This window comes from Saccoglossus kowalevskii, chromosome 3, assembly GCF_978046115.1.
Source record: "Saccoglossus kowalevskii chromosome 3, keSacKowa6.1, whole genome shotgun sequence".
Taxonomy (NCBI): domain Eukaryota; kingdom Metazoa; phylum Hemichordata; class Enteropneusta; family Harrimaniidae; genus Saccoglossus; species Saccoglossus kowalevskii.
The window spans coordinates 26,923,088-26,995,176 of NC_140643.1; the positions used below are offsets into that span (position 1 = coordinate 26,923,088).

General features: G+C 34.3%; 2 protein-coding genes across 2 annotated transcripts; both read right to left on the bottom strand.

Annotated features, from left to right (window-relative positions):
* Positions 1-16,756: 16,756 nt before the first annotated feature.
* LOC102808892 (somatostatin receptor type 1-like) lies at positions 16,757-18,017 on the bottom strand. Its single transcript, XM_006812885.2, has one exon. It carries the CDS (start codon positions 18,015-18,017, stop codon positions 16,938-16,940), a length of 1,080 nt encoding a protein of 359 aa, XP_006812948.1. The 3' UTR covers positions 16,757-16,937.
* A 48,957-nt stretch (positions 18,018-66,974) lies between these two features.
* Positions 66,975-68,033, bottom strand: LOC144345059 (neuromedin-U receptor 1-like). The gene has a single exon (XM_078006744.1). The coding sequence runs from the start codon at positions 68,031-68,033 to the stop codon at positions 66,975-66,977; it is 1,059 nt and encodes a 352-aa protein (XP_077862870.1).
* Between the last annotated feature and the right edge of the window lie 4,056 nt (positions 68,034-72,089).

The following is a 72,089-nucleotide window of genomic DNA, read 5'->3' on the forward strand; positions in this document are numbered from 1 at the left end:
TGTAAGACTTCTTCGGACACGTTGGATAATTCTTCACGTTTAACCGTAGGACATCCAAGTGTATGGAGTAGAGATCCGCAAAATTGAACTAGCAGCTTCATGATATTCCTGGGATTGTATGATGAAATTATTTGCACGTATCTGTTAATCGACTTATTTAGCAGATTACTAGTGAATGACTGTGTTATATCTGTCATCGTTTAGGCCCATGCGAGGTTCTGGACGGAACTTGGTTCAGTAATTTGGAACTAATTACGATATAACCGTCGCTATTCGGACTACTATTTCTGACAGTTGGTATTCCCAGTTATTAATGTAGTGAACGATTAATCAAAAGATATGAGGTTACGCCCTATAGTCTTTTTACTGCTTTGTAATTGGTTAAGGTTTTGAAAGTGAATAAAGTTGTTTTTAGTTGGTCTTGGCGAGTTTTGTCGATGTACAGAGATATCGACGTTTTGAAAGTTATTGAAGTTTTCGTGTTGATGAAATTGTTTGCACGTATCTGTTGATCGACTTATTTAGCTGGTTGCGAGTGAATGGCTGTGTTATGTCTGTCATCGTTTAGGCCCATGCGAGGTTCTGGACTGAACTTGGTTCAGTGATTTGGAACTAATTACGATATAACCGTCGTATTCGGAATACTATTTCTGACAGTTGGTATTCGCGGTTACTAATTTAGCGATTAGAACGATTAATCAAAAGATATGACGTGTTCAGTATTTAGTGTGATTGGCTGTATGATTGAAGATTACGCCCTAGAGTTTTTATACTGCTTTGTAATTGGTTGAGGTTTTGAAAGTGAATAAAGTTGTTTTTAGTTGGTCTTGGCGAGTACACCAGGACAGAGGCAGTCTTGACCTAGTCTAGTCTTGGGCGAGTCTTGGGTCAGCCTTGTGATAGTCTTGGGGACTTTCCCCAGGGCGCTGTGTCTTATAGAGTGCTTGACTGACCGACTAAATACGAGAGTTGAAATGTATTTTGTTGTGTGCGTCTATTTGACTGTAAAGTTTACCTGATGTTCCCGATCCCGTACCTCAAGGGGACGCGATATAGAGACGAGACGAGATTCCCCCCTGACACTTGTGGAGAACCCAGAGGAGGAAAATTTTCCCCCTGTGATAATTGTCTACCCTTTAAATTTTTGTGAGGGAGATGGTCAAAGCGTCAGCACATATAAACTCGTGTCTCAGTAGTTAGTATTAGCTAGACTGGCTAGCCGTCGTAACGCATAGTGCACGGAGGGAATTCTGAGTGAAAAGTGTCGTATTGAGCAAATTGAATTTACCGAACATTATGACAATCGGAACTTGTTATTGTCAGTGTGACGTGTTCATGAGGTCCAATCGGTTGTATTACCAACTCCGAATGTCAGATCTTAGTTTATGCTTATAACGTTTATGCTGCACAATTTATGAGCGTGTAGTCTAGAAATACTTTCCATAGAATCACGCCTTTGTGTAAAATTCTCAATCAGCTTAATACAGTGTACGAATTCTTACTACGCTTTGGTGTGTTTTCTGTTTTTGGTATATCACATGTGTGGCTTGCCTGATATTTCTGACAATTAGAATAATAATTGACTGAGCTATGGAAACAAATTATGTATTTAATTGTGTATTTCAGCTTACCATCCAATGGGGTAAAAGCAGTTGGGCAATATTGGGTACTATGCCCTTGAAGAGAGAATGGATAGTCGCGGACATGCTAGAATCATCTGTAGTTAAAATTGTTGTCTAGCAGGATTAACAAGACTTGTGATGTTAAGTCATACCGTGCGAGAATTGTGTGTAATATATGAGATTAGTAAACTGTCTGGGGAATCAAGAGATTGTGTCAAATAGTGTGATTGAAGATCCTAATATCCTAATATCATGGGAACGAATCAAAAGATGATAGTACCATATAAGTAGGGCTTGTGCACAATTAACTGCAATTGCTGAAACACCACCCACGAGTAAGTCTTAATACGTGTTAACAGATATGCCTGCAGAATTTAAAATGTTAAAACACAATATTAGGCCTACCGCGCCGACCGACCTAATTTTTAAATTTTCCGACTTGAGGGCAACATAAGCTTTTTTGTAAACTTAATTTAAAATGTAATAGTTGATCCAGCTTTTGCTGTCATGCACACAGCAAACGTGTTCGCCATATTCGCTACCGTTGTACACATGCACGTACACACGATGACAAACACGGAAGTGAGAATACTGACAGCGCTAAAACAACGTGCAAAAGCCGTCGTTTTGTTTTTGATGTAAGCGGATGAGAGTTTTATTATAAAATGTCACGTTTTGTAAATTCAATACAATTTTGTGCATTTCATGTATTATAAATCATATTTACCACAACAAACGTATTGTTTTTTATTCACAATAATATTTTTATTTAATTAAGGAAATACTTGATGCGGCGATATTTTTAATATTGTTTACCAACTATCCGTCGTATCGCAAATGTCAAAATGGCCTGAAATGCAAAGGACATGTACAGAGGTTCAAAGTCGCCACTTATCCCCCGGGGACCCTAGGAATAAAACAACGGTTCGGGATCGTTCATTTTTAGAGGAAACACTTTTTACTGCTTATTTTTATCTACCTTTTACAGTGTAACCATACCCCTTCATATTTCTAACATGAGCTATTTGTCAGGAAATAGCTTAAAACAAAGGGAGTAGGTAAATGGCCCAGATAGGTAAATTCAAAATAAAACAGCCTCCTAATCTCATTGTAATATAATAAATATGGCAAAATAAGGAAAAATACGTTTGGAGATCAAACAAATCTTGTGTACAGGAGACGTATTTACTTTGTATTGATAATCAGACACATAAATCCAAGAAATAATATAGTGTCAATATGTTCAATAAAACTTAAAATAATACTAAAAGTGCCCTAGTACGTACGTATATTAAAGTTTTGTTTACAAAAATTCAAAAATTGAGCCACGTTCCATACTGTATTGCTTTGCTAAAATTTGTTCAACACTGGAGGCGCTATTACATAATAATCAATTTAAAAAAAAGTATTCAAAGTAGGGGGCGCTTTAGCCTTTTCATAAATCTTTCAAAATGTAAACGAACGCAAGATGGCAGTATATTTTTAAACGCAATTCAAATTGTGTACGCCTTCATCATCCAACTGTGAAATTCCTTACAACAGGCTTTCACAAATTATGAACATTGTATTAAAATGTAACTACATATTCTGAATTCAATTTGCTTTGGCAACTCAACAATGTATGCAAACATTGCACAAATGAATTAATAGTGCACACTGTTTAGCAATAATACCGATATAATTCAGATGTCACAACTTTCCGTCATAATTTAATGTAATGCGGCTCAATCAACACAACATTTTACTCTAATCATCAGAGCAATTTATTGTAGGTTGAAAAAAAGACTTAATATGTTTGATAAGAAAATTCTGAAAGACATTTGAACTATTGATAGAAGTGCAGAACAAGTAGATGTATTTTTGGGTTAAATAATTTAGATTACGTAGGTCATAAGGGGCCGGGGTCATGCCAAGCTGCGTCTATAAGATTCCTATGGAAATCTATACATTTTCAATAGTTTGTAAAGTCTATACATGTTGTGTTTGTGTGGTTATAATTAAACTTAATCATTTTCATTCTGTTTATTTCTTGAAGTATTAGTAAAATAATACGATTGTTATAATTTATTCAATTGAAAATTGATTAACACACAAGTTTCGTCTATAGTATTTTTATAGCTTTTCTGAATTTCTTAATAGAATTTTTGAAACTTGGAAGTTATTACTGAAAACATAAATTCTAAACTTACAGAACTGTGCAACTGGCATATATGTCACAGAAATTGTGCGTGATATGCATATGCAATTTTACTTAATGTTTTTATCACTTTCACCATGAAACACTGAAAATCACTGTGAATTTTGAGCATGTGTGTATGCAGTGATAGTAATCGCTAACCAGCTGACTGTTGACTTCAAAGGTGTGTCGTTTGTGTTTTATATTTGTTGGGTTATTAATATTACAAACACTTTATGAATCTGGTTTTGAAGACTTTTGTACAGTTAAATATAATTAAATTCTCATGTATACAGTTAGATGTTAATGCGATAGCAATTACAATAATTGTATTTGATTCTGATATTCTTAGCGGAAAATTTGGGTTAAAGTTTATTTATCAGAAATGTGCATACATTGAATGTGTAATTTAAGTATTTTTTTTTAAATAACGTGAAGTAGTGTTGCTGTTAAATACAAGTATAATGTAATACCACAGTTCAGCAACATACAGGATATTTTACATTTAAGATAATAACAAAGTTTGTAAATGTAGTATTCATTCAAAATTACTAAAACAATTAGGCATAAAATGATGAGTATGTAGTATAAATGTAACGTTCGAAACAGTCAATTGATGACTCCTATGTTTCTGGTGTAGCCATCTACGAATTCTTCAATGCGTATAACTTAATTTATAATCTTTAATTTTAATTTTAATAATCTACTTTTGTCATTGACTTTCATCATATATGTGAAGTTTTTCTGATATATGGTTGTTGCCATGTTTTATAGTTGGCTTTAGAATTTAAAATTATACAGATTTTTATAAAACAATTATAGTAATCTTTTCTATTCCTTTATAAACTATCAGTTATATATTTTTTATAATTTCTGTAAAAACATCTATAAAAATCTTCTAGTATATTATAAACTTCTTTGAAATTTTATATAATTTTTATAAAAGACTATCAGATGCTATAGAATTTCCATAAATGAAATATCTGTAAAATAAATTGAAAATGGCCTATTCAAATTGCTATAAGAATCTTTCTGTAAGAATATATTAAAATGCACTAGTTAGTCCGTAACAATGTGAGATGATTAACAGATTGCAGGGGCATCTACTGAGGTCAGAACCGGATAATTGGTATAATTTTGCTAAATCTAATATGTTTGGAAGGTAGTAGCTATTCCATAAAACATCTATGACGATTACATTGCATATATACTAAAACAATACATATATTTACAAAAAATTCAATTAAATTTTGTATTGTATATAGCCTCATCAGAATTAGGTGCTTTATGGATTTAAATAAATTAATTCGAAATATCTGTAGTGGCGTGCAATGGTCTCAGTGTTGCGTAGGTATCATAATCTGCAAGTGAGTGAAAGGTCATCATCGAGATAATAAATATATGCACAAAGATACATCCTATCTACATCGACGGATTTCAGGTTATTTGTATGGAAACAGTACCATGCCGTTTCCTGTTATAATATGATTGAATCAAGTCTTTAAAAGAATGTCAAATTTTAAAAACTATAACTAGTATAGTGGTTGTTGACGTTAATAGTGAATTTATTATTATCACATCTGTATATTATTTACTACCATACTTTAGACAACTAATTTTATTCAAATTTGTTACAATAAAAGCATTTATATTGTTGATATTATTGAAACCAGTGAGTACTATGATATCAAATGTGTTATTATAAGATGTGCTTCGACGCTTTGCAAAATTAAATTTTAAATAACAATTTTGTATTGCGGTCTGTAAAAAAAAGAAATGTGATGCTATAAAAATATATAAATTATAAACAAGTAATTCAATTCAAGCTGCTGTAATTGCCAATTCATATTCATTTATTTTACTAGTGATATAGCACAATATAATCTAATCAAATTAAGCCCCGCAAATACAATGGTGATGGAATTTCGAAGTAAATAAGTGTGGTAATAAAAGTCAATGGTCGAGGAGACGTTATTTTGACAACCAAATTGAAAAAGTAAATATTATCTTTTTCAAAAATCTCAAAAAAAGTCCCTGTTCTCTCTATTTAGTTTATTTAACGCACGACTAACCTTCACGGTAATGTATTGTTTCCGCGATCATGCAAATCTAGATAAACTCGTTATGAAAGTGATCATGGATACTATTAGTGTATTTTATGACATAGAAAGCACTACACACTCACTCGACACACGAGCCCTATCAATGAATTAGAAGATTCAACGATAAAAATATTCAAATTAGTAAATGTTAAGGGGGTTTATCATAGCAGTTATACATCAGTATTAAGATAAAAGTATTATACTTGAATTAGATATTCATTTATCCCTCTATATCAATGTTTCTAATGACATGGCATGATACGATTAGCGCTTGGGGTTAGAGTGCTACAACAAATTGACAAAGCGAACCGTTTATCCATAGATGTATTACGCCAAAATGTAAAATACAATAATATAATATGTTGTTTGAACACCGCCAATTTTACGAGCAGTTCTAGAAAACTAAGGCCAATACTAGTCTAATTTATTGAATGCTTATCATCGAATTGATAACAATTCTTAATAATTTATTTATTATAGTAGGCTACTACAGTAAAAATCCCGTATTTGCTATTGCTGTTTGGATTATTGATTTTTGTATTTCTAACTTACCATTAAATGCCTTCAAAACATTCGAATTTAGAGCAGACAGCCCTACCTATTGCTCAATGGCAAATCTGAATAATCCATTACAAGACTTTATATAATACCCTGGATGTTGGTTTTCCCAGTGTAACTAGGATCGGGCGAACTCACGAAATTGCCCAAGGACGTCTAGGATAACAGGAAATTAATACTGGCAATCAGTTTTATCTAAAATACTGTTCATTGAAAATAAATAACGATGCAAGGTGGAGACTTCATTATTACTTCATTATATAGAATCAGTCACCCGTACAAAATTACTGTACATGCTGTTCATAAATCTGTCACTCTGAGTGATGAAGGTATGCAATGCAGTACTTGTATCACAGTGTGAGTATATCAACTTCAATTCACTTTGTTTCATTCATTCATTCATTCATTAAATTATTGACTGCGTCTAAAACAATTACGCGTTGGCTTAGTAATGGCTAATATGCGGTTATTTGACAGTTGACTCTCAGAATATATACAAGCAATGTAGAAACAAATCTATCAACCAAAAAGCTGCTCCCTGGATCGTCTGAATGTTCTATTACCGAAGTTGTATAGACTAAATGCCCTGTTTCAGAACCTGGCGCAATGTCTTGCGAAATCAAATATAAAACACTGGCCAATTGTGTCCATCTAGATTCTAGCACAGCAAGCTAGCGATGCGGTAACCCCGTATTGACAATATACGTTCCCGGACCATTTTAGCATATTTCATTTGACTATTAGGGTATGGTTCTTCTATCCCTAACTATTTTCACGCAGATTTGTTGACCAAAGAAATGTCTACATACATACATACATAATGAAAATTGCATCTGATATCCAGATATTGTACCACGGCGATTAATCTAGATATAAAGTAGTGACTCTTGTTTTGGAGTCCTTCACTGTCATAATGTCACCAACATTGTAGTGACAATCCTTAAAGCAGGCCACTGGTTGGGCGGTTTCAAGTTTAATTCAAAGGAAAACACTTTGTCTTTCGGGCTACCAGTCATACGATATCAGCGTTCGGATTTCTAACCATATCAGGTTCACGTTTGTAGTAATAACTATCTAAAGGTAATTATGCAGTGCAGCTTGTCTACCTGCAATAACTTTACATGTAAATATATGTGAACTATTGAAATAAATAAATCTCATAAAACATGTAAACATTGAAAAAGGCACAATTATTCGAGTGTAATTTGTCAGTACGAAATTTCAGATGCAGTTGAAAGAGAATGAGATTTTCCAGGTTTATTTCAATATAAAATAAAAAAAAAAGCTGAAAACATGAGTAAAATTATTTAAATTATTCGAAACCTCAGAATTTCGTATGAACCTATGGCATTGGACCCTGGTTGGCGCGTTGCAAGCAAAATTACATCTGGCAATCAGACATCCCAGATTTATTTATACGTATCAGTATTCCAAGCGTGCAAATAACAATAGTGTCGATTGCAAAAAAATACTACGTCTACTGCCAAAACAAATAGTTTTTTCTTTATTTTACGGTGAATCACACTCAATGATTCCAAACAATATGCACTATCAAACAAAATTAAAGCATATACTCATTATTAAACATGCTCAACATTAATCAAAGTCATTCCCATGTCACTATAAAAGTTCAACAATCAAATAATAAGGCTTCTATTAATCATGGCAATTGGAATGGCGTAAATGTTATTAATGTTTTGGCGGTTAATGCACCCCTGACACATCGCCGATTGTATGCTGCATGCACACATGTAGAGTTTATATACCGTATCTGAGAAAATATATATTTATCAAATTTGTTTGTTTGTTATCAAACTATACGACATTTTCATTGAAATTATGCAACAAACTCCAATTACCTTCATTGTAATGCACGTAATGTATTTTGTAATGTATTATACAGTCCCACAAGTTCTTTAGTTCGTTAGGTTACTGTTGTCCTACTTTTCAGATAATATACACCTGAATCCTGGAGCAATTCCTTGTGGAAAATTAAACCAACAAAGATTATGTGCCTTTTGGAATATTCGGTTCTAATATCAATTTGTCAATTGTCCAGACAATTTAGCGAAACAAATCGTTCCTTACCTGCATCTAATTGCAAAACAAAATATGTTCATGGTAATATGTCGCAAATATCCCCTAAACAAAATATTAAAAACCTAGTAAAATTTATGTATTTTTTTTGCACAAAAATCATGCGTTCTTCTCGTCCGCAATTACGCAACTTGCATAACTGTTATCTAAAAGTACGATTAAGATTTCGCTATCGCTATCACTAGTTTGGAGATCTGGTAAGAGTCCCTGGCGCACAGTGTCAAGAACCCTTGTCTGGCCGGAGCCACAAAACTGTCCGTTAATTAACGATAGTGGGCGAGTAGGTGTACTTAAAAAAGGTTAGACCACGGCCCGTCGTTGATTGAGTGTTGTCACATGGTACGTGTGTTATGTAGCTCCTTTTGTATAAAATGATAATGTGCCAATGTCATGTAGATGTCACACCTGATATACGTATTTTTCTATATATATATATCAAAATAGTTCGGTTTTATAAAGCTGTAATTCAGCATATTTCCATATTATGCAATAAATATCACGGCAATCTGATTAGTCCATGCAAGCAGATTTCCACCATCGCAATATCGCATATCTTAAGATGTTTGTTAAATTTTCACAATATTTCTTGAATACCTATTAAAAATAACATGAACGTTGTTTCAGCTGTTTGCTAAAACGTTCGTAAATTACATCCACTTCTCAAATAGTAATTATGTTACCTATGCGTCTCCGTAAATGTAGCAGTGCCATCAAAACTAACCATATTTCTTAATTGCAACATCGTGAACTAACGGTAGTATGTCTTTATGCACAGCGATTAGTTATGCAAATGTTCTACGATGTGAAATACGGTCAATGTTTTTAAAATTTAAAAACTTATGAAATTACTAGGCTCGTTCAATCTGAAATATCAGGGTCTCTCATGCGATATTCTATATGTATCACATAAATGTATTACTATAGAAATCATGCAACAATTATTGTGCAGATTTTCCCAAAATATTAATATCACTGCACTTTGTATCAAATTATATCAATATAGAAATTTAATATATTAATATTTTTGTTTTGAATTTGTTTTGGAATAATTGTATTGTCTAATTACACTTTCTAGTATTCACTAATGTTAAACACTTAGAAACAACATGAATTCATTTAATAACATTTTTCTAAACCATTTTGCTAGATTGCTGGTGCTTTGACTAATAGATATTGTGGAGGATATTTTACCATGTGCAATTAGTTACCGGCTATGCATGATTTGTCGCTAAATTGACTGGACTATACACTTACTTCTACGTGTCAAAAATGAGCTCTGCAAATCTGTGATTATTATTGGAGTAAAGCCTTCAATATTAAAAACTACAGAGGAATTTTTTCAGTTTTCAATCATCCTGAAAGAAGTAGAAGAACAGCTCATAAGCATGAATACTCGCTTGCTGAAATCTGGAGCATGTATTGCGCCATCGCCGTCATAGAAACTAAATTGATTGTAGCCTATCGGACTGTAAATCGACGAAAATCATCCCCGTTTAAAAAAAAGTTAATGAAACATGTCCTTATGAAAAAATATGTAACTTCTGGATCAGAATGAATAACTAGTTAGCAGCTGCCAATCCAACTGCAGAAAACAACATGCCATCACATCATTAGTTTACATTGTTAACGTAAGAAATAGTAGAATATAAATCAACCGAAGATCGTCTCGGTAATCTTTTCATTGAATTACGTAAATTGGTTTGTACTATTGATTACGCCATTCTGCTGAATAATCTTTGTTCTATGCAGTTAGGCGATGCGTGCATTACAATGATGTAAAGCGAATTATCTAACCGCACTCACATTTTGTTAAAACTTTATGAATCTGCAACCAATAACATTGGCTTCCCTTCAAGTATTCTTTTCATTTTGTTTCTTTAATTAGAGTTCAGAAACGGCAAAAGAGAGTTTTTGGTAGTGAATATAAGCCCTCGATAGAGAAAATTAGCATATATGGCCGCAGATAATAACCGAGCGTCAGCCCCGTTGATATCCGAATTATAACATCATCACGGATGATAATTTTGAAAATATAATACCCTGATTTTCATTATATATTTCGTTATATATTGAATCCCAAGTGGATTTGGGGTTTTAGGCACAGATGAACAAGACGCATAACCAAATCGACACCAATTCCAATATATTTCAACAAACTGGGTTATACCAACCATACATCATTCTGCCATATATACGAAGCAAAAAAAGCAAACAAAATGTTTTAGTTGTGATCCTTTGCATTTAAGCCAATTTATAGACAGACGACAAGCTCGGTAAGTGGTAAGGATGGCCGGGTCGATAACGTCCCAGGGTTTGATTCGAACCCTGTCTCGCAATAAAAGCAAGGGATTTTTCTCGCAAAATGCAAAATAATGTTAGCATTTTTTGGAATAGTAATTCGTAGTAGTACTTGCATCAGGCTTCCTTGTTTTGATCAGTTGATTATAGAATCGCAATCACTATGAACAGTGCTTACAGTCGTCTGATTTAGAATCAGTTAGATATGTAGTCTCAGTTTCGGAAAGGATCGCACGTCTTCTAGACCTTGTTTAAGATATAAACCTAAAGTCCTAATATATAAGACCATGCTTCAGCCAATAATATGGCTACCGGAAAATACCGGAAGTCAATAGCTTAGGTTAAATTTTATTAATGAAAGTTGAAGTACTACCAACATTATTCTTTCTGGTTGTTAATTAATTAATTAATTAAAACACCATCGTATTGCATACATGTTTTCGTTGCGAAATTAATAGTATATAAAAATGACTCTTTATTCATCAAATTCCGTTTACGTTTGTTATTACTTCAATTAATTTGTCTGGAGGAAGTCTGATAAATTTGTGTTACCTGTTATTGCTATTGAAGCAACCTATTCCAGCTTGATCTTTTGACCTATTTCCCCTGTTGCTTAATTGCTTAATCATGGTCTGGATTAGAAATGAGTGACACGTGACAGACTAAAATCATGCGACAAGACGTTTCAAATTAATTTATAGGGTGGAAGGTGTGACAAATCTTACTGTAATATGCCCATCGTTTTTGTCTGATTCATTGTGACATAATCGTAGGTGAAATACAACATATCGGACAACTGCCAAATATAAACAGCAACGTTGACCATGCTATATTACAAATATCGTTTGCATCACGCGTGTCCGTGATAAATGAAATTTGTCAATAGGTGGTTCACATCATTTATGACACGTTATATACAGATGAAATGTACTTTTTACGAGCATTTGATATTTAATACATTTTAATAACCTAGTATAATCGCCCCCAGAACATTTAGATTGTGTATTATATCTTTAATTATATTAATCTATATATAAATATATGTTTCAATTGATACATAATGCAGTGTCTGCATTCATTTCAGCGTAGCAATCCGAGACGACTACATTTATTATTACTGCAAATGTTCAATTATTCATTTAAATGCATTTTGCCAATATCATGCCCAGCAGCACTTTGGCTATAATGCAGTATAATTGGTAGTTACTATGATGGCACATACTTATTGTCTATTTCAAAGCTGGCGTACTCACTCATCAATATTTCTTATAAAAAAAAGTATAACTCGTTAAAGATCCAATCAACCTAATGTGACAAGCTAAACATACATAGTAATTACTTAGCAGTTCAAAGGAAATTCCAATCACCTTTATAAATTACATGTCAGGAACTGTGTGCATGATCATCGAGTATTATGTGGATTGTGTAGATTAACCAGTGTGTACAACAGCAACGACGTCTCCACTTGATTTTCTAGCAAAACAAAATACGATGAATTAAACTGTTGTGTTCATCAAATACGACCTTCAGCTTGATGTGATTGTAAAACAAAATAGGCGAGACGCTGACATCAGTCAAGACATATGTAGTTTGAGACCCTGGTTGATGCATTATTACAGTTAAGTAGACGTTATCGGGTCACTTCATCCGACTGCTGTTTCTGTATTTGATATTTTATTACAATTCAACGTATGTATATATATATACGACACACGATGGTGCTTTACTTCATCATACTGTTGCAAACTTACATTTGAGTCGAAGTACATATATATAAATATATACATATATATAAGCAGGATTTTGATTATGATTTCTCTGATTGTTAGGTGGCCAATCAGGCACAATATTTTACCTAGCTTCGCATTAACTTCAGGAACACATCATCTATTGTATTGGTCATAGAAGAGATACTGATCTTGATAGTATATAGTTGGCCGTTGATGGCGGTATTACCTGAATGAAATCACGTAAACTATTAGTCTGGGGATCGAAAGCCAATAACCTGGATTGTCTAATTGCACATCAGCTGAATAACTAAACGAATTTTAAATCATTTCTGAAACAGCCAGTACAAGCACAAATTGTGGTATTTTTTTGCAGGCAGATTAATTTCATTAATGAAACGAACACATAACATTTATATATATTTATTCAACCATACCACGGATCGTGCTCATGTACATCTAAACAATCGAGTATGCTTGAAAAATATTGTATGTATACGATACAAAAAGTTATATTTAGCAATAGGCTAATTGCATTCACTGAAAATTGAAAGCACACTGTTCTCTCGCCTGCTATCATCATTACGTGTTGTCTTGCTCACAAGAGGGCGCGTGTCTGAGTGTACAACACATAACTCATAAAATATAGAGCGTGTGCTCAACGAAAATGAGGTTAAGGCGCTGGTCGCTTGTAATATACGACCGTGATCAGGGAGATTTCCTCTGACGAGATAAGTATAAAACGAGAAAGCTATGTCTCCTAAGATTACGATCGGTTTGCTTGTCGGTTATACGGGATTTGAACCCAATATGCGTCTAGGCACATGTAATCTGTCATAAGAAGTCAGATAGATGAATTGTGCACCGGTGGCCGTATATTAAATACATGACTTGTCAGGGGATCTTCAGACGTCGAATACTCGTATTTGTTCGTTATAAAAAGAACGAATTCTATTAATTTTTGAGTTGTGCTTTTGTACTTGTGGATGGTGAATGACGCTTGTTTGTTTTAGGTATTCAATCATATAGTAATAATAACATGTCAGTATGCACATGCATATAGTTTACACGGGGTCACTTGATGAAGTTTGTCTCGAAAGTGTAATATAAGTAGAGGGACATGAATAGTAATATTTTTTCTCCATCAAAAATCGTTGACGCACGCAATAGATTCTCCGCACAGAATGAAAGCAGGGTTTTAGTCAATATATAATATAATTTTCACGTGTAATAATACGATTGTTTTGTGGACTAACACGCGCATATCTACATATAATAGAAAACTATGAATTTTAATGAGTACAGCGACTGGATAACTGTATATGCTCCGTGAGCGTTTAGACGCATACACATATTTGAATTGATTTTGTATTTGATCTTTTAACAATTCTTCTGTAATATACACATGACTTTTATGTAATACCTAACATGGTCAGTATCTCGTTGTCTGGTAATCTTAACGTGTAGTTTGTTTCGTTTTAACCCAATAGCTAATATAATTAAAAGTATTCGTGTGAATTTATATCTAAGAATAAACATGCTAAATTGAACTGAATTCGCAACAATATTTCTGTTCTACACTACAGTCATCAAATCGACTGCAACATTATTCCATATACAGTGATGTCGTTTCGTGTCCTACGCTTCGGACAGAGTACAGCGTTTTGGCAGAGTAGAGTATTTCCTGTGGAGCAGATGTGTTTCCTGTGTTGTGCACGAAATCAACTACAATATTATCGCATATGCAGTGTGTGTTTTTTCTACGCTGCAGGTACTGAATCGACTGTTACATAATTCATAAGGTCACTTCCTTGTTACTTTCTTTCTTAATTGTTATGCCTTCCACTCAAAGCAAATTTTAGACGTGTAATAATATATTACTCAGATCAACCAAAGTTTTTAGATTTACCAAATCGTATAAAAGCATGGAGTTCAATCAGCTCCCGTAAATAAATTCTTTACTTTGTGCGACGTTAATGCGTGTCAATGAGGTTTTTAACCTGCACTTAGAAGATGAAAAGACTACAATACGTCATTCCTGCAAGCCGAATTGCGCATGGGTCTGTTGTGTACTGCTAGTGTACGAGTGTGTATTTTGATTGGTGCTTGATATAATAATATATAAAGCTGAGAGTTTGTAGTATCAGCTTTCGAAGTTCAATGGAAGAACTCACAGATAGTGATTATCATAATTTCAAAATTCAATTGAGCTCTGTGTGGGTTTTCAATGATTTGTTTACTGTGCCTACGATACAGCAACTAACATTGTTTCTTGGTTTGTGTAGATACCATTGAAAATTTCCAAATTTAATTATGTTTGACAGCGTTTCCAAATAATATAATTTATGTTCTCAGTCAAAAGCCACAGCGTGAATGAAATTACGTACTGTTTGGATTTCATCAGCAAATAAAATTATCATACACTTGCTGATTAAGGTTCAATAACGATGAGTTTTTGTCGTCATTATCATAGTAAATTGCAAAGTAACACATTTAATCGACAAAATACACCACACTATAATTTTCAAGGTTAATGTAATTGTTTGTACAGTTGGCCATAATGTATTTACACGTACTGATGCGCTAAGAAAGCAAGCAAATACAAATCAACTAATCCAGACTCTTCGTATTGGTAGACGAATTATATAATCACTATGGTGAATTAAGTAGAAAACGAAATTAATTGACAAATGTACGCTTATAATACTTTAATTTTTCATATAATTGAATTACAACACAATTTGCACTCTTGAAATGTGATTACTCCTTCAATTATTTACAACACTATACAAAGCAGCGGTATGGTTCAGATTAATGTTATCAGCAATTACACCAGCACTGCTACATTTTACATGCAAATGCGACGATACACAGTAATCGGAACAAAGCTCAACGTAAAAGAAAACAAAAATGACTGCTATTTCCTTTGTATGTATATTATCTCACCTATTTCGTCAACGTTGAATGAAAAAACTAAACATTACTAAAACCATTATCATAATATTAATACATATGTTTTTCATAATTAGTAAATACGTCATTGCGTTGTTGTCAATTCATAATATTTACGTTTTCCTAATTTACCCGAATATTTGTATATACAGTTATATTATATTTCACTTTTAGTGAAGCATACTCGTAGTGATACGTACTGTAACTCCCCATGCTTTAATCTGACGGATACACGGTATTTCACCAAATGAGTTCTTATAACAATGTGCCAAAACCAAGAGACCTCGCGCGATATTACAAGATAAGAACAGCCTATGATTTGTAGGTGACATCATGCAATTAACCCCATCTTCAATGAAGATCATCTTCCAATATTGTGTGTAATAACGGATGGCGTTACGTGTTCATCCGGGACAATGACGCCATTATACTGGGATTTTTGTCAAGACAGAAAACAAGTCAATCTTACTAATTCTCGAAAGACTGTTTACGGTTCGTGTGGCGACTCGAGATCAACCGTGCCAAGCAAGTGATTACGTAGTTATGGCAACATAACATCTGAAGTTTGTATCGTGGGACCGTTCACCCTGTGATAGTGTATAATTAGATGTCATTTAAATGACTAAGACAGAGGTCATATGAGAAAATGTCATCATGTTTTTTGCTATGGGTACTGTATAGTTGGGTATCAATTAATAGTATTGGCAAATGAATATTCAATGATTAAACTTACAATTGGAGATAAAATACTAATTAACTAGGATTGGAAACATGTACTGTTCTATCTTAACCAGTATGGATACAGTCATATTGGGATCATTCAGATAGAGAAATACTCAAAACACGCTAAATGTTTTGTTGTGATGTCGCATCTACGTATCCAACGTAAAAATATTCGATAATAAAAAACGATAAAATGATATATCGTTTATGTTGCAAGCTTCCTTCAATGCAACACAAGTAATTAACTAAATATGCAGATTGTTTTAATGTGCTTTTTCATACATATTGCCTTAACAACATCAACATAAGTGTCAGTTGTAATCTATATGTATTCATGAAACACTTTTCCACGATAGAGTCAATAGGGTCGTGGTGGTTCCCAACTTATTTTATCACGAAGAATCAATATGCGCAAAGCAGAACTACGTGTTTCACTCCAGAACTGTTTCAAAAGGATGGTAAATAATAAAACTACAAACAGAAAATAATCCAGTATTTTTTTTTTGCATTTCGTTGCTTGTTTGGCAAACTAAACTAAATAAATAAATAATGTTTTCATTTTCAACCAAGCCGCAAAGAAATACGAACTAGCGAGAATACATAGTTTATGTCGTGTCGTGTGTTTTTCGTAATTTCAAATTTTGGGCAGTTGTAGTGACTTCAACTTAACTGAGTAATATATTCAGAGACTGAGTTCTGTCACGTTTGGCAGTCTGGGCTTGTAAGAGCATTCCGTGTTGCCCATATTGATACTTGCCATCATACTAGAGCTGTTACCGAGAGTCGATCGCACGGTGCCTGTCACACCGTAGTCGGACTCTTCTTGTCGGCAGCAAAACGCTAAGTAAAATGCTCGCCTGCAACGTGCGCTGGTGATAGTGTATATTATTGGATTTATAGATGAGTTAATCAGTAGGAACCATTTGGACAGAGCGTACATGCAGATCGTAAAGTGCCCACCATGTGGCATGTCTGAGCCGGTCATTTTCCATATCACATGTAATACGTATTTATAAAATGCTGGCAACATACAGATGAAAAACACTACAGATATAGCCATACACGTGACAAGCACTTGCTTCTCATCGGATTTGATTTTTTTCGACTGTTTACGATCCCGCAGCCGTTTGACGGACTGTCTAAAATTAGTAATTGTCAGAGTGTACATAGTGGCAACGGTAACCATAGAAACAAGGAACATCAATGCATAAGTAATGTAGACCGCGTATTCTGCTTTCTGTAACATGGTCGGATGTGATTTTAACAGAGTGCATTGTAGAATTCTCGGCATAGCAAATAGCACGCCCAGTACCCAGGTTGTGCAGATGAGAGACATTACTCGACCTTTTGTTTTTAGCATCATGGCCTTCAGTGGGTTGCAAATACCCAGGTATCTTTCGATGCTGACGATGGTAACAACCCATAGCGATACGAATAACAGCGTCGTGTGTATATAGTTGATGGCACAGTTGAGATCCCGAGTGAGAACTTCACGATCCACCAGCGTGCTCACATAAACCAGTAAAACACTCAAAAGCAATAGCATGTCAGATGTAGCTAAGTTCACTAAATATGCGTTCGTTAGTGTTTTCATATAGCGTACGCGAGCAAACACAAACACGAATGCTCCGTTAAAAAGCAGGCCAATGAAACAGATCAGTATACCCACTACATATAAGGAAGTTCCAGTTGCACCACACGTAAAACCATATTGTTCCCCGCCACTCTCTTCCATCTCCACGGTGATATTTGTGATGTTCATTATGGCATGCGAAATAGTTAACTGAAAAAAAAATACGCAAGAATGTTCACCTAATTGCCGGAATACAATACTAAATTGATAATGGCTCTGACAATACAAAGTACACTAATTGTACGCACATGTGGCCGGACAGCTTTTGTACATGGATGAAGTGGTTAACTACCTAGGCAGGTACTTAGAAACATCGTCATGCCGGGGTACGGATTGGAAGTTGTAACTGACGACGTTGCTGGTAATTTGAGAGAGTTGATTACAACCAACGGGAAACACAGCGGAAGAAGAATGCGCTCTGATTGTGTTTCTCGCATACATGCATAGTATAACGCTTTGCTTATCTTTAAAACATGACTTTCAATATATATTGATAAACGTGTAATTGGTATCTGATTAAAAATAAAGAGAACGGAATTCAGTCATTAAAGGTACATGCATGAGTTGACCACGAAGACGTGATAGTAGTTAGTCGCAGTGATAAAACTACACTATTCTCATAAACAATGTACTGCCGCGAAGTGAAATGAACATCGTAACTAATCTGTATGGCATGTGTTGTTACGTTTTACATACTGTTATTATAATAAATTACAATATATCGCGATGGGTCATATTAGTCAGTGTTACAATGGAATTATAAATGCAGAACAGGTTGTATTTGTCTAATTGATTCGAGATTATTGGGATCAATATGTGATTCTAATATTTATTTCCAGAAATAATTAAATTTATATTATTCGAAAACATATATCAGCTATCTTGATTGTTTTGTTCCCATGGCACGTTTCAAACGAAGCATTTTATTAACTCGATGTATTAGCTCTAATCATTTTGAATTAACATGAATCATTGATTTGGAAACAAAGTAATTGGTTTGGTATTACTTATTTCTTTGTTGTCTGCATTTTATGTTGAATGAACACACTCTAGCACGGACTTACCGTTGTTCATTACTAAAACTACTGAATACAACATGTGGTACTGAGAACATAGTATCTAACATTGGGATAATAGGCGGAACAATTTTAGAACTGATCATGGAATAAAGTATCAACCATTATGATTACGGAGATACGGGAGGATTACTTTTTCCACCACATCTATCTGAATGCCACACATATATTGGATTTACCTACACGTTTGTAATACGGCTGTTAGCCACACGGCACATAAACATGATTGGACATGAGATACAACTTAAAACCTCTCACCTTAAAATCCAATCTGCGTTTGTTACTACAGTACTCTGCAAAACGAGTCCGATGTGATGCGAATCGTCATGTGGATGGACTAAATGTTGTCGAATAAAACACAGTGATTATGAACGATAGCATTTGCATTCTAATGTGACAATTTGAAGACATTTCCCATGATGCATCAGTTAGACTCCATCTCATCTGGATCTGATACATTCTGACATGTGATACGAAAAAAACCCCACACAGGCTGTGTCTTCAATAAGACAAAATGAGGATGTAAGAAATACAAAATTATGAAAATTACAAGAAACGTAAACGCTTTAATGACGCGCTTATTTTTATATCGAGCCGATTAATTCTAAACATTTAGATGTTTTTGCACAGATATAAAACGTATTTAGAATTATACAACGGGCAATGTACTTCACTGATAGCAATTACATGTAAAACAACCTCCAGCCTACATCCACTTCCCCGAAGTCATTTCGCCATGGTAAACGATGAGAGCAAATGTCACTCTCTTTAAATAGTAATTTAATCATTGCATAGCTACATTACGGCGTTTAGAGTACAACCATGTATCTGATAATATTTATAATAGAGGCTTATGTCGAAGAATAAATCGGATTTTAAATGTGATGATACGTGGTTAGTGACATTATATAAAAACACCGACGGGTTTCAAATAACACAGTCGCATTTATTATCACTCTGTAAAAAAATACTCTTCATATATTATATACAGTGTATTTAGATATATAATACCACCCCTAATGGATACACTAGTAAAAGATTACATTTGGTTGAATTGCATAAACAGATAATCTCGTACTACGTAATATTTGAATTCACAATATAATGTAGAAAGGAGCCGAGAAATAATACCGCACAAACACGATCGAACAATATAGTATGCATTGGTTCTTGTACTTGCCGCGATACAGAGTGAAAATAAAACATATCTATTAATTTACATTAGTTGAATAAATTATATGGTCTGCCTTTTTTGAATAGCAGATCATTAATTCGATACACATATCACGTGACATCGAAACCATTATTTGAATGGGTGTATCTTCAGACACATTTAATGTGTTTATACTTAAAATAAAGCCCAATGTTATATTATTATTAATATATTAACCAGTATTAAAATTAACCAGTATTAAAAAACAACAGAAAAATCAATCAACCACATTTCCTAACCCTAAATGTGTTTATACATGTTACATGTTTACGTATAATCAAACGCCAGTGAAATATTTGTTCGACATTATATCGTCTGATAGGTGACAGCCACGTGATATAGGACAAACACTTATAGCCAGGACGACAACCATTTGTTTGTTAGATTTTTAGAGGATATTAAATGGATATCATTTGGATTAACTGCCGGCGGAAAATAATGTATAGAATATGTACAACGACAACCACAGCAGTAACAGCACGAAGTCAGGAAAATTGTCAAATAAACATCATTTAGTTTACCGTAATCACCTCATTAGATGTTTTACTATTCGGATTCGTGAACCACCCGAAACCATATTATTGTTTTGGAAATGCATTTTCGTGGAAAGATGAGTGCTCATATCAAGCCTGGCAATCTGGTAGCACGAAGTCAGGAAAATTGTCAAATAAACATCATATAGTTTACCGTGATCACCTCATTAGATCTCTGTTTTACTATTATGATTCATGAATCCACCCGAAACCATATTGTTGTTTTGGAAATGCATTTTCGTGGAAAGATGAGTGCTCATATCAAGCCTGGCAATCTGGTAGCACGAAGTCAGGAATATTGTCAAATAAACATCATATAGTTTACCGTAATCACCTCATTAGATCTCTGTTTTACTATTAGGATTCATGAATCCACCCGAAACCATATTCTTTTTTTGGAAAATAAAGTTGATATTATTGCAATCATCCCCATACAATCAAATGGACAGATACAGTACAACTACGTGTAGTACGACACCTACTGAATGTTACAACGAATTTATATAGATCACTAACACGTGTTTTATTTTTAGATTAAGTTTATTTACATCGATAATAAACAAGTATTTCTGTCAATCAAATATATCGCACATCACGGTTAAACCTTCATTGAAATAAGTTAAAGCGAATATTGCTTTATTTCACCCCCTCTCATAAATTGGCATCCTCGTAAAAAATATCAAGATCATAACATACGAGGACTTGAAAAAAGAATACTAATCAAAATATTCATAGAACGAGGAGTTTTCTATTAAAAGGTTATATATTGGAAATGTAAAAATTCACATTTACTGTTATTCCGATAGAAATCGTAGATAGGTTATTAAAATCAATACAGAATTTATCGGTTATTCGGATCAGTTTGTATTGTATTCCTTAACTGAACATCATCACATACGGATGAGGTGACACATGCTATCATGTGCTTACTCCTCGGATTAGCTGCTTAGTTTATAAATAGTAATAAAAATAGCAGTATATACAGTTTCATAAATTCTGTGCCAACAGCGGGGAAGTCGAATTCTAAATGAGAATTAACTTCGAGCGAGCATAGATGGTCATTTAGGAAAGTGAGCAGTTCTGTCACAATCCCCATATGAATGATTACTAATTTATCTGAGAAATACCATAGATCACTGGAGGCTGCGGGTCGGATGTCCTTAATCGAATGATAAATGCTGGGAACAATATCAACAACCGATGTAATGTGTTATGTTCTTAGTATATGGTATTGACATTATCCTGTTAGCAAAGCTGATTTCTTCACACATTATAGAATACACCGAGAACATGGTTGACCATCCATATGTTTCCCTTTGTGTGACTACTTGTAGGCGAGACGTTTCACATATAATATAGGAACTACCCGGTAATTGAATCAACCCGCTGTTCCGTATACTCGATACGCCGAGTGATGTAAATAGTAGTAAAAGTAAAAGTGAGTTATTCGGATGAAAAAATGTGAATGCAACATGTTTATCACGTGACTGACGAGGTCATAAACGAAACAAAATGTTGCATTATCTTTAATAACTCCAGGTTATTACAACCTATGTCATGTATTTTGAATATATTGACTGGACAAACGCCATTCGTTATGGTATCAAAGGCATGGGCATGATATCTGCATGATAATGTGTTTTCGTTTTGCGGCTTGGTTACTCTGAAAAGGTTTACCTGGGTATACTTAGTAGTCAATTTGGTAGATAAAGTATCTATCAATGAGCAATAATCATTTATACAATTTCTATATTTCTATTTTTATCAGATTACAATTAACCACTTTCAAAATTCATTTTCGAGGAAAAATGGGTGCTAATAGAGAATGTGATATTTCAATTAATAATATATTCCTATATAATGGGTGTCTTACAAAATATTTCTTTAATTGTTACTGACAATTATGTTCCAATATTTGTTGTACATGTGCATGTGTGATATAAAGCCTGTACTTTTTGGGGGCAAATTGTGTTTCACCCGTGTCTGATGACCCAGAATGCATTGCGATATTTTGGATACGTGCTCACGAATCAGTGTCACTGTGCTACATTTAGAAGCTGCAAAATGGATACAAATTTGTGAGACCCTGCAATATATAATAATTAAATAAATCTCATATTACAAGGTTACGTGGCCCAAAACAGTGTAAAGACATTTCAATTTTCTTAATGACGTAGGGATAATCAATATAAATTTAATTTGGCCATACGTTATAGACAATGAACAACTATGCTTGTTTTGGGTCAACCATGTCTTAATGTGTTCATATATGTGCCCTCAATATTCTGTAAAGACTAGTTCAATCCGATATGGATCACAAATTCCACTTTGTATCTTTTACGTGCAAAGTATTATTTGAATTTTGTATATAAAGTATCTTTTACGTACAAAGTACTTTTTAGAGTCTTGTATTTATTCAAACTATAAATTAAAGATTCGATACAAGAATTCCCCACTTTAATCCAATCGTACTGATCCCAACCCATAAAAACCTTATGATACTAATAGTATAGCATGTTTCTGCCTTATAGCATAACAGGTCTTCGTTGCCGTAGTAGCAACACAGAAGAAATATCACCCTTTGTTGGTGAGTAGCCATTATCTGTAACATATCGAAAATGTGCAATCGGTGTAATACTGTTTACTAAAAACCATGTATAATCTCTAAATTATTTATTTTGCTGTCAACTTATAGACTATCAAATAAATGTTTGCTTATCTTCGACTCAGTTAAACTCACTGTGCTAATTAAGATTTTGTTTTATCTACTGTGCTTTTTATCTATTTATTTATTTATTTATTTATTTATTTACAACAGACTGAATTTATTAATACTAAGGTGCATTTTGTATGTTCGTAATTTAACTGTTCTCATTCTGTTCTTGTTTTTTATTATAATATTCGTTAATTCTTCAAACATAAAATATCTATTTCTCTAAAGAATGTCACCCTATATGTAAGAATATCTGCTTGTCTGCAATCCGTGATATAGTGTACTTTACTTCATAACCTACCTAATTCTAATCACATAAAATACATGATCTTGTGTGATATTTCATAGCTATACATAAGTCCATTTCTTTTTAATATTTTTGTTTCTGTTTTAGTTCATTGAATATTATCCTTCTATACTTCAAATCCAATTATCAACACAAAATTGCATTATTTTTTGTAGATTGTTTGGGCGAATATTCCGTAGTTTGTTACAGTCTACTGTGTCCAACCAATTCGAAAGGAAACAAATATAGGATATGCTACGTTATTTATCTTTCCTAACACATAAGCACGGGAATATTGAGTATGATATATCAAAATAAGAAAAAACTAATCTTTGAAAAACATTTTAATTGGAATTCTTCATTTGCATATAATGTTGTCGATAACATTTGACGATGGCAATCGAGAAGACAAGCATCGAAATTTTTACACTGGCAATAAAATTAATGAGTCCGAAATAGGTGTACATTATTGTTAATAGCTACAAACCCAACAAAAACTCGTATATAATATGAGCTCTGGGCCTCTGGCGGTAATCTAATCTTGGATTGAGTATTGCAGCTAGCTATACTATAACAATTATTTGTCGATTCTATCAATAGGAAACCATTGTAATGTAGGTCAATAGAGTGTATAATCAAACAAATCTCCTCGCCTCGGGTAATAAAAGCAATATAACACGAATGATGTTAGCATCTCGCCGATCCTTTGGGCAGTTGTAATCTTGTTAATAAATCCGTGAAGTTATTCTTGTTGTGTTTAATTACAATACAGAACACGGCCATACACCGACCCAATATGTTTCTCATAAAGGTGACACAACGGATGACTCAGATTATATTTCCCACGCCGGTATATACACTATGATATATATATACACGGGGAAATGTTATAGTCATACGTTTGCATCGATTTTAGTGTATCATTTTGATCTGGTGTGAATTTTCTAAACATACCAACGAGTGTCAAGTTTATTTGCCTTATTACATGATAAATTTAACGTTAGCTATTACAGGTGCGGGGTCAAGCGTGTACAATACTTTTTTTTTAATTTTTGTTCCATGAGTACGATCTTCCTATTTATTTATTTATTCAGTTAGTTTTGAAAGACATATAATGTTCTATTCTGAAATGCTTAATTGTTATTACTAACTGTTACTTGCCAAATCTAAATCCCATATGAATGTGCTGTCAACAAATTAAACATTTTCCCCCAAACAATATATTGACGAGACATATTTGGTGTACACACGTTGGACTGAATAGACATGTGACTTGCTGTGAGAATCTGGTAACATCCATTATATCTACGCAATAACAATTAATTTAAATCAAGACAGTGACATTACACTACGGTTGACAGGTACAGCTTATGCTGGGAAGATTACTTTTTTCGCCGCGGGTATTTAGGTGTGGAATTCTATTAATCCCGGCAATATAACATTTCAAATACATACAAAAGGTGTATAGTGGGACAACATCCACGATTATACTTGTTTTCGGTAAGACAATTAAGATTTTCTCTGAATTATGATTAAGAAATAAAACACATTTTCCTAAAATGTGATTTAAATGCAAAAAAAATTTCAGACACAAATAATGTCCACGATGTAATTAGTTTAACCATTACCGTCCTCTAACAATGTACCATTGGGGGGAGATGTATAATAATAAGGTTATAATGAGGATACCGTATGTCGATACTCCCGCTGTACTGCCTTCGTGCATACTTTTCGGTATCCTCGTAATAACCTCATACTAATGCTATCAATCCATTATGCGTATTAGAATGCTAAACAATTAATAAATGCAACTGAGCGGTATATGCAGATTTGCTTCCAGAAGGGATGGCCGAAGTTTATAGTCTTCATATACGCTGAAGCGTAGAGATATTAGTTGTTTTGTCATCTCGAATTCAGCAGTTTACTCAAAACAGTTTATCAAAATCCGATAGTGTTATAAATGTCCATGGTTTCAGTCGCAAGCTTTCTTTTGAATTATTCTGATAGTTGCTGTGATCAAATTTTCAGAACTTGTCCGCACTTGAACTTTTGGCATTTTCCTCCAGCCAGCAAAGTGCGTTTGCGTGGTTTGACGTGCAGACGCCATTGTATGGGAATGACAGCGCATAAACATAAACAGAGGAGTACAATTTAATTTATTCCATTGCACGTGATCGGTCATCCTTCAGTCAGCTTGGCGTATTCGAATACGAGAGTAGACAAGTGTACATATTTTGAGACATATATCGAACGCATGATTTACAAAACCGAATGTTCATTCTGATATTACGTAAACCTATAAAGAACAGCAAAATGAACACGTCATATTTCACAAATTACTGAATGCATTGCTGAACAGATAACGTGAATTCGTCATATGGTAATTTGTTATCGTATAACACGTGTATATTTGCAACAAAACATAAAGGTCTGTTACGATAGGTAAATGGGGGGGTCAACCTATGTCTGACTAAAATCCACTATTATTTATCAATCAGTCCACGACATATCAGTTATATCGGTAGTCTCCATATACTTTCATGTATGGGACATAATTTATATGATTTCTACCTATAGTGTAAAGGAGTACTTGTTTATTTCCAATCACACCTGTTCACTTATATCCTCTAATATGAGTGTGATCCCATTTCCTAACTGAACTAAACAGTTTTCCATATAAAACCACACAATTGACCCGTTATGTCCTGCTGATGCCAACGGCATCGCGTGTAAACTCTGCTCAGCAGGAGCTCATGTAATAAAAAATGCAAAGGAATATACTAATAAAATATGCAAGAGTTCACACAATAATAGTTTTTGTAATATTGAAAAACAAACTCCTGATATATAGTTTAATCATAACATGCCACATCACCGTGAAAGCAATTACCTAGTAGGTACCTTTAATCACAATAATGTTATTTTTCTAAGAAATATATACAGGTGATAATACAATATATAGTCGACCTCACAAACAAAAAATTATTTAATGCAGTTAGCACAACACAGAGCTAGCATCGTCAGCAGTCACAATACTGTTATGTTACAGTAACATATCTTCCGCCAATTACGGATACATTTTGAACACAGAGTTTCATTACCCTATACATTCTTGGGAATATCTTCCAAATTAATCGGAATTAACCACAAATTGACAATATATATACGTTTATGGAGATTATCCATATATATACTAATTGAGAATTCCGGCATGCATGTTGACAAATTGCATTACAGCAAGAAGGAAAATCAAATTAAACATGCATGTACGGTGTAGAAGTGCAAACTGAACTACAATGAACACTGCATGAACTAAAGATGGGACTATTTATTCTAGTAAATTTAAACATAGTAGCCTAAATCACGTTTTCGTAAATACCAGAATAAGATTTAATTTGCACACAAGGGAAAGTTTATGCTTATTATGTTACGCTTTGTACATCTGTGTTTTACTAGTGAGACATTTTGTTCAGGGGTTCCACGCGGCTATAAACTTAGTATATGGGGAATTCAAATAGTTGTTTGTGTTAGTCGATGTATCTTTCAGGAGCCTGCACGTGAGTGGTAGAATGTTAAATGAATACCAGTAGCTACTACACATATTTCTAATTAAGTATAAGAATGACAATTACTGAAATTACATATAAGTAGCCAAGGTGATAAGTTTTGAGAATTACTTCCATATTATATGACAAACCATTTCAGTCAAAAACTTCTACCTATAAGCTATGTCGATGATGTTACCAGCGTGTGGAATACTGTATCATCCTAACATTCTTGGACATTATCATGACAATGCTGTCTATCACACGTAATTGCATCTTCTCCATACAAAATTCATTTATTCTGCCGTCGTCTTACCATTACACTTTGACAGTATTCCAACTGTAAAACTGTATTCTCTCTGGAAGAAATCAAAACCAACGGCGAACGCTCTGGTGCGTTTCCATGGCAAATGGAGCGCACAAATAAGTGATGTGATTCGTTTAAATGCGAAATCGAACGCTAAGTCGCGTGTTTATGTGTGATGTGATATAAGACAGCAACACTTATTGGTTCAAATTTGAAGCTGATGCGACTATTTCTTACAATAACGCTGATTGATGGGTCAACATCCTTGATGCACCGAATTAAATCTTTCAATTTAACTGAGATCAAATACAACTTTTCCTAACACGATGTCACAAGGGCTTCATAGGAACGATGATAAAATTGCAATGGATTACATACGTCTAAGTATTGGTGTATCGATTGGTGAATGCATATATGCGTACAGTGGATGCGGACTAAAGTATGTGTTAAACTGTTCATCTTGATGTTTTGAATCAATAGATGAATACGAAACACGTGTCTGAATACTACGATATGTTTCATTCATAACGTGTCGGCCAATTTGAATTGTTGCAAACCAATTTTTAATTAGGTAATCAATTTGCCTCATAATTTCCGGTTCTAGTTTTATTTGAAATTCAATTGACTACATCGCAATTGGATACTGCCTGTAATGGGTGGTACACGGAACATCAAATCGTATTACCCATGTCATTTGATACTTAACAGTATTCACAGTAGCTAAAATATAATTTCACGCTCTATTTAGAATCCACTTTGTAGCAAAATGCGAATTTCTCGGAGTGTGATCTTCTTGATCAGAATGTTACGTACTTGTTTTTGAACTCCTATCATTGGGTAGAATTATATTATATAAATATTAACCCCGTCCAATGATTTGTCGACCAGACGTTAGCATTGTTTTCTAATGATTGGTTTATATTTTAATTTTCGATAATCAATTTAAAAATATCGTAACGTTTACGATTTTGGAGGGTATCTGACATTTCAGAAATCGAGAATTTACTTAAGGTAGATATGCAGTTTACCTGACAGGTATTTTAATTAGTTAATTAGGAAACCAAGACCTTCCCTGTCCTCAAAATTATATATTTTCGGAAAGCTTATTGTATGAATTTTAACTTTTTGTTAGTATTTTTTATGGATACTGTAGTTTTAAATATGCATAAAATGTGCTTTTTTGATCAAAAGTGATTTGAAGAAAATTAGCTTCTAAACCATGTTTCTGTTTCCTGTCAAAATTGGTTTATGGGTTCATCTGTTTACTATGAAGAAAGTGTCGTTTTGAAAACTGTCTACCAGTTGTCAATTTTGCAGGACAGCAGCTCAAATTTCACTACTTCAAGTTTATTGCATAAATTAACACCCAGGCTAGTTGTCTGTACGATTGTTGTATCACTGTTCAACCAAAAACAATGCCCGACGGCGTGTTGAAGATAAACACATTGTCAATCATGTATAAATTTCAAAACAAAACAAAAGGTCAAAGCGTCTAGGAGCATTTTTTTTTATTTCTGGGATGTGCACTAAAAAGAAGTTGAGATAATTGCTAATTTGCCTAACAATTCACTCAGTAAGAAGTTGGCTAATGCTCATAATTAAAATGGCTGTAACAGTTTCAAATTTAAATGTATTATCGTTTTGTTAAAAGTTAAATATAGTGCATATTATGGAGATCCCGTCATTTCCTTTTTTACCATGTTTCTTTTTGATTATTTATGTACAGCCTTGCTAAATCTTGCTAAGCATTCAAAAGAGAGAATATTTGCACCTGTTATGTATATTTTAAAATCGTTTTTTGAGTATGTTCCACTATTCACAATTCAACAAAATTTTAACAGTGTATATCCAAGACTGTTTGGATAATAAAAAGCAATTTCAATCACAAGTGCCCACGAACCTGCATCTCTACCTTAAGAAAACAGCAGCAACCAGATCGAAATAAAATGCAATAAACTACACATTTCTGATAAAATTTAACATTAACGACATTGTGAATCTTGGGAGCACTTTCATTTTTTTTTCAATAAAACACACCTTTTTAATGTATATTATATTATAAAAAACTTTATTTTATATCAAAACAGTAGTATTTTAGTATTTTTATTTCAAAATAAAACACTGAGTGTTTTACGGGGACATGTGTCATTATAGGACATTTATGGATTAGTGCATCCAACTTTATGCAAGCAATATTACAAAATTTAGTGAAATGTCTGGGTACTCGTATAGATAAACATTAAGGTATATATGCCAACTAGACAATCACCGAAGGTGACGTAATCCATCGCATAATGAGATGATAAGTGTTTATTGATATACATTTATGGACCAGTACATCCAACTCTATATAAGCAGTATTAACACAATTGAATGAAAAGACTGGAGAATCGTAATTAAAAATTACGGTATATATGCCAATCAGAAAATAAACGAAGGTGACGTAATTCAACGCATAATATGATGGTAATGACATTACTTTCAGAAAATAGCTTTATGTCAAGCACCAGGTTGAGGAAGAATTAATTGTATCTACGCTTATATGGCCTTAGCATAGAGTACAGCTGAAAATCGACACACGTAGTGAATTAAGTATCTAGTGGCCTCATGGATTAGATACAGTTGGTGAACGGTTCTTGTAGTTTCAATCACACCTGAGTATTCTCACATGTTGTTTAAACATTTTTCTCGAAACAAGTTCAATTTGAAACACGTGAAAAAGCACAAAACACAAACACAAAACACAGTGTTAATGTATAAGGCTCATCTATTTTCATAAGCGTAACTAAAACACTTTTCTTAAGCAGACATGCAGTATTTCAAGGTAAAATACCCGACTATGCATATTTCATGTGTTTCTGTATAGAACAGTTTTTTCCAGACTGTTTCATTTTGAAGCACTTCATAAAAAAACATACATACATTGTTTCAACTAAAAACTCCCGACTATATAGGTGTTCATACACTGGACACTTTGGTTTGCCGTCTACGGTATGCATCTATAATAGACACACTGCTATTATCGACTGTGTGAAGCATATACAATGCATGTATTGATTATTATATTGATTTTAGTATTTTCAATAATAAACAACTTTATATTTTCATATATTTTGCGAGTGTGCATACTATATACCTGTCACAAGTTTAACAACTGATATGGAATTAAACATCCACGATGTTGTTATCAATGATCGAGTTAGTAAGCAGGATGACTCAGCGCTAGACAGACGTTAATTCCCTGTGATCTAATAATTAGATTCGTGTTCTTTTTGGATATTATTCTATTGGCGGAGCCTCAATGCTGAATTCCATCTAATATGATGATTACCGCGAATCTGTGCAAAGTCGGTTATAATTTATATGAGCTGTTCTAACATTACATGACCACTCAACTGGTATCTAATTTTTTTGTTACCTCTTCGGAAACATTTTGAGGTGACTGAGATACCTTTCGTAAGCGACGGTGACACTATTTTATGTCGCCTGTTTAAATAAATTGTAACTTGAGTCGTGCGCACACTCATTCAACGTTTTAATCATAATATCGTGAGTTTGTGAACAGGTGGCATATTCGTTAAAGAAGCAACAACTTACACCGACTGATGCCTTTTAGATTTTCTGAGGAAAGAAGGGAACCGGATGTTATCCGAAATAAACCTGAAGGTATGACGATTTTGTTACTCCGTTGCGAAACGTAAAGAAAGTGTAATTGATAGAGCCAGTATCTACAGTTGCGCACTGCATTGCTATCAGCAGCGGCATCTATTCATTTCATTATGTGCGGGATAACTGATTAAAGTCATTCCATAATGACGAATTCCATAATGTATAACTTCCTTGTCGACATCCCCAAGATACATTACCAAATAATTTCAAAGAAATGTTAGGCATAATTTAACATGAAAATGCTGTTCAAATTGTGTAAATGGTGTGTGGTCATATTTTCGCATTTGCATTACATGTGCGTTACGTTTATCTAACAATGATATTTTACATCACATATTTCTGATTCAATTATCGGATTTCTTAAAACAATAATGATAATTAATTAATTAAATGAAGTTTTCTCACTGGGTTTTGATATTATTATAATTTTCAGATTTTAAAAGAAAGGATCGGAGCGGACAAAATGATATTGTTAATATTTTGGATTAATTTTGTTCTTATAATATGAGTTATTGTTGGTTCAGTGTGCTCTATGCTAGATGAACTCTGGTTAGGTAAATATAGTCGACCCTTCGCGTTTCAGAGGGTATTTTAAAAGTGCTTAATATAAGCTATCAAACCATTTGACGGATAGAAAAGTGTAAGATGAATGAAATAGAATGGATGTAGTGGATATATACAGATCCGAGAATTGAGTGAGAATGTTTATTTCTAGAGAACATGTTTCTCTGAAATTAATGATTTTACCTCCTGAAATTAAATGTACCAATAGACAAGCATATCACATGGGAAGAGATAGTGCATTTTCATTTATATCAATGAAGAAAAGGTTAAGGGTCGTTGCAGTTCATTACTCATCTGTTAAGTGTCAATGTCAATATTAGGAATTGTATCTACAGTTTCACGAAATGTTTTAATTTCAGGAAACGCACTCATTCAGCCGCATATAAGTTGAGAACACTTCTTCATGCGATTATTTTATTCAAAAATATGTGTCGGTCATACTCAAATTAACTTTATTAAATGTTTATATTCTGTAATAAATATAAATAATCTGCTTGATTATGAAACGCATCATTTGATATATATGTTCTTCCTTTTCCAAAATGATAGTGATAATGGTTTTAGCATGTTATCAGTGGAAATACATTTTAAAATGTGCCACTAATACGGGCACTTGTCAATATTAAGTTTGTGTTTTGCGTGAAAGCACTTTCCAGCGCTTTTTCAATACAAATTTGTGATGGAAACATTTTTTCAAAATGTGTATCTAGTGAAATCACTTTTCAAAAAGTTGTGATACTATACAAATAATTGAAACATGTTCTCGGTTGAGACACTTTTCAATTAACGTGTCGTGGTTATGAACACAAAATGTGTGTCTAGTAAAAGTACTTTTAAGAGTGTTGAGATAATAAACACTTTTTATACATGTTTCTGATGAAAAAAAAATTCATATTTTTAATTATGCAGATTATAAACATTTGTGTTTTTTGAAGTGAGGACAAGCTTATACACACTTTAAATGTTTTACCACAAAACAGTAAACATATTTTATTATAAAGCAGCAGTGTAGTAAAAAAACTTATTTGCGATTTTAAGAAAAACACTTAATGTGTTTAACTATAAAACGCTTAAAGTGATTTTAAGGTGGGACAAAAATGATGTTATATTTTAAAACACTTAAATTTACAGAGCATGTGAATGTGAGATAAGATGGAGTAATATATGATGAAATAAATAAAAGCGCCGTTATGCTACACCGACAAATCGTGAAATGCCGTGCCATTGAACATGCGCTCAATTCTGACCTGAAATTCTGTAATATTTATGAATTTAATGACCAATTTTGAATTTAAGACTAGTCAATATTCAAAGACAACATGATCAAACTACATGTACAAATAATAGCACATATAATTCTAGATATTTGGCCTTGATTGAGTAAGCACTAAAAATAAGTAACATCGTCTGATTGAGAGCACTATTAATTCAGACGCACATCACGCTGTGTATCATTGGACATAAATGCTTCGTGTTACACTGTGATTTGATTCAATCGGAAACAAGTGAACATATTTGCATTTTGAAAACTACCACTTAATTATGAATGGAAACATTTCACTGTTGTTGATTCTCAGTAGGATTATTGGAGTGTTTTAAAAGCCACGATCGTCGAAAAACATTGTGTTCAATAGGTTATCATGTGTAAATTGATTGTGAACGTGGAAATTCTTGCACTTATAGTTAGTATGATTTACTGAATATAATGATCTGCATGGCAAAAACAACATGAAAAGACAGAATGAATCAAGTGAGTTAGAACTCACATTTGACATTACACTTGCTTAACACTTTACTAACAACACATCTCTGCATGTGGTTACAGATCAGACTCGACATAACGTATTGCATCTTATTCGGATCAGGTCATTGTGGCAAGTTTAAAATGTAAAGGATGAATCTGCTAGATTGGACACCTATCAACATTCTGTCATATTGTGTTTCATGACAGTCAATGCTAATGTGTGCACACTGTCACTAATATAGTGAGCGGGCATTATGCGTATTGCTTACAATGGCACATCTTTCGAGTTCGTTTAGCATTATAAAGTCAGTGCCCACGAATCCGAGGTGACAGATCACTGTCCATTAGTCACTGTTAATCACCGAGAAAGGAGACGTTATTAGCTCATTTCGCCCTGATCAAGTTAGACATATTATGTACATCGCGCCATCACTAATCTCTCAAAGCAGAAATGCGACATATTAAGACAATGTCAAATTATAATGATAATATCAATTTTTTCTCATCCAATAAATACTCAATAACATTCAAAATAAATCAAGTATGTGTTTGAAATAGATCAGCTTAACATATTTAAAAGTACCTTATTTTAACAATGTTTTAGAAATTACAATCTAAGATGTGTCAATATCATTTCCACAACAGGAACACATACATCTGCCTATTTTTCTCATAAGCCTAACGGTACGAGTTTCTCGCTTCAAACTGCTGTCCAAGGAGTTTTGATAATATCTTTCACAATTTTGTTATAATATAATATATAATTGTTTAATTTAACATGTTTACCAAACATTTTGTGAAACCTTCATATATACTAATTAAATTGTTAAATATATTTGTTAACACTTTGTACTCTTCAAAGTGGAACGGTCGTGTGTAATATTTTAGTTTCATAATTGTTAACCGGCTTGCCACAGTGATAAATCTTTGATCACCAAGTATTACAACATTAATTCACTGCATGTATGCTTGCGCCGATAATACATTTACTGTGCATTATGTGACTTTTATTCAAGGGTGACACGCCATAATCTACTTTCTTTACACTGCCATAATAGAGGATATAACATTTCTCAATTTGTGTTTTAGATTGGATATGATCAGGCAGGTTCCTTGTAAACCAATGTCCTAGATATTTATATTCAGAAGCTTTCTTTATTAATGAACTCCCAATATATTATTTTTATTCATCTACATTCATTTGCTCATTGTATACAGAAATAGTTAATACATACACACACGCTCTAGCGACACACAGCCTGCGATGAAGCTGTAGAAAAATATACCCAAACTGCGCAGTATTCCTTCGTTACTGTACTCGGCAGGTATCGTTAACTAACGAATGTTTTTTAAACCGAAGTATGGTAAAAAATTGAGACGCACAGAAGCAGGAAAATTCACATCTTGGGTCCATTGTTTTACATTTAATGATTACTTTTGACCGAGGACCGAGAGGGGTATTCATACATAATCTCGCCTGTATTCACGAGCAGAGTATTTTTTTCTTCTAAACATAAGAAGAATTAACACTCTGTATTCAAATGATGACTCTACCGAATTATATAATGAATCGTGATGGAAAGAAACCTGTGTCTAATTATGAAATTTACAATTATCATGTGTAATATGCACATGGTGTCTACCTTTCAATACAAGAGAGTTATTGGATGCATACATGTCCATATCAATTTGACATACCCTCTGAGCGCACGTACATGTGTATAATTATGAATGTTTATTTTCAATTGACGTGAGTCCGTTTAAGTTCGTTTATACCTCACAAAATTAAGGCGTTTAAGGCGTAGTCATTTAATGGGTCAATCATAATTTTGGTTTCAGTATCTGTGCTGCTCGTTCCAGTGGCGGATCCAGAGGGAGGGCCAGGGGGCACCCCCCCCCAAACGCATGACAATTCATATCATCTGGATTACGCATAGCTTATCTGCAATTTATGCTCCGTATATCTTAAGCGAAGCTTGGACCCCCCCCCCCCAATACATTTTGCTGGATCCGCCACTGGCTCGTTCTAGTTTATCGAAATAGCTCAGTTGCACGTATCTCATTAATATGTCAACCCCGTGACCTCATTATCAGGGCTCGACTAGAATCTTAGTGTCACACCATAATTTTATGGTTTGAATTTAAGCAAAATTGAACAAGTACATAGCTAGTTTTTCGTATGATAATGCTACGCGTATCCCTGAAGCGCATTAAAACCCCAGATCACATTTGTTGTTTACTTTTGCTCCTAAATATACTTTTGGACATGACAACTTTTCTGTATTTACGTAAGTGTATATACGGCACTTACTTTTAAAGGATAACAGTTCCTCACATCTTTCACTATCTCTGACGACGACTTTTATTTTTAGTAATTCTAAGGTATTAAAGTTGGCGAAATTATTGAAAAATTGTATAAGAATATGAAGCGGAGTCCCATCATACGTCAGTACCTGTATATGTATTAGGCGCATAGCTTCACTGATGGCAGCAGTCTTTCACACTTTCGAAATGTGTCACGACCTCCCCTTTTTCATTCTGCATGTTGATAAAACATTATCAAATTAGTTCTTTTGAATCATAAAAACAGCAAACGTTGTTTTGGCTACTTGCTCCCATGATCATTGTATAAAAAAGTAGCAGATTTTTTCTCAGTCTTGTTATTCTAAAAATACTTTGCTCAATTCTCAGTGATTTATCCAGCCACCATCATCCGCTTCAGACTAACCTCTGCATCAATATTTATGAAAAATTTGCATCTTTAAATCAAGTTACAAGACAAACTTTCTATCGCCAATCACTTCGTTTATGAGGCACATACTCTATCTAAGATCTGTCCGATATTCCTAGAATATTTTTAAATAAATACTTCACTTTAATCGATATATACGATATAACTGCGAGATCCCTGCTGAATAAAACTGCAATAGCTACATCTAAGGAGGTGTATTGTAAAGAAATGCAGCAAGTGGCCAAAATACATTATCAGGTAAAATATGAACATGGCGCCTATCATTCTGTACAAGAGAATCATCCAGTTATTGACAACAAAACTGTTTTTTTCAATTTACCCCTAAGCGCACGCAGTTTCTTTTTCAAATTGACGTATATCTTTGTATTTATAAGTGTTTATTTAAAATTGACTTGGTCCGTTTATAGTGAAGTCATTTAATGGGTCAACTATTATTTGCCAACAATTGAGTCGTGATTTTGGTTTTAATATCTGTGCTGCATGCTCTATTTTCTCGATACAGCTTAGTTGCATAATGATATGTCGACCCCAAGATCTTAATATTCGATATATCTTACGCGCTAATTTTTTTAGCGGTTGGGACGGACTAGAAATTTAGTGGCACACACTCCCCATAAGAATAAACATTTTTGAATAGATTGAAGCAATACTGAAATAAGTACATTTCCAATGTCACAAACACATCTACAAAGCGCATACAAACCAACAATCATATTAGTTGAATATTGATTCATTATAATTATTCATTACTGTAATTACGTAAGTACATATACGATACTTAGAACTGGAAGGGGATGTCTTCTAGTAATTCGTCATTTTCTACGGTTTGATGATAAAAAGTGTCATCATATGTATTAGGTGTATAGCTCCACAAATGGCAACGGCTTTGAATTGTGTCGCGACCTTCCCCGACTACAATTTTCATTTGTTTTCTCATTATCCATGTCATAATCTGTTTTCATTCATTATGTTGACAAAAACACCCCTTTGTTTTAGTTAGTTGTTGTCTATGCGTTGGTGCACACTCTAGGTCATAATTTATTGTATCGTGGATTCGACGTCATGTCGTGCAACGACTGTAATGAGATATTCCAGTAAATGTAATAAAGTCATATCATATCTCAGTAACTAAATTTCCCTTCCAAACTTTTACAATTTTGATTTGTGTAACCCTAACGACATTTGGATGTGGAATCATATTAATCACAGCATTTTTATAAGTGTCTTCACTAAACCACAAATTTGAAGAAATTTTCGCTGTGAATAGGTTTTTATTTTTACAACTTCTTGCTTTCACTGAACACATAATTCGTTTTGTTTGTGTTATGCATTCAACTGACATGTACTTTGTTCCAAGGAAACGCTTCCAATTATCCTGCTCATTAAAAATGACCATATCTCTAATAGTAAAGAATCCTTCTAACGATAGCTGTATCCATAGTAACCGGACACGAATCATTCCCCAAATCCATTAGAATAAATGTTTGTTGAACAATTGCCTTTGCTGACGTTTACATGCACCGGCAAGACGCTTGCATGAATCACTAGATGACTTGTTCTCATATACATGCATTCGTATACCTGAAAAATGATTTAAAAGGTTTCACGGACATAATTTCGCAGACAATCTTAAATAGCATCAGTGGAATGTATGCAGTGCTGACATCGGGTATTTATCATTCGTTGTATGACTGGCGAGGGAGGAATGGGTGATTTCACATATAGGTATTGTTTAGTAATTCTTGATTGTATGAGTTTGTTTATGTGAGGTTGTATTAAGATTATGTATATGGGTTCTCCAAATGCACTGTTAAGTGTTTTTTCCTCAATTTAAAATTACCAATCATTTTTTTTTTATTTTTAAATGATTTATATTACGACAATACACTTTTAAAATATTGTTTTTACTTTTGTGAGGTAAAACATTATTAGAGTGTTTATAGGCTTGTATCCGCTTTAAAACACATATAATGATTATAATTTTCATACTTATGTAAAGTGAGTAGACTTTAATTCAGTGTTTTTGAATGCAAAATTGCTGGAATATTTTTGCATATAACACATCACACTATGTGTTTTATTAGAAACGTTTTTATTATCACTTTAAAAGTGCTTTACTAGACACACATTTTGAAAAGTTCTTTCACTGCAAACATGTATTGACAAGTATTGCTTAACACAGCAATAGTGTTTTTACTAGACACATTTTGTGAAGTGTTTATAATCACGACACGTGTAATAGTATCTCAATCGAGGACATGTTTTCACCATCACAGCACTATGGAAAGTGTTTTACTGGACATATATTTTGAAAAATGCTTCCACCAGAATTATGCATCGAAAAAAGTGTTTATAAAACATTTTAAAAAGTGATTAAATGCAAAATACAATTCAATACGTACAATAAACAAACTACTTAGTCAAGTTTAGACACTATGTTCATCTGAATAGTTATTGAAATTAACACCTTTCGCGAAACTGTATAAACAATACCCAATAATTGTTAACATGGACATAGATGAGTAATAAAAGAGATGTGTAATAAACTGAAACAAACAACATCTTTAAACTGTCTCTTTCTTCGTTAATATAAATGAACGTGCTCATTCTTTTGCCCTATCGTTGTTTCGAATGCAGTCTGTACGGGCATATCAAATTCCAAGGAAAAAGAAAAATTGTTTGACAAATGAAAACTCATTTATTTCACTGAAACATGCTCAATAAAATCAATTTACTCTATTGCAATCCCATTGTCAACCAATCCACGTCTCTGCATATATGCACTATATCAATTTCATTTAATTCATCTTTCAATTTTATATCCCTCCAATAGTTTGATTGTCTATTTTCATCTCTTAAAATAGTATAGTGTAGTATTTTTAAAAGGATATTTATCTAATTAGAGCTCTTCTGGCACGGAAAGACTGAATCAACAACAAACAAATATTGTCAAAATCATATCGCGTGTTCTTAGCGAACCTTTACTTTTTCTCTTTAATCTGAAAAAACATATTATCAAAATTCAGGTAATAATGTTTAATTAATTATCATTATTGCTTCGAGCACTCCTTTTAAATTCTGCCTAACGGTTCTATATTTTATTTGGTAACTCAGATCATGTCTCTTAAAGATGTCGGCAAGGAATTCACGCAGTGTGCAATTCTCTTGGTTCTGTAAATGCATGAATTTGAGTTAAATCATTTATCGTACCAACCCACACTAATCAAATGAATGGAGGCCGCTGTAAATGAAAATGCAGTGCACAACTGCCGATGCTGGTTCTATGAATTGCATTTAAAGATCGTAAAGCCATGATTTGAAACAAGCCACATGCTCCTAAATGTATAATTCAATTGTTGAATGAGCGTGCACACGACACACGTTATCAGTTACATGTAAACACAACATATAATGGTGTTCAATATTAGAGTATACTCACACAGTTCACACAGGTGTGTGGTAATCACTACCAGATACCATTCAATACTGAGGTGTCAATGGAATAATAGATATGAAGAAAATGAATCTATTGATTAGATCGCAAAAAAATAACGCCTGTCCAACTTGAACATTGATAACATCACTGTGCATTTTTAATTTAATTTACTACTGAATTTATGACAGGTAACCGCTCACGCATTTATTTTATTATTGTTTATTATGGAAATTTCTATAATCGATAAATTTGTCGCAACGTTCACAATATGTCTCCTCACAATATATATACTTTAATTTAATGTGGTTTTCCTCATGATTTAATGTGAATGTCGCCTTTATTTTCTAGCTATGTATCCTCTAGCATAATGATGAATAAATTTATATAATAATGTCGTTTTTTTTTAATAAATACTTTGATTATAGACTCCATGCAACAGTGTCCTGAACATACACTTCGTGAAACATACATGGTTTGGTGTTATAGGTTGAAATATTGTTTTATGAATTGCTCTCAAATGAAATGTTTTTCGGGAAAAGTGTTTTAGTCAGCCTTATGAACGTGGGTACATGTCGTATACATAAACACTTATGAACCGTGTATTGAAACACTGCATAAACATCAACGAGTACAAACTGAGACGTTACCGAGCTTCAATTGGGTATTTTTTAGGTGACTGGAAGGTATCAAAAGAATCAACGGCGGTATACGTCTCCCCCAGGTCACATCTCATACTTGTGATTTTCATTATAAGAGTGCACTGGATTGTGGGAAAATCAATGTTTGTCAACACAAATGTCGCACATGCGCAGCGCTACAACTGCCGCCCTTTAAACATTTATAGTCAGGTGTTCTGGGTACAAAGATGGTTAGTGATTTTGTTTGTCAAAACAAATTTTAAGTCGCATGTGAGAATGCTTGATGTTTCGAAACGCCGCCACTGTACACCAGATGTGGATAATCAAAGTCCATTATGTCTCAAAGTACTTCGCCATGTGACTTGATTTTCAGTTTGTACTGTCAATAAGGCCATAAGGGAGTACATACATATTTTCCTTCCATGATCTTGTGTCTTAGGTGTTAATGACTGTTGCTGTCTCCTGAAATATTTGAGTATATTAGCGTAGTGACATCAGGGCACATAAAACTGTTCCCTGAATAAGGTAATGTCACGACGACCTGATTAATTGCGTTAACTTCGGTGGATTAAGTGTCCCATGAAGACATTAATGTCACATGTATGTCGCCGTAAAACACTCAGTGTTTTATCTTTTTAATATTTGTGTGTGTGTTTACAATGTGTTTAAATTTCATCAAAATATTACACCGACAAACACCCTTTCAAAAATACTAAAACATGGTATTTTAATAAAAAATACGGATGTTTCATAATATAATAGACATATTTTTTCATTATAAGACTTGAAACTTGACGTTCGGGTGAGTTACTCTACTTAAGTGCAACTCCACCTCAAAAAGTAATGGCAATTGTCCAAGGAAGTGTCAACCAGAGTGTATGTGATTCTTTACAGCATCATTTGGGTCTCTTCGTAGCAATGCATTACTTCAACCACATTCATTCCTATTAAATATATCTTGTTATTCAATCATTCATTCTGATTGACCCTGTTTGATAATATAAATAGTGTGGTGATTTGGTAAAAAATAATGTTAATTGCTTTTGTAATATGCTTTATTTTATACTAATTCTAAATCCGTGATCTCATTATTCGTTAGTCTGTACAGAAAGTAACTTTTATTTGTTTTACTTAATATTCGACATATTACATTATGTCGCCCTGTCTTCCGATTGTCATGAAATTCTAAAAAGACGAGCATATTAAATTTGATTCACCACTCTGAATATAATTATAATCGCAAACTGATATCACAAATGAATACCTGAATGTAGGCAACAATAAACTCTATAATTATATACGAACATATGAACATGAAACTACATAAAACACGAGATTAGAAATTGCAACTCAGCAAAGGTGCATCACACCGCAAAGTAAATGCGCCCTCATATTATAAACGCACTGTGCCAAATGACGGTTTAAAATAACTGGTAGTGAATGCGCAATTCAAATTTCTGACGCCAAAACATTCACGGAGGATAAATTCTGCACATAAATAATACCTAGTATAATTATGTCCAGAACAACCTACCCTTGGAGACAAATCTGCCCACCAGCAATGATGTACACCTGAGTGGAAGTAATCGTAATTACAGTCACATATATGGATATATAAACAAGAAACACGAGATTACTAGAATACAATAGTTGAATACGCATCTAGGCTTATGTGCCTCGTCAATTGAAGCGCCCTTCATTACGCTACAGTGCACTGTCCTAAAAATAACCCCATGGAATATAGTGTAGTGAATGTGCACGTAAATTGACTAGATGGACATGCACAATTCGAATCTTTGACGTTCAAATTAAAATGCAGAATAATGTTTTGCATACAAATAAAACCTACTAAAAGCATGTTCATCACGACCTACTTTGATATGAAACCCTCTGGGACAAATCTGCCTCCTAGCAAACACATGCACACACTTGAACATATAGACATAAAACACAATTACATGGAACCTGACATTTACAACTCGCAATTGGCAAACGCATCTCTCCTCTACAAGCAAACTTTCTCACCGCACTGTCCCAAATAAAAAATAGCGTGTAGTAAAAGTGCACTTACAACGACTAGACGGAATTGTGCAATATGAATTCAAATATATTTGACAATATAATCTGATACACAAAAAGCCTGATACACTCAAGGTGAAAACGATCTACTGAATTAAAAACCCAATCTGCAAAAATACTAATCAAATCATGAGCTATACTGTGGTAAACAGATTAAATAACGCACAGGCTTATAATATATTACGAAATATACGAAATATTTTGGTAACATTCACCAGAACACATTTTTTCGAGGACTTTATTAGTTAAAAATAAATACTTTTTCATGCCAGGCAGGATCGCGAAACGTATCATTTAATTTTGCTCATAAACCGTTTCCAAATAGTATTTCGGATGCAGATACATGTGTGTCACACACCAGTGTATTGATATTGATTCTAAATCTCGTTATCAGTGCAGACGCTTTTAAAATGTGTCTCTGATACAAATACTGCGTGGCTTTTCATAACAATGTGTCAGTTAAAAAACTTGTATATACATTTTTCAATGTATTTTTGAAAAAGAGTCCTGAGAGAAAGCACTTTTATATGTGTGATAATAACCTCGTATTATTTAATCGTATTTCGCTACCTGCTTTCCCATACAACGTGCTACACTCGTAAATTCAAGTGTTTTAAAATATGAAACATTTTTGTCCCAACTTTAAAATCCCTTTAAGTTTTTTTATAATTAAACACATTAAGTTTTTTTTTTTATCGAAAATATTGTTTTCTGTTTTGTGGTAACACATTCAAAGTGCTTATAAACTCACTTAAAAAACACTTAATCTGCATAATTACGAAAAGTGTATTTGATGGAAACACTTGCAGTCAGTGTTGTTATTGCAACATTTCAGGGATGTTTTTGCACATAACACGTATTGAAAATATAAAAACTCTTATTATCACGACACTTTTAAAAGTGATTTTACTATACACACATTTCAAAAAGTGTTTTTACGAGAAACATTTATTGAAAGGAGCTTATTATCACAACAGCTTTTACTGGACAAAATAAATTGTAACCTGTTTGTGATCACGACATGTAGAAAAGTGTCTCAACTGAGGACATGTTATAATGCAGTGTTTATTATGATCGACATTTTTGAAAAGTAATTTCACTAGATTTACATTTTGAAAAGTATCAGAAATAAGTAAAACCTAAAAAAGCACAGTAATAACATACTATAAACAAATCACATAATCAAATCAAAGTATTTATTCCTAAATATAAACAGTTTGTTTGAGTTTGATTATAGAATTAAAAATAGACATATATAATTGTTATAAAAAAATTATATCAAGTGCATTAAGAAAATGGATTTACAAAAATTCTAACCTTTCGTGAAACTGTATAAATATAAAACTGTGAACATTGACACTTCAAAATACATGAATATGAAATAAAACGAACAATAACATATTTGAACCCTTTCATAATTGACATACATAAAAGTACAGATCATATTCCTAGAAAGAACAACAAAAAGAGTAGATCAAATAATAAATCATTAATCAAACATGCTCTTTAGAAAATAAATTTACTCTATTGCAATCCCATTCTCACTCAATCCTCGAATCTACATCCATTCTATTTCATTCATCTTGCACTTTTCTATCTATCAAATGGTTTGATTGCTTACTTTCACCTATTTTAAATTCACCCCTAAAACGCTAAGGTGGGTATTTTAAAACTATATTTACCTAACCAGAGATTTTCGGACATAGAGAACGAGGACACTCAACTAACAATAACCCATATTAACGGAACACAATTTTTTCCCAATACTATCGATATCATCTTGTCCTCTCAGATCTTTTCTCTTAAAATCTGAAAAGTATAATTCAGTGAGTAATGTTTAATTAATTATCAATTTTGTTTCAGGCAATGCAATATTTGACGCAGAAGTATGTGATATAAAATATTATTGTTATAAAGTAACGCACATGGAATGTGAAAACGAAAATATTACCACACCTTTGGCATTTATATAATTTCATTTGGTAACTCAGATCATGTCTATGAGAGCTGTCGGCAAGTAAGTTATGCAGTATGGAATTCTCTGGACCTGGAAATACATGAACCAGTTATCGTAACAACCTGCACACAGTGGAGTGAATGGAGACCAATGCAACTAACAATACAGTGCACAACTGCCGACGCTGGCTCTATCAATAGCCCCTCCACGCGTTTCGTAACGAAGTAACAGTATCATCATATCTTATAGTTTATTTAGAAAAACTCCCGGTTTTCTCTTTTGCTCAGAAAATCCCAAGGGCATTATTCAATCCAAGTTGTTGTTGCTTCTTTGCCACCTGGGCACATATTCCCGATAGATAATGTTTGCAAAGAAGGAGACAATATTTGTTTTCATATTGTATTTATTGTATTATTGAACTTTCTGAATAGCAGTTAAATGGTTATATATTATTTGAGACGCAGAGGAGCTCGTTCAATTTATACGCAATTCCACTGTGTGGTCCAGCTTACTAACTCCAGCGTTGATAACAACACCGTGTATGTTTAATTACATCGGTTATTCAACAACACATGGGAAGAGATTGGGCACTTTCATTTATGTCAATGACGAAAGGACTTAAGGTAGCGAGAAGGGAAATTTTCACTTTTTTCTTGATTTTTCAAAAATTGATAAAACGGTTACTTTAGACCTTGATACATCACCCCAGGTTCACAAAAGATCGAAATTGCGAAATAACGTTGCTCAAATTAGTGTTTTAAAACACTAGCAGAAAAGACTACAACTGGCGTTTCGTGGATAATCATATGAAAATTGGTGCTTACAAGTCTTAGTGGGGGATTTGGATTATAACACGATCTAAATCCAACGTTAAGCCTATAAACGTTCCATTGTTTTTGTGCCAAACCCCTTTGTTAAGTACAACAACAAATATTTCGTTGGTGTTTGTGAGCTCTTGTGTGATTGGTTAATGCATGGACAGCTCTTCCACTTCCGTGTTTTACTCCCTATCAATTTGGGCCCTGTTTAACCATAAACAGTATAGTAATATAGCAACACCAATGTCAAACGCCGCATGCCCAACGTAAGCAGGGCTGGAATATTATGATGAGCAAGTAAACAATAACGTCATATTTACTTCCATGCGATGTCACTACTTTCGTATCAAACTACAAGTATCTTTCCGCAATGCGCATCTTCCGAACACACAATAGTTATCAGTTATGTTCTCGTGAACGTGGTTCACTAGTAAAAAATATTACTTTTAATATATATGTTCCTGTTTAATTGAATAAAATTAAAAGTTAGTTTCAGACGGCAGTAATGTTTCCGTACATGTTATATTCAGTCTGTACCCCGTTTTCGACAAAATATTTGAATATTTTTGTTTTCATGGTGCATGAATCTTATTATGTTATTGTTTACCGACTATGCTCGTTTTTTTATTTTTCTCTGCCACGCATTTTTTTTTTTCAAATAGACTTTGAATCCATATGTTCTCTCGTCTGTCACCATCTTGACAATAGCTCACACTCATGTCTAAGGTTGTACCCCGTTTTCGACAAAATACTCGAATATTTTAGTTTTCATGATGCATGAATCTTCTTATTATGTTATTTTCCACCGACTGTGCTCGTTTTTTGTTGTTCTCTGTCTTGCACTTATTTTGAAATTAACTTTCAATCCGTCCGTTTTCATGTCTGTCGTCATCTTGACTACTTATTCACACTCTTTCAAACGGAATGCATGTGTAAGTGTGTACCCCATATTCGACAAAATACACGAATATTATTGTTTTCATGATGCATGAATCGTCAAATTTTGTTATTTTCACTGACTACACTTGTTTTTTGTTGTTGTCTGTCTCGCATTTTTTTAATAGACTTTCATTCCGTTTTCCCGTTTTCACGTCTGTCGCCATCTTGACTACACGTCCAGTCTTTCAGCCTGAATGCACGTCTACCTACGTTATACCCTGTTTTTATTAATAATTTCAACAAAATAACTCGAATACTTGTGTATAAATGAGGCACGATTGTCTTTATTATTCTATTTTCACTATTTTCGGTTTTTTGTTAGCGTTTCAAAGGGTTTCTTTTACGTGACGATCAAGAAAACGCAAATCTTCGCTATTTTCGATGTTGATGCCCGGGCTCTGAATCACACACACAGAGTTGTTAACATGAATTGCTGTGTCTACTGCGTTTGGATCATCTTCACTATCATTTCCACCGTCATCAAAATCCGGAAAAAAAACATCGAGCAAATCATCTACACACGGGAACTCGTGATCAGCAACGGCCATTTAGAATACCCATGGAATACCGTAGGCGACTCTCATCAACGAAATTACGCAGTCCGCTTCATTGATTGTTTAGTTTGATAATTTATAAACATATATTCAGTGTGAGACTGTTGCTTTCAAGTTGTGTTAATACAAAGATGAATTAAACTTTCCCTTCCGTTACCAACGTATTCAATATACGGAAATAGCATGTGTGTGCGTTTGCGTGAGTGAAAGATGCTGGCGAAATTTCTCGTCAGTTCTATTTATTTCGAACGCGCGTGGTCGGCGCCTTTGATTGCGTTTATTTTGTTCTTTCATTCGCGAAATCTATCACTGGCACCGTTTATTATGTCATGTCTCACAACTGAATGTCCAAGCTGACTTTGTTTTGGCTGTATATAGTTTTGTGGACAAGGGAGGTCATCTTGGTTGCCTAATTAACTAATTTAAATACCTGTCAGGCATCTCTACCTTAACGAGAAATCGAAATAAATATTTAGTTTATGTTAACGGTTAGTTTAAATCAGCTTAACTTTTTCCAGCCTACCCTGCTACAATAGAATCGCTGGAGTTGCTTGTCCTTCCTACTATATTGTCTATGGTTTAACTCCGGGGTTACGTCCAAACGCCACCCTCTTGACTGGAGATCTGTGTTAGAAAATAAATCTTTGTTGTTGCGGTGTACGCAAGAAGATGAACTACTTATGTTTTTAACATCACTTCATCTATTAACAATTCACCCCTAGACGTGATAATTTCATTTCAATAGTAAAAATCCGTTCTCAAAAATCCAAATAATCACAGCCTCACCAAAATTCATTTTCTATTCTTACCCACAAGCCACACCCAGACCATTCACCAAAACGAGTGGTCTGGGGTATACTAGTACTCTGACCCATGCCGAGGACTTCCTGTTTGTAAAGCTATATGATAAATCAGATTAACTATCACGTGAAACCAAAGACAATTGTCTTTGGTGAAACCAAATGAAAATCATTCTAAAATAACGTACTTATACCCAATTGATTCTGGAAAAAAATGACATTTGCAATAATAATCGACGAGCAGGTCCGGGTAGTAACGTTCGGTTGACGAAATAGACGATACAACAGTACTGATTGGACCTACATGAATGCTACTCTATTTCACATAACCAAATGTTGTTGTTTTTTGTTGTTGTACATTATCTTCGGTAATAACTCCGAAAGTGAAGTCTTATATCTTTAGCAGAACGTAGCCGTTAAAACTTGCAAAACGAGTCTGTTTCGATCCATCATCGCTTAAGCAGCATACAATTTATTTATTGTTTGACTCATTTAAAAAATACGAACGGTGTCAATATTTAAAACTGCATTTTGTCTGTCTCTAGCGTGCCTCATAATGATATAGAACTTGGCCGATCGTATTTTTACAAAGGACCTGAATGTACAGCACTAATTTCACCCAACCTCCTGCTCGCTTCTGCTTTTCGATTATCATTTTTAATCGCTTTTGCAACCGCCTGGTGAATAATTTTCGCTTATTTTTTCGAGCGCGCGAACCCAGAAATATCGCCCGTCTGCATGCTCGCATTTTAAATACATGGCCGTGGCATCAATATGTTCCTGGTGTATCTGCTCTCTGCCCCAAAGAGTTAGCATTGCCTGTATCACGTAATTGTCTCGATAATCATGTTGTTGAAACGATATAGCAGCCCTGGATTCAAACGGAACACAGTCCCGCTGTACGTTCGCGAACGAAACAAAGTATGATGGTTTGGAAGTGTCGTTCGAAATTAAATAATGGTTAATACTCATTGAATCCTCAAACTTTAGCACTAAAACAACCATTTCGACAACTCATGTGCCAGTGTTCAGTGTTTGAACAAGCGGTCAGTGTTTTTAATAAGCGAGTGAGAAAAAAAAGGATAAAAACATGGTCGTGTTTCCGGTCGGAAATTAAGTGATATGTTATAAAATGTTATAAAAGCGAAATATTGGGCGAAATGAGTATTGATGCCCATTTATAGCTTGACATGCGTCACCAAATGGGGACATGGTTAGAGTTGGTAGTACCATGGAAGGTACTATTCCATGGTAGTACCAATACTAGTATACGCGGGGAGGGAGTCCAGAAAGGGAACAGCCAGCATCCCTTTTACGGGAAAACGTGAAATCTCGACGGATTTGTTTCGTACTCACATGTAATATTAGGTTTTGCGGGCTTCTGAGTTCAAAAATGATGACTAAATCAGCTAAAAAGCAAGCGTTTAGCAACATACCTATGCAGAAGTTGGTTTGCCAGTACTTAATCCATTTTTAACACCTAGGGTACTCTATTGACATTGGTTGTTTATTTCATGGATTTGGCATTTGAGGTAGCTGATAAGCCGTGTCGAAAACGTGCACAAAACGACCATTCTGTGCACGTTTTCGACACGGATTAAAAACCAGTTGTAAGCACAAATTTTCATATGATTGCATAATGTTTATATTTGAAAGGGTTTAAATGATAACATCTTATCTGTATACTCTGTTGTTGACGATTCTGATATAACGGGTGATAAGCTTCCAGTTACAAACAATGCGTGTTTATCTAACGTCCATTGTCAGCATTATTGTCAGTCGAGACTTCGTCCGAGAAACATGGTCATACAGTACTCATTTCGCCCAACCTTCCGCTTTTACATCGACCGCTTATCGCTTAATTTCCGACCACGCGGTCTTGTCCGACCGGAAACCGACCGCTTTTTAATCGCGTTTTTTTTCGCTCGCTCGCTCATTGAAAACATTAACCGCTCGCCCAAACACTGATCGAAATGGTGGTTTTGATAGTAAAGTGTGAACATACAACTAGTATTAATTATTATTACATTCTGAACGACACTTCAAATCTAATAGTTGTATTACACTTGTATCGTGAAAGCAACTGACCTGGGATCTCTTGTTACGTGTTTTGGGTGCTTGTTCTAGATGTAATATTTTTTTTTATTTTAATGGGACAGTTACGTGAAAAAAGCCTAGGTAACTCCTTTTGAGAGAGCAGAGAAACGAGGAAATGTTAGTGATTAATTCCAAAAATAACGATACCGAATCCACATCGGTCCACGTCTGGTAAAATTTGACATTCAATTTTTAAAATTAAGTCACGATCATTGAATGAGTTCGGTTTATACCGTATACGTGCCGTAAAAGTGTTCCCACAACAAATATTTTCGACTAAAAACGGCCATATGCCCTGAAAAAATCGAACAGAGCTTGACATGTATGAATAATTTATTGGGCTTAAAAGAAAAACGCGTCAAATTCGAAACTCAGACTTCACACGGAAGTCCTTCAGGGCTGAAAATCATCGACCCTACTCTGGTTTACTTTATTTCACAACTTGCAGAGAAAACTGATTCGCGTGAACTCTAATGTATTTTAGCCTAGTATTTTCTTTTTGAACTAAGGTCAAATTCCATCAGTTTGTCAAAATATATGTTTTTTCAGCGAATAATTTTGAAGCCTGCCACAGCACAAAAAACTATGTGAATCGACGCCGGAGATTGGATTGTACGACGACCGTTCAATTAGCGTCAAATATGCTTTGTTACAACATCATTGATTGGCTGAGAGTCACCTGATCGGAGCACGACCTGGGTCACACATTTTCAATCTTTTTTAGCGCGGAAGTTGCCAACAAATGTAAAAAAAAATCGTGAATTTCATGGATTCGAATAAAATAAAGCAAGCGATTGATAAGGATGATTATTAATATTTTCTCCGATGCTCTTCGAATTTTTATTTTTTTTATTTCAAGGTAAGAAATGGCTAGTTGAAGTTGCATCGTTTTCAATGCGGTTGTTTCACCGCGAATAACTCTAGCTCTGTTTTGGGCATGGTTTAGTTTTACGATGTAAAATAAAATAAATATTAAAATAATAATACTTGTTTAATTATTTGGGGTTTCAGCTCACAAATTACGGACATGATCCCAATGAATTACGGTCAATGTTTGTCTTCTCTCGGCTGATTGTCACGGTGTTGATCGACGCCCTTCCTAAACTCAGTATGGAGAAACCAACGGGGATCGACATTCCAAACAAACAATCGAAATTATCAACGAAAGACGAGATTTTTCTAGATATTTACAAACATACTGTCATGACAAACATATGTAAAATTAACAAATACACAAAGAGGTGTAATATTAGGTTTTATTTTAGGCTTAGAAATATTTTCTTTCACTCAGCCCATGCATGTAACTACCATTTAGCTTTACGGTCCTTCAGCATCGGGGAAAACAACAATAATTATACAAAACACATTGCGAAGACTCAAAAATCAGGAAAGAAACCCGAGACAACCATGTCGTACTTGTGTTGAAATACATATTGTTTAAAATAAAATGTTCAGTCCAAGCCAAATCGAGGTCAAAGGGTCAGATTGCGTGCATATAATTATAGATAGTTAAAACAAAAAGTATTTGAACTTTTGTCAGCTGTTCAACATCTATAAAAACCAGAAAGACAATTATAAGACAATGTGAACCTCGGAAATTATTCTGTTAGTCCGAATTTTAAATGCGCGCGAGCGAGCAGGTGGGCGGTGATATTTCAGGGCTTGCGCGATCGAAAATGAAGCGGAAATTGTCCGGTTGAATTCAACAAGCGGTCGCAGAAGCGAGAGAAAAATGGTGATTGGAAAGCGGAAGCGGGCGGGAGGTTGTGCGAAAGGAGTTACTGTAACTTTGCACAACTTTCTTTTAAATCGTTTTATTTTCCAAGTCAATATTCTATTTTACTAATACATATTTTTTCTAACGCAATGGCGAAGAAAAGAAAGAAAGCGTTGACAGACGAGGCAAAGAAAAATCTGCCACTCAGTGTCGCACTCTGACACAGCAATTTTTTTCAAACATCGGCCATTTTGTTTCACCATGAAAACCGTTTTATTAGATGTCTTATCAGAGACACTTGAAGGATTAGCTTGTTTGTAAACTGTCAGCGTGTACAGTGGGACAGTAATGTTTGTCAGAGGATTATCCTTCGATGTTCGTTTGCATAACAATGGAAAACCCGAACGTTCCTGGAGTACGGACTCAAATGCCAGCAGTTTTCTTCATTTTTTTACGCTCGAGCTTGAAATTATTCATTATCTGACACTCTTTATGAGTTCTATGATATCAGTGGTTAATATGTTTGGCCATTTTTAGTGTATATGTATAATAATGCAGCAAATCTACAGTGTTTTATTAAAGGAGAGCAGAAGTGTGGCTTTTGACACTCTGTACATGAAATTTGAGATCTATGAATGAATTCTTTCGATAAAAACACCTTATATGTGCTGCGAAATGCCCTAAATATCGGGTATAAAACGGGCTGTGAAGCAGACGACAAACGTCCGCTTTTCCTGGCGTCATTTGGCCTCTAGAGGGCCAGTCAAATGATGTCATCAGTGAACACTGATAATTGAACCCATTCATGCTAGTACGTCAATCCCATAGAGATGCTACTATGAAATACCTTGTTAACTGATTACTTAACAGTTGAAACAAGGCGAAATGTTGTGTTATGAATGCCATAACGATCCATGTTATGTATCTCGAATTCCCAAATAAAAATTCACATTGTTGGTTGCGAGAAATCGGCGGAAGAACTAACCTGAAAGTGAAAACACGTACAGCGTTCTGGCTATAGTAAACAGTGAGTGAATAAATGATGTACGAGTTAAAACTAAATGAGCAATATGCTAATATCACTTGAACCACAGTACTCATGTTGCCCAACTTCCCACTTTTTAAACGATCGTTTAATTTCCGACCTCACTGTATTTTCCTACCGGAAAACGACCACATTTTTACAGTTTTTTTCTCTCGCTCGCTTATTAAAAACACCGACCGCTCGTCCAAACACTAGTCACCGGCACAGGAGTAGTCAAATGTTTGTTAACTATTATAAATTCTGAACGGCTCTTCAAATCTATACCACTCTGTATCGTTCGCGAACAACTTCATCTGTATCCAATACTATAGCCGATACAATATTGTAAACAAATGCCATGATATCTCAGTCATATCGCTATTGTATACACTACCTTTTTTTTATTCTGGTTTGCACAAACGTCGAATAGCCGTCAAAAATTCAAATATATTTAGTTTTTAACTATCTATAATTATATGCACGGAATTTGACCGTTTGACTTAGATTTGATTGGGATGGAATATTTTATTTTAAACAATATTCTGACATTACTTACTGCCCCAAAAATGTTTCAACACAATTGCGGTATGACTGTCCGATTTACAAGTACATCGGGTAATATATTAATAACCATTCTCACCAATCGCTAGCTTAGGAGAGAGTAGGAAATCAAACAGCCGCAGGTCACCCGCCTTTTATGCATAGATGTCATGACGCCGTCTGACCGCGGTCGGGTACGAAAGGCTCGCACAGCAATTCACGTATATTGTCAAGACAATGAATGAACAGAAAGGACTGGGAAATTAAAAAGATTATATTACCACAAAGTTAAATAAATCTGGCTGCATCAAAAGCTTGGAAACTAGTTATGATATTTTGCAAAAGACTGAGTGATCAACGACATCATTTTGGGACGCAATTGAACTTTAAGTACTTCATTGCGTAACTTACTGCGCGGCGATGCTGACATCAAGTGCGTGTTGACCAAAGTTTGACCCCCAAGTCACGCACTGAACAGGCGCGTTACCTTAGCAATCTTTTTCTTTCATGCTCCGCGCGTCGATCTTGTAAAATTGTTATTAGTTCTGACGTTGCTGTACCAAAACTTGTATATTTTGAGGTCGTTTACTTAGTGCGCTGCTTTTCTAATCAAATTTGTTTACAATGTTGCACCGGCTCTAAAAATTTCAACATTGTAATATATCGCTTTCATAATAATTACGCAAAGTCAGTTATTTAATATTGGACACAGGTGAAGTTTCCTCCGCGAACGATACAATGTGGTATAGATTTGAAGAGTAGTTCGGAATTTAATAATAGTTAGTACCCGTTGTATCCCTAAACTGTATCACTCAAAACCACTATAGTCAGGATGGAATTCTGAAAAAATACTCTAGAAATGAGATGAGACCATGACTCTTGGTAGAATATGCCAACCTATATAAATTGATTCTCATACTCCTCAGGTTCATAAAAAAAGGTGTTGGCATCCGAGAATTTCGTTTTTTTGGACGCCATCTTGGATTTCAAAATGGCCGCCATGAAATTACCTCCTGGTAGATAAACTGAAATATCTCAGTAACTATATATGGTAGAAATTAATTTTTAGAGTCAAAATGTATATATTTGAGGCCTACGGATACGATAATGCCATTAAATGGAGGGCTAGATTAAAACAAATGGCCAATCTATAAACCTGAGGGGTATGTGAATCATTATTCTACTAAGAGTCAGGACATTGGCTACTTCCAGAAAAATAATTGAATTGTCAAAACTTGATTTGGTGATGCGATACAGACTTGCAGATATCTATGATCTTCCTGCTTCTGAAGAGAAATATCTTATGAATTGTTACAGAAATTTTGAGCGTCAGAATTCTAAACTAGCTGACATGAAAGGAGAAATTGATGGCACTATATTTTGTTTCTGACATATGATAGAAGAATTGCAAAGAGGCTTATATAAAAGAGAGGTATATTCTCTGAAGACTGCGGGACCGATACTGCCAACTGCTTACAGACAAGGATGTGACCAAGCTCGTATCATAGTCAAAATTTCAAAGATTGAATAAGACGGTATCTAAAAGGAAATGTTGAATTTGTACATCCTCTTGATCCACATGAACATATTCTGGTGTTTCCACCTTTATCATCTGGGGCTGCTATTCAACTTTTGAATGCATCATCAGATTTCCATGTCCCATTCTGACATTGATCCTGAAATCCTGAGCATCTGGACACAGTGTGATTGGTGGTATAGACAACAATAATGCTGAAAAGTTGTTCCTAAAAGTGTATAGCTATTGCGACTTATGTGTGTCAAAGACATAGAAGAAAATGAAAAGGTAAAAGATGAAATCCATACCAAAATCCATAGCATTGCACAAGACATTGTGTCTTCTGGCGGAATGGGAATCATGGTTCATCAGGCTAGAAGGTCAAAAAAACTGAATTGTTATATGTGGCTGGGCATTCCATCAGCTATGAGTCTGTACTTCAACTTGATCGATCACTGGTTCCTAACATGTTGAAACAATATGAAAAGAATGACAAGATATTTGCTCCAGTCCACAAATATGATGTAATATGGAAAGTAATCAAACGTTGCATGGATACATCAGAACATCTTGGTCAGGAATACACTATCATCACATTTGATGAACAGCTTTATTGCAAAGCAAATATTCTCCAATGGCTCAAACCAAGACAATGCAAGAAATTGGCGATGATGCTTGGTGGGTTCCACACACAACTTAACTTTGCAAAGGCCATAGGACAACATATGAAAGGTTCAGGGTTGAAAGATGTTTCGGTCAATGCTGGAGTATTTGGGGAGAATACATCTGACAAGATTTTAGGAAAGATCTGGAACCGTACTATCAGAGCACATAAGCTCACACTGGATGCTTTGTGGAGGTGCTTGTGGCCTGCATTTGAGGAATGGGTGAGAGGAAGTGGACTTCCTCTTGATCCAAGTATCATGCAATCCGTCAAAAGCATAGGGACAGGATTCTGTAGCAAAGATGCAGATAAGACCACACAAGGAACCAATGATTTACTAGCTCCACTTGAGAAGCTCTATGATGTTCTACACGAATATGACAAAATCAAAGAAGATAATCCTACATATACCTTTTGGCGTCAATAAATATAAATAGTGTCTATACTCCTGCGATTCACACAGGCCCTCCGTACAGGTAATTGGAAACTCTTCCTTTCAAGTCTAGCTGAAATGCTTCCATACTTTTCACCGTATAACCACACAAATTACACCAAATGGCGAAGCATATTTCTGGCAGATGCAAAGCAACTTGAAACACATGCTCCATTTGTGTACGATGGCTTCATGAAAGGTGATTTTGTGGTGAAGGAGACACAGCATCAATTCAACATGATTCCAGACGATCAAGGATTGGAACATATCAACAAAATTGGTGAAATAGCTGGTGGTTTGGTTGGAATCACCAGAAGTGATGGAGCACGCGAATTTTGGAGTTTGGCCAACAATCAAAGAAGTCAGCTTGACAAATGTACTTGGGCCATGTTTGGATTGAAACCAGATGAAATGGATGACTGTTGTGAGTTTGATCACAAGGATCTTGGCTCTTCCAGGCTAAATCGTGATGAGAATGATGTAAAAAAACTAATGGACGAGTTTCAGTCTCATCATATCTTTGCACGTGAGTCTTCAGCTTTACTTAGCATAACAACTGGTGATGTTGCCACAGAAGACATCTCAAATTTCCCACTTGGAGCTCCAAAAAGGGCTAAGGAGTTTCTGGATAACTTTATCAAAGTCCGGCTTACGGAAAAAAATATTAGTTTTCATAAAGTTCTACACTAGAATAAATGTAAAACCTTTGCATCTTTGTTTGAAATATCAGTAGCTGTTGACAAGCGCCAGACAACACAAATCAAGACAGATTGGGACCTTTTTCATAGGCTTGTTGTTTCTGTAGAATCAAGCCGTGAAGTGAACCTTGATGACATTCGTCAGAAAGAGTTGATCCCTGTTCCACTTTCACTGGCCAACATTCTTGGGTCTTGGATTTTGGGTCGCCAAGATCAACAAATAAGTCACAACTGAGTCACATCGTTGAGAAAGGAAACATAAAATGCTCTCTTCCAGTGTCTGAAAAACAAGTATTCACTGTCATTGATGGGATAGCATTAGTTCATGTGATAGGAAAGCCACCTCAGTGTAGAACCTTTGGTGATTTAGCAGATACCATCATCCAGTCTGTTTGTTCACATTTCTCAGTACCAGTGTCGATGTCATTTTTGATCAATATGGAGCACTATTAAATCAGGAACAAGAACAAAACGAGGATGAGGAGTCAGGCCTATTAGGTTAATTGAGGACTGTACTGTAAAATTGCCCAGTAATTGGAATAACTACTTGGCATTGGAAAATAACAAAAACAATTTGGTAAACTTTCTGTCTATAAAACTGAGCAAGATTGATCCTGGAAGTAGTAGTGAACTGATAGTGAGTGGCGGATTCCAAGACTGTCAGACAACTGTAACATCAAATAACAACCATGATGTCGCCACTCTTAAGTCAGACATGAGAATAATTCTGCATACCCATGAAGCTGTGCCTTGTGGTTATGAGCCTATTATTATAGTTGTTGCCTGAGATACAGATGTCTTCGTTCTACTAGTGGCATTCCAGGATAAAATTCACAGAGCAGAAGTGTGGATTAAAAGTGGTACTAGTCACAAACCAAAGTTTGTTGTTGTACATAAGATTGACCTTCCTAACCAAGTTAAATCTAGTTTCATTGCCTTTCATTCCATTACTGGCACAGAAACAACATCATAATTTTCTGGCATTGGCAAAATATCAGCGTGGAAATTTTTCTGTGCAGATGAAAATGCAAAGCTCTTGGAAGACCTCGGTAATGAACAATTGATTAGTCATGTTGTTCAGTCTAATGCAGAACAGTTTGTTTGTAGACTTACGAACCTTCTTCCTCAGTCAGCAGCATCCAGTTGTTGAGGTCACGAATGTTCTGAAAAACCTTGAAGCCTTACCACCTACTCTTGATGCCCTGTTGATGCACATCCATCGAGCTAACTTTCAAGCATTTGTATGGCATAATGCATTGGTTACACAACCTAATCTACCAAGTCCAGAAATAAGTGGTTGGAAGATGGAAAGTGGAAGGTTAATTCCAATAATGATGAAGCAAGTTGGCATTTGGAGAGATTATCTTCAAGTGACGAGATGTGGGTGTACACAATCAGGGCTGCAATGTAGAGGTAAACAGTGTCAATGCACTAAGTCTGGTCTTTGCTGTACTGCTGCATGCACATGTACAAATTCCATTGTAGCTGATAAAGGCTGGTGCCAAAATCCATACAAGGATGATAACTGATAAAAGCTGTTATATGAGTCGAATGATATAAGCAATGACATATCAAGACACGATTAATTGCATCAATGTAGTTTAATGTAGATTAGTTGTTGTTTCATTATGTGCTGAAATTTTACACTTCCCAAGCTTATTATGCATTATGTTGTTTTGCATGTTGTTTTGCATCAGTTATTGGTAGTGATGACAAATAAAAATAAAACAAGGAATGAAAATATACTTCCGAAATATACATTATTGGGTATTTAAATTTATTATATCAATTAAAACACTATTACTGCATACATCTAATTTGAATCCAGAAACGTGTACTCAAAATCTTGATCATGTTGTTTTGAGTAATATCTACTTAATGTATTCAATAAATAGTTTGAAATTTATTGTAAAACAGCTTAATTTTGCTTTTATGTTGATTTTTATGATTCCATTCAATCTGTGGGCACCAAGACAATACAATTTGGCACCAAAATCACCTTTCTATCTATTATACTTTCCAAGATATGACATTTTACAACTTTCAATATGTTATTATGGTGGCCATTTTAAAATCCAAGATGGCAGCCCAAAAAAGAAAATTCTCGGATGCCAACATCATTTTTTATCAACATGAGGGGTATATACATTCATTTATATAGGTTGGCATATTCCACCCAGAGTCATGGTCACATTCAATATTTTTGATAAATTCATCCTGACTACTATTTCGATCACTTCTGTGCAAGTGACCGGTGTTTGGGCGACCGGTAGGTGTTTTTAATGAGTCTGTGAGAGAAAAATTACGATAAAAATGCGGTCGTTTACCGGTCGGAAAATAAGCGATCGATTAAAAGTGGGAAGCTGGGCGAAATGATTACTTTAGTTCAAGTGATATTAGCGTATTTCTAATTTAGTTTTTAACTCAAACAATATTTACTCACTGTTTACTATAGCTAGAGCGCTGTACATGTCTTCATTTTCAGGTTAGTTCTTCTGCCGATTTCTCGCAACCAACAATGTGATTTTTTATTTTGGATTTCGAGAAACAAAACATGGATCGTTATGGCATTCATAACACAACATTTCGCCATGTTTCAACTTTTAAGTAGTCAGTTAACAAGGTTTTTCATAGTAGCATTTCTATGGGATTGACGTACGAGCATGAATGGGTTCAATTATCAGTGTTCACTGATGACATCATTTGACTGGCCCTCTAGAGGCCAATTGACGCCAGGAAAAGCGGACGTTTGTCGTTTGCTTCACAGCCCGTTTTATACCCTATATTTAGGGCATTTCGCAGCACATATAAGTTGTTTGTATCGACAGAGTTCATTCATAGATCTCAGATTTCATGTACAGAGTGTCAAAAGCCACACCTCTGCTCCCCTTTAACCAAAACTGTTGTTCGCGTTTTTCTCGAGTTGAAGTTTTGATCGAGTACGACTCGATCGATCGAGGACCGCCGCCAAATCAAGTGCGTTCGGACTAGGACATTCAAACTCGCAGTTATCGTTCAAAAGATAATGATGGTGCGAAATATGCCTGGGTTTTTAAAGAAAATGCTTTGTCACAGAATAATAGTCTGTTAAAGGTGCCAAGTATGAAATAATTTAGGGACAAAAAAACAAACCTGCATATAAATCGGAATAATAGCTCTTTTGATTATCGGAGACGCATTTCAATGGATTTGAATACGGACAATGCATAACTTAAATTTCACCAGGAAATTCCGCAGTGTGCTCTCGCAATCGCGGACTTAGTCATTTTTACAAGGTTCGCCATTTTTGATGTCACGTGATAATTATGTAAACAATGACTGTCCAGTTTGTGCGAACTTGTACCTCTATACTTAGTCTTTTGATATATATAACCTAAATCACTGTTCTGAACGAGACAACAGACAGAGAATGTTTTATTTAAAGACGTCACACAACCATTGTCGCTACCTTAAAGATATTATTGTTCGTTTTAGTTCATTAAACATTCGTTTTGAAGTGTCATTGTTCACAATTTGTGGGTATTGTATCTACATTTTAACGAATAGTATGAATATCAGTGAACACACTTATTCAGCTGCTCTATAACATAAGTCGAGGATACGCGATTTAGATTATTTTTTACAACAACTATATACGTCTTTTTTTAAATGTTATATTCAAACTCACCTTATTAATGTGTACACTAAGGGAAGAATACTTACTTGATTATATGATTTCTGTATCATATGTTATGAATACTGTACAATAGTGTAAAGTGCTTGATCATAAATAGCATCACTTGATATATTTTTTCCAATAACACTTTCCAAAATGATAATAATTTTTTACCATGTTATTTTAAAATGTGTCTCTGTTACAGACACTTGTCAATATGCAGATTATGTATTGCGTGAAAGTTATCATAAACACTTTAAATATGTGAATCTAGTAAAATCACTTCTGAAAGTGCTGTGACAATGAGCACGTTTTATACATGTTCCTGTTGAAAACACTTTTCAGAATGTGTGTCCAGTAAAATAAATTTTAAAAATGTTGAAAAATAACCACTTTTTATATATGTTCCCTATGGAATCACTTTCCAATACGCGGTTCTATTAGAAACACTTTACTAAATATCTTATGTGCAAAGAAAACGCTGACCTGTTATAATAACAAAATACACTGCAAGTGTTTTCATCATAAACACTTCTCGTATTCTTGTATTCATGCAGATTATAATATTTTAAGTGTTTTTAAAGTGGGAACTAGCTTATAGGCACTTTGAATGTTTTACCACAAAACAATATAAATGTTTTATTTTCAAGTGATAGTTTTGTAAAATAACTCATTTGAATTTTTAAGAAAAAAACACTTAATGTATTTAATCATAAAAACTGTTGATGATTTAATGATTTTAAAGTAATATTTTTTAAACACCCATATTACAGTGTAGCATGTTGTACAGAAATGCAGGTAGCAAAATACGATTAAAAATACGAGACTCAATTGAAAGAATATCATATATAATCCCACATAAATAGGTATGAATACAAGCACAAATATTGCACGAAAATCAGGAATAACTATAATATTAAGATTAGAACTTATTTAATGCATGCACTCAGATTTGTTTCATGTTAAACCACTTTGTAATGTCATACTGTGTTAGTAATACTTAACATAGTTAATATCAGAGGTGGTGTATAAAACTAATGTTGTCTTTTATTGGACTCAATACCTACAGGAGTTGAATTATCCATTATCTAAAGTCTCCAAATGAATGCTATTTGTAAAATAAGCGCTATGTTGCTTAATACGTCATATACGCTATATACGCCACGTTGTTCACAGATAAATTTAAAAAGCATACAGGTTCCATTATCACTGCTCTCCTTACTAATTGAGTCGTTGTGGTGTAATTGTATTGTTAGATAGACAAATACGGGTTATGCTACAATTTCAGAAGCGTATTCAAATCTGTGTTTGTTGAAATGTTATTTTTATGTGTCTTAACGGAATTAATTTATCCGCATTTGGTGAACTGTAGTTGCAGTTCCAATCACATCTGAGCATTTTCACATGTGATTTTTCTCTAAAAATGTTCAATTTATAACACTTCAGAAGGCAAAATCACCAACGATGTTTAAACCAAGATCACCAGACTATAAATCTTTCGAAAGTGTTAATGTATAAGCCACTTCCTGAAAAAAAATATGTATTGTTTCAAGGAAAAAACATCCGACTATGCACGTTTCATAAGTGTTTATGTATACGACATGCACACAAGTTCGTAAGAGTAACTAAAACACTTTTCTTCCAAATTGTTTTATCTTGAATCACTTCCTAAAACAAACACGCATGCAATGTTTCAAAGTACCACATCCGACTATCCATGTTTCTAAAATGTACACAAGTTTATGAGAGTAACTAATAAAACTTTTTTCCAAACCGTTTTATTTTGGAGTTATACAGGACACTTTTATATGCCGTCTACTGTATGCATCTATAATGTACACAATACTTATTATCGATTGTAATGCAGCATATAATGCTCACACACATCACCATTGCCAACAGTCATACTGTGCATGTGGCGATAAATTTATCAATTTTAGTATTTGCGAGTGTGCATATAATGTACCTGTCACAAGTTGAATAACCGATGGTATTAAATGCACGGTGTTGTTATCAATGCTCGATTAAGGACGCTAGATGACGCAGCGCTAAAAAGGCTTTAATTCCCTGTGATCTAATCATTAGATTCACCTACTTTGTAGCTCTTATTCTATTGGCGGAGTCTCGGTGTTGAATTCCAATTTGGTGATTACCACGCACCTGTGCGAATTTGCGTCTAATATAAACAAGCTCATCAAAGCCTATAATAATACATAACCATATAATTGTTATTTTGAAATTCAGTTAAACGATTATGAAAACAAATATTGAACATTAAATTAGTTTGCTACCTCTTTACAAACATTTTGAGAGATACCATTTGTAAATGACGGTGTTTAAAATGAATATTAATGTACTGCATGTTGCGTTTTCAAGTAATTGCAACTTTTGTCGTACGCACGCTAATTCACGATTGAATTATACTATCGGGAGTGTGTGGGCAGGTGGCATAGTAGTTAAAGAAGCATTAACAAGTTGCAGCGAATGATGTATTTTTTTTATTTTTCTGGGGTAAGGAGCAACCGAAAGTTATATCCTAAACAAACCTGAATGTATGATCATATTGTTACCCCGTTATGAAGCTCGTGGGAAGTGTAATTGATAAAGACGGCGTCAGCAGCTGTGTACTACATTGACATTTGCAGCGGCCTCCATTCATTTCTTGATGTGTGTGATAACTGATTTAATAGGTAAAAATTGTTTTAAAATACCACCCGTTTTAGAGATTATTTTAAAAGTTATGAAAATAAGCAATCTGCCCATTTGACGGATAGAAAAGTGAACGATGAATGAAATGGAATATATGTAGTGCATATATGCAGATTCGAAGATTGAGTGTGAATGAGACCCCAAGGAATTTGATGTTCCCGGAGAGACTGCGTCCGAGACAACAATACCACATGGGAAGAGATTGTGGAAAATTTTCAAAGATGTTATTGTTGGTTTCAGTTCAATACTCATCTGTTTTTAAGTGTTAATGTTCACAAATATTTGGTATCTACAGTTTCACGAAAGGTTTGAATTCAGTATACACACTTATTCAGCTGCACTTAAAACAGAGACACTCATGCGATTGGTAATATCTTTCACAACAACTATATATTATATGTCTTTTTTTAAATGTTACACTTGAACTTTTCAAAGAGTTGTGATAATTAACACTTCATTAAAACATGTCTTTGGTGGAGGCATTTTTCTCTACGTGTCGTGATCATAAACAAATGTGTGTCTAGTTATAGCAATTTCAAAAGTGTTGTGATAATAAGCACTTTTTATACATGTTCCTGGTGGAAACAATTTACACAATGTGTGACTAGTAAAACACTTTTTAAAATATTAAGCACTTTTTCTACATGTTTCTAATGGAAACACTTTACATAATGTGTTTTGTGCAAAAACAACCCTGAAATGTTGCAATAAAAGTGTTTTCATAATCACTTCTCGAAATTATGCAGATTACAAACACTTTACATGTTTTTTTTAAGTGGCACAAGCTTATAAACTCTTTAAATGTTTTATCACATAAATGTAAAATTGTTTTATATTAAAACATTAGTGTTGTAAAGTAACTCATTTGCAATTTTAAGAAAAACACTATTTTTTCCATTATTTTGCTAATCTATTTGTCGCAACCATCTTTTGATCTGTTTCCTAGAATTTCTACATTATATAATCTGCGTCATGTTTTTCAGTGTATAATTAGCAGGATTTGAATTATTTCAACAGTACTGGTAGTATCCGTTTATTTGTTTTCCCGTGGTGTTGTGTTTGAACCCTCGGAATATATAATTAACACTTAATAAAACTGTTAGAAGTTTGGATCCGTTTACCCTGTTTCCTGAGAACCAGCAAAATTTGTCAAACTAACTATAAATGTTCGTATGCATTATTTATTAGAAAACACGACATGTAATGAATAATTTTAAATGTGCGACATTCATGCAAATTATGTATTAGCAATAATGTGATGAATTTGCAATACACAACTTGATAGGAATATACTGTCAACTCATTTTGTTTATGTGTAACTAGAATACATTCAGCAGTAGATGAAATGAAGCAGGTACGGTGATGTTATCTTTATTGAAATTATTGAATGAAAATATCAATTATTACCATACACCCGTGTAAATTAGCGTATAATTAAAATTAGGTTTATCAATTATATTTTTGGGCTACATAAATAAATTAATCCGGATTTACAGTATCAGTGAACTCCATATTGGATAAATACGTTGTTGTGATAAACCGAAAACAGTTATGCCCGTCAATGATCTATGAGTCTATGTAAATTCGGTGACTATTGCCATGCACCATGCTTCTCACAGAGCAATGTGTATTCGAACTGATCTACTGATCATGTTCCAGAATGCAGTGGAAACAGAACGGTGAGTTGATGGCACATCATTTAGTATATATGATGATAACCTTGTAATGCGTTTAATATTCAAATATAAGCGCGATGTTCGTCATACGTTGAGTAAAAAAGATCGAGATGATAGTAAATGTTTTAATCGATGAACTTTTGCTAATTGTATTTAATGTCCGTACATCTATTATGAGTTGTTTCCAACTGAGTGAAACTTATATTCTAATGTCTTACATTAGACTGACAGGGAAACAAATGTTGTGATCGACGAGATTACGTGTCACGTGATCATAACGGTTGTAGAAATTGTGCGCATGGGATATAATTATTCAGACATTTCGTGATGAGATTCATTATTTATCATGTTATCACACGCACACCTATTGACTATAAGTGCATCAGCAGGGGTTAAGCTTGATTTAAAACTATTATTAATTGATGATGCAAATAGGTCGAATGTGTTCACTTGATGAAAGACATGAACATTTCGTGTGTATGCACATTAACTTCGCACTTTATTACACAGTATTCAAAAGAATCTCTAATTTTGCGCAATTGCGGGCATTAACCACGTCAATCACATTCTGTCATCAAAGTTTAAATTGTCGTTTACATTAGTTTGCGTAGAAGCGGGTAAGAGAAATCCGCTTTCAGGATATATCTTTCTATTGATTGTTACGTCGTTTTAGCAGTTGGTAGCTTGTTAAAATGTATGCCAAGTAACGCACTTTCTTAAAACTGGTTCACAGTCTATTTGTGAAGCTATTCAAATGCAGTGTTATATTGTTCAGTTTATGGTAGGTCGTTCAAATGTAGGCCAAACTCATCGTTTTCAAACAGATGAATGGTGGAAATAACCATGTGCCTGTCATCATTAGTGTGATTCACACATCCGTAACTCGTAATTGTCTGTACACAATGCGCATACAATTTGAGTGTCAGATGTGAAAAAGTTAAATATTCTAAAACGATATACGTACGCTTCCTTTACTCTATCAATTAATTTACGCATACATTGTAACTGGTTAGATGAACAACCGATCAATCTGTTTACCGGAGAGATATGATTGTATGCTGGAATAAAGGTTGTTTAGTAGCCAGATTTGTAATTTACACGTGTCGCATTACGCTTCTATGTCATATCTGGCTACTTTGCTCGTTAATTCGATATATATCTGAGGTATAATCTGTACTAATTGGCCATTACTGATATTTTAGCGACATAGAGGCTAACAAGTCATTTAACGACAGTTATTTATAGATTATACTTTATTGAATCGAACGCCACAGTGTTCAAATATTTTTTCAGCTTCATCATAGTATTGCTTTGCTCAGTGTAACTTACAACGGGTATATATCGATAACATACTATATCGATACCAGTATTTGCATTCAGTTATTTGGCAACCATATTAATATCTGGCTAAAGTATTGTCGAATATTATTAATGTCTGAGCAATGTTTTTCGCATTCATTTTCGTTTGACTAGTTTAATTAGCATTTGGACGACGACAGAAATGTACAACCATTAAAGGAGCTTCTTGACCATATGCTAGTAAGTCAATCTCACTGCCCCCCACAAGAGGTGACGATCACACTATATTGTAAGTGCGATGTGTAAACATTCTTAACGTATATTTGTATGTATGTATGCGATGTTACTTAAGTATATAGGTACGTACGGTGCGTGCGAATTTTTTTCCATTTGCATGCTGCCATTCAATCAGTGCATATATTGATAATATGGTATTGATTTCATAATTTCTAATCGCATGTGATCGATTTTTATTCTAGTGGTATTTAAGTATGGGATTAAACGTCATTTCAATTCCATGAATTATATCATCACAGTAGGTGATCTACACTGTCGAGAAATGGTATTACTGTCATCATAATAAGAGTTATCTCCGCCCTTCCATCATTCACTGTCATAATTTGAGCACTTTAAAATGCACTACATTGATCAGTCGTTAAAATCTGTTGGCGTGGATAATAAAATTTAACTAAGATTATAATGCATTTATATCGTAGGTATCAGATTTATTGTTCATGTTTACAAAATGTATAACATCAGAGGTACATTACTTGGGGTTTGCAACTACGGTGACATGATACCAAGATCCCGTTTCAATCTCGCTCTCGCATAAGCGTTCCAACTCAGAAAAATGCGAATGCGCATGCCCGAGGGAACTAGGATACTGGGATGTCCAGGTGGATCAAAATAGCTGCTCACGATATGACGGGTTACGATAACTATATTTTCTGTACATTTCCGATTTATTAAATTGTTTCACTATGAATGTGGTAATACATGTTATATTACAAACCGCCTATGTCATGTCAGAAGGTCATAGCATCAGTCTCGCTATCTACGAGATGAAACTTGAATGGGATATTGACATGATGTCACCGTAAAGTACTAACATATACCTTTGTAGTACAACTATGCAGTTATAAATGTATATGTATAGTCATGATAGTTACAATCAAAGGAAAACATGTATTAAACTTTGCATACACTGTGGGTAGATTTCAAATCGCCACGAACACGAGTGAGGAGCCATTATGTTCAAAGCGAAATACACACAAATGAACACGGATTATTAAGAACAGCAATTCTAAGTTAGATCATGCCACTGCCGTCACTCTCGTCGTTACTGGGTACAGTCCATTGTACTATCCAAATTAATTGCAGAGAACAAGGTAATGTCGAGCAATTACTTAATTTAACACCGAGGAGAAAGTTTCTTTCACACTTGCTTAGCTAAACCCGTGAACGATTTTCGATTTGCTTCTATTGCTGAAGCTTGTCTTCGTGTTTGCACCACTAATAAAAGCGAAACGCAAGGTACCATTGTAGTCATGTTATTTCCGAAAAATGCAATGCAAAACGCCCGTCTGCACCGTGCACTTGTAATTGTGTATATTATTGGATTTATAGACGAGTGAACCAGTAAGAACCATTTAGACAGAGCGTACATGCAGATCGTAAAGTGCCCACCATGTGGCATGTCTGAGCCGGTCATTTTCCATATCACATGTAATACGTATTTATAAAATGCTGGCAACATACAAATGAAAAACACCACAGAGATAGCCATACACGTGACAAGCACTTGCTTCTCTTCTGATTTGATTTTTTTCGACTGTTTAGAATTTCTCAACCTATTTAGAGATTGTCGAAAAATGTTACTTGTCAGAGCATACATAGAGGCGACGGTAACCATAGAAACAAGGAACATCAATGCATATGTAATGTAGACCGCGTATTCTGCTTTCTGTAACATGGCCGGGTGTGATTTTAAAAGAGTGCATTGTAGGATTCTCGGTACGGCAAATATGACACCTAGTACCCAGGTTGTGCAGATGAGAGACATTACGCGGCATTTGGTGTTGAACATCCGGACCTTCAGTGGGTTGCAAATCCCTAAATACCTTTCGATGCTGACGATCGTAACAACCCATAAGGACACGAATAGAAGCGTCGTCTGTACAAAGTTGATGGCACAGTTGACGCTCACCGTAAGCGCATTGGGACTGGTTAACATACTCCCATACAATAATAACACACTAAGTAAAAGAAGCATATCACACGTAGCTAAGTTTACTAAATACGCATTTGTCAGTGTTTTCATATAGCGTACACGGGCAAATACGAACACGAATGCTCCGTTAAAAAGAAGTCCGGTGACACAAATCAAAATACCTCCTATATATAACGCACGCCCAGTCACGCTACATGTAAAGCCGTCATCGGGTAACGTTGTAACATTATCTGCGGTTACAATGGTGTGGTTTCCTAATTCCATGATGCAAATATGTGGTCCTAATAATCAACGAAATAACAAAAGAATATGTGTAAATAATGTACGTTGCAAAAACAAAATGTCATTATCGTCATGTTGATATATCCAAACAATAGCTGTTTCAATGTTGCCTACTTTTTTAATGAAAATATATCATTGATTCCTAGGAATATAAAAAAATAAAGCGCCATCGTGGATCAATGCCGTAAATAAACATCGATAAGTGCTATAAATTAGATTACAGTTCGCTGTACCTTTCAAAATAAATCATATAATGTATAACATTGTATTGTATGAGTTTTTTTTACTGAATTCATAGTGGAATTGGTTAAATTGTTTCGTCAAAATTCACCCACGAAGGCATGTTTTTCGGCAAGTGAGTCGAAATATGAAACTGAACAGAGATAAACAGCGGATTAGTAGAAAACACAACATTGACTCTAATTCGCATAAGAATCTAAAGAAACAATAGACATACACGCATACCGCAGCTCACACATCACAACGTAATGACGAATATGAAAAGAAAAAGGGGACGTGCGAGAAATAAATGCGTAATATAAATGAGCAAAGATAGGATAGAGTAGCTGGCACGAAAACGAAGGTCGTTTTAAGACAGTAAGTTTAATGCGACGACGAATATTGACAGCGAAAACGGTGCCACGCCAGAACAACTTAGCGTGTAGGAAGATATTTATATGGTAATGCTACAATTGAAATATATCATTAAAAAAATAATACACACTTAGGTTGTTACGCCTTCAGTAATACTATACTATAACTATCTACCCACATATTCCTTGGCAATATTAATCCTGGATTGTATTATATATATGAGAATTATTTCCGTAGGTGCAAATTTTGACCAATAATAGCCATGGTATAATTTCCAAACTGTATTTCATCACATATTTTGGTGTGTTAACTAAAGAAATTATAATATACATTCATTCTCGATCGTCAAGTTGAAGTCTACTTCTGAAAAGTCACCTAGAGAGTACAGAAAGACATACCTTGCTTTTCTATATATATGTTTAAAGCATAGTAAAAATGCAAACCCATGAACAATTGTTAGAGGAGCGGCTTGTATCCTAACTTCATATTAAAAATTAATTAAAATTGGTAACCAAAAATTGAAGAATGCGCCCGTTTTTTTTTTATACAACCTACCTTTTTGATTGTGTTATTGTGGGCATATTAGTTTATAGTAACTATGAAGACTGACAACATATAAACGGTTTATTGCACAGCCTTTCAGGCGGAAGCTAAGAGTGAATATTGTGAAATGGTTCGTGAACTATTTACATCAACTATCTATGCCAATACATCGTGATGTGTATGGCACTGGAATGTCAAATGAATAAGAGTATGCCGACCCCTTTGCTCGACAAAAGTTGTGTAATATTTAATTATGTACATGTTATTTATAAATTATTCTTTTAAAATGACTCTATAGCAAATGTGATTTTACATTGTTGTTTTTATCCAGCCGCTCTACTGATTCAATTATTAATGACTTTACGAAATGGAAACTGTTTACGCGCAAAATCGTTACTGTCAGTGATAAAACACATACTTCTTACCAAACGTACCGCTGTTACCATTGGTTTGTTCAAATGAATAAACTAAACAAAATAATCACATTTTCGATTAAAAGAGATGCTGGCTAGAATGAAATGTATCATATCAACTACCATGGGAAAGTACTGAATAGCACTCACCTCATCAGAAAAAAAAACACATACATTTCGTTTGTTGGCTCTATATACCTGTTCCTAGTTCGTCCATACCGTGATTCATTGTGTCGCCCTTGACGAACATGCCACTACTATATAAATCGTTTTCCTTAATTATTAAAATGTGAGCATGTGCGTTATAAAGCTGTCATGATGTCATGTAAAGCTGGACATATTAATTTACATATCATTATACTCACATGCACTATAATGTGGATATCACGGAACGCAGTCAGGATTGTGCTCAAATTATAGTGTTGGTTACCTGCATCTTGTGGAGTGAGTAAAAATTACCTTACGGCTCTACAGCTATTTTGCCAGGACTAAATTTGTAACTGTGAACTCATTACAGAAGAAATTATATTAAAATTGTGTGATTAATAATGTTCCTACACTATGGCTATCACACTGAATAGATACGGCAGCGTGTCAGTTCAGTTATCTCACTTATTGTGCTGATTGACTACATAATTAAAGTTACTACACATCGCCTTATTCAGGTTTAGTATGATCTTTCTGGCTACCAACATTTAATATGGCGCAGGTAACGGTCAGCGACATTTTCAGAGTTGCACACACAGGAGAAAAGAAAAAGCCAACAAACTGACATGTGAGTGACAGATTTCATTCGCTGCAAGGTTCATCGTCAGATGCTCATAATACCTATTTCTATTTTAACGGAATATGTGAATCCACAGTAATTGCATGGTACACTTTTGACTATAATTGTGTCCCAGTGAAGAATTGTAAAACGATGAAAGGCAATTATACTAATTATAGTAATTCATCCTATTTCACACAAGCATTCTATTGATTTGATCTAGTCCATGCGTGAAAGAATCATTTAAAAGTTGTGAAAGGAAAAATAGCACAGGGTACTAACAATAAGCAAAAGTAGAAGATTATGTTTCGCGCATTCGATAATTGTTTGTCTATCAAATAAAAAATAGTAATTTATTTCCAATTACAGTGTACGACAAACAACTTATTTTCAACGCATTAAAGAAATCTCATTATTGGCTGTCACGCCTAAATACAATGTCAATTAAGGAGATTTAAATAAACAAATCCCTTATGTATCTAGAACAATTCGAATAACGTGTTTCCTGTTTCCAGCAGTCACGGTAGCATCTGCTAATCTGATCAATTGGACACTGAAGCTGTCTTGCGAGCTTGTTAAACCAATTTACCTCGATATGAATGTTCTGTGTTTAGACGACAACAGCATACCTTTCGTTAACATATTGTATTATTTGAAACATTGTGTTTTATGCACGACGTAAACAACATACTACTATAAATTCGTTTATGGGTACTAGTGTGGAAACATGCTAGTAAACTGCATTGACATTAACATTTGACATTAACATCTAAAAATTTTCAACTGAAAATCGTATATAGTTTCAATAAATAAAACCAAAACAGTAACTTCATACGAACTGACACAGATCCTAACAATTTTTTCAACATACTAGTTCACTTGATTCATATTTAGTAACCATAATAATGTCGTACAGATTTCATATTTGCAGCCACGTGTATCACGTCTTTCGAAGTACAATTTTGTAGGAAGCATCGGTCTTGTATATATTATAGTGTATTATAGTATGTACTACGAGACAGAACTATCATTATCGTACTCAAATATATTATTATTATTATATCGCCTATATACCATGTATTGCATGGGATACTCCCATCCTTATTAAGACGCATTTATTGAGAAAACATATAACAAACTATTCAACTTTTTTCAACTAAAGGTGAATAATTGGTTTTAAAAATAATTTTCAAAAAAGTGTAATTTCACTGAACTATGTGATATAACAAATTACTACGCTCACATAGTTGATGGACTGTGTCTCACTTTAGGTTTAAATAAGTTGCGTTTCTGAAATAGATTGTTTGAATATTAGTTTGCAATCTTCAAAAATGTAGGGTTACTGTGATACAGTGTTTTAGATACAAATGAATAAATCGTAGAATTGACAGAGATCACGTCCGACATTAGGTTTGAGTTGACAGAACCACAACAAATCATCAATAACTTGATTAATTTGAGCAAATCAAACAATGAATATTATATTATATATTAGTATCCATCGATGACCGGCAACTTATCACTGATTAGACAAGTTTGTGTTATAGTATACAAATATTAATCGCGTAATATAAGCTAAATATTCTGTGCCAAGGAACACACCTACCATGAAAATGACGAACACAGTAACAATGTCAGATACACAAAACAAATAGTACCATGTTCTTCTCCGGGCGTTGCAACGTTTGTACAAAGGAAGAATGTGGAATATAACAAGTATGG

What these genes read in the sequence shown, in the direction of transcription:
- LOC102808892 (XM_006812885.2), bottom strand. Translation starts at nt 18,017, where the DNA reads ATGAACATCACAAATATCACCGTGGAGATGGAAGAGAGTGGCGGGGAA.
- LOC144345059 (XM_078006744.1), bottom strand. Translation starts at nt 68,033, where the DNA reads ATGGAATTAGGAAACCACACCATTGTAACCGCAGATAATGTTACAACG.